A 72,089-nucleotide genomic window follows, 5' to 3' on the forward strand; every position below is an offset into this window, starting at 1 on the left:
CTCTCATCTTGGACTTCCTGATACTGTGCAGGTATTCGGAAAGAGATTTCAGGTAGAAATGTGAATATTTTCTGTTTCAAGGCTCAGCTCTTCAAATTTTATTTCACAACATAACAACACCTTTGAGTCTGCTTTGCAGGGCAGTGATCAACGCATCACACCTCTGGGAAACAAGAGGGTCGAGTTGTGGAGGTGCGAAAGTGTGCGCACACACTCAGCACAGTGCAAGGAAGGCCACCAACTCAGCTTCTGTGAGCAAGATGCAGTAAGCTTTCATGGAGCTGGCAACAGGGAGCCACTGGGATGTTTTGGTCAACAACGAGGGACACTAAATAAAAATCAGATATTGTGGACGGCAGTAACAAAAGAAGAGAGAAATCAAATTTTTAGAAAGTAACATTCTTTAGGGTTGTTTCTATCTAACTATCTATCTATTTATCATCTATGTATCTATCTATGTATCTATCTGCCTATCTGCCTATCTGCCATGCCTCGCGGCATGCAGGATCTTAGTTCCCCAACCAGGGATCAAACCGTGCCCCCTGCAGTGGAAGTGCAGAGTCTTAACCACTGGACCACCAGAGAAGTCCCCAGGGTTGCTTCTGTCTAAATAAAGTCCTGCAAAATATTCAACTTGCTTGCTCTTGAAATCAATAACAGGAAAATGCAGGGAAATAGAAAATGGAGAATTGGAAGAATAAAACGAAGAAACGGGGGAGTTTTGAAGACCTTCTCACTCCTGACAGGATCCTGGTAGGACTGAAACATGACACCAGCCAGAGGGAAGACCATTTCTGACTGGCAGTCATACTTTAGCTTAAGGAAAAAATGGAACAGATTTGGTCGTTTTTAAAGAGTTTGTCATTTTGGCAGAATATTTTTTCCTTTTTTTGCCTTTTTTTTGGGAGGGGGTGAGGGTGGGAATATTAAAATTAAAAAATATTCTTTGAGAAAGTATAAAAGAGCATTATTTCACATTTACAATAGCCTGAGAAATGCACTAATTTTTTATGTGTATTATGTTCCCTGGAGCAGAAATTCAGAAAGACCAGATTTAATTTTTAAAAATCCTAATCTGTCAAGAACCAATACATTTATAAAATACAAAATGTGCTCAAAGGTCACAGCAATGTTACATTTCTAGAAGAGTTTTAAATGTTTACTCATTTTCAGTACTCATCTCCCCAGAGACCAACAGCAAATATTTTGCAGTCCAGCTCCAGCCAACAGTCTCTTTATAGAAGTTGAGAAAGAGAATCAAGGGTCAAGGGTTTAGTCATCTACATATTAGAGGTCAAGTGGTCTGCCAGAGTGCAAAGGAGGCCACATATCCTGGGACACCATCTAGCCTCTCATCTATTTCTGCTTTTAGTATTCCTCAAATGGCACTCAGGCATCAGTGAACTATTTGAGGCCACTTGTCTTTGAGTGGCCCCTCCTCAGATAATCAGTCTGTCAACCCTGGTGCCTTTGGCAGGTTGGGGATGGAGCTGGCTTCTTCCAGGACCTTGCTCTTCTACTTGATTGCTGGTGTGTTTCAAACATTGCTGGAGACATGGTCTTAAAGAGTTTTCCATTGGCCGGTCCAGCTAGACATGTCTAGTAGGTATCCTCACCACGGAGGCAGTGGTTATTGACCATATTCTTTTCCTTTCTCTCCAGAAGGGGATCCATGACATAAGAAGATAATCAAGTGAGGGATGAGGCCACAAAAGGCATGGACAGATAAGAGGGCTATTCATTCGTGGAGAGTTCTAGATCCTTGTGTTTGAAAAGCACTGGCTTTGAGGAAATCCTGAAATGGGGATCGGGTAATAACTGGAGCGAAAGCTTTGTGATGAGAACTAAGTAGATGATGGAGTGGATGATTGTGAGATTTCATAAGTTAGTATACGTAATGGCACTGGGCAAAACTCCCACCTTCCACCTACTCTGTACCCACACTAGGCAGATGTATGAGTCTAGAGATGGACACACAGCCATGCTGCCCCATCTCTGAAGATGCTGAAGACCACTAAGCACAGTTGGTCCTTACTGCTGCCCAGTTATTCTGCTACATTTACCTGTTGTTCTCTCACCACCCCACATTCACCAGATCCCCAGATGACTAGAGCTTACGACAGTCAGGAAATGACCATTTGATTGGGTTCTGCACGACACCTTCCCCCGCTCTGCAAAATTCTGGAATAAAGAGTAATGGTTCCTACATCACTAACATGCAGATAAGCTGCTTGACTTCTCCTATAGAATGTGGTCCAATTCTTTTGAGAAGAGCCTAGGTGTTTTCTTCTGGGCAGTTTATTGTCTAGCACAGCTGCTCCAAGTGCCACGTTAACCATCCGTCTTATTTTCATCTCCCTTGTTTGTTGCCTCTTCCCTTCTTTGCTCCTAATACTTTTGCATATGTTGGCCCCCAGAGCTTCCTGGAATCCATTACATCTGCCAACATTACTTGGTTGAGATATCATTTGTATTGATGTCCCCAACAAGTACATTGAATACAAAGTCTCAAACTAGGTTATATCATCATAAAATCTTAAAACACTGTTGGTAAAAGAAGAAAGTATTCTCTGGAGAAAAAAAGAAACATGTCTTAGACTAAGAATGGCACTGTCCTTCTCAAATGGCAACCCTTGAAGAAGAGAGTAGAGAATTGACTCCCAAATGAGTCCTGTTAAAGGACTTAATGTAGATGTTCACAGGCAAAAAAAACAAACAAAAAACCAAACCCTCAAAAGTTTGTTATATGCTTCACACCACATGTAACAATGAACTCAAAATGAATCACAAAATTAACTATAAAACCTAAAACTATAAAAATTCTAGACAAAAACAGAGGAGAAAGTCTTTGGGACCTGGAGTTATGTGAAGAATTCTTAGTTATGACACCAAAAGCACAATCCATACACACACACACACACACACACTTTACTTCCTCAAAGTTTAAAACTTTTGCTCTGTAAACAACACTGTCATGTGAATGAAAACAAAAGACAGAGCCTAGAAAGATTTTTTGCACATCACATATCTGACCAAGGAACTGTATCTAAAATGCCTGCCGAACACTTAAAACTCAATAAGGAAAGAAACAACCCGATTACAAACTGTATAAAATATTTGAACAGACCCTTCACTAAAGAAGATATACAGATGGTAAATTCGGCCATAAATAAAATTTCAATATCATTATTCATAAGGGAAATGAAAATTAAAAACACAAGTGATACCACCAAAATGCCAAGGACCAAGAACAATGCACAATACCAAATGATAATGAGGATGTGGAACAAGTGGAATTTTCATGCGTGGCTGGTAGAAATGCAAAATGTTACAGCACTTCAGAAAAGTGTGTAGCGGTTACTTATATATTCAAGTATACACTTGCCATGTACGGAGCAACCCTCATCCTAAGTATTTATCCAAATAAAATGAAAACCTATGTTCACATAATAGCTAATATGTGAATGCTTATTGGCTATATTCATAATTGACCAAAATAAAAAAAAACCAATGTTCTTTAGCTGGTGAAAGGATAAGCAAACCGTGGTACATCCATACAGAGGAATAGTGCTCAGTAATAGAACGAACTCGTGATACACGCAACATAAATGAATCCCAATGATGTTAAACTAAGTGAGAGAAGCTAGATTCAAACTCTACATATTGTATGATTCTATTTACCTGACAAATCTATAGGAAATGTGAACATATCAGAAGTTGCCAGGAATTGAGGAGAGGGGGAGGAGTTGGCTGCAAAGAGGCAGCACAGGGAATATTTGGGGATAACGGAACCATTTAGTATCTTGTCTTGTTTACACTTTTGTCAAAACTCAAAGAATTTTACACCAAAGTCAATTATAGTGTATGAAAATGAAAATGGCAACACCAAAAACAGTGAAGAGAAAGATAAGAAATACCATAAACTATTTGGTTTGGTTAAAACATACAAATAAAAAGGATCTGTACAATTCATAGAAAGATGGGTGCTAAAAAAAATCCACACAGATATACATTCTTGTGAAATCTCGTAACACTAAGAATAAACAAATTTAAGTCTGAGAAAGACAGAGGCAAAGAAAGAGAGAGGATATCAAACTTACAAAACAAGCAAAATCCCACTGATGGTAGATTTATAAACAATTACCATATAGCCCTATACCTGATCAATCTGCTATTCAATTGTGGTATAAAATAAAGATAATATAAGCTACAATGACAGTTCACTTTTTTAAAGTTTTTTTTAATTTTTATTTTATATTGGCACTTAAATTTTTCTTGAAATATAGTTGATTTACAATATTGTGTTAGTTTCAGGTGTACAGCAAAGTGATTCAGTTCTACATATATATGTATATATCTTCTTTTTTAGATTCTTTTCCATTATAGGTTATTATAAGATATTGAGTATAGTTCCCTGTGCTATACAGTAGGTCCTCATTGTTTATCTAGTTTACATATAGTAGTATGTATCTGTTAATCCCAAGCTCCTAATTTATCCCTCCCCCGCTCCCCTTTGGTAACCATAAGTTTGTTTTCTATGTCTGTGAGTCTATTTCTGTTTTGTAAATGACTACATTTCTATCATTTTTAAAAAATTCCACATATAAGCAGTAACATATGATATTTGTCTTTGTCTGCCTTATTTCGCTTAGTTGGATAATCTCTAGGGTCATCCACGTTGCTGCAGGTGGCATTATTTCATTCTTTTTTATGGCTGAGTAATATTCCATTGTGTATATATACCATATCTTATTTATCCATTCATCTGTCTATGGACACTTAGGTTGTTTCCATGTCTTGGCTATTGTAAACAGTGCTGCTATGAACATTGGGGTGCATGTGCCCTTTCAAATTATAGTTTTCTCCAGATCTATGCCCAGAAGTGGGATCTCTGGATAATATGGTAACTCTTTTTCTAGTTTTTTAAGGGATCTCCCTACTGTTCACTTTTGATGTCCCCTTTCTGAGGAAATTTCTTGAGGTTGTCCTCCACAAAACAAGAGTAAAGATCAAGGAAGAGAAGCACTGCAATTGCGTTAGGAATGCAGTGAAACAACCATTGGAATGACTTGCTTGTAAAAAGCCTAGAAAGGAATTGGTTCAAATTAGATCCCTAAGACAATGAACTCCAAGAAGGATATCTTTTAAAAGAACGGGATACATTCCAATTAACAGATGAAATAATAGGTAACTGGATATCCTTAGTGTTATATTGAACAATGCATATATTTATTCTCTCAGCCACAAAAATGTAGGGAAAATGAAAACTTCTAAAAAAAAAAAAAAAAGAACTATACTAAAAGGCCATGGTGAATTTATGAAACAAAATAAAATAAGGCATGATTTCAGGCAACTTAAGAAGTATATAAAAAGTACATTTGTTTGGGATTTAAGCAGCATTCTTCTCAAGAGGTCCTGGGTATGTGACATTGGACATGAAGAGATTAAAATGGTATCCTAGACCAGAGTGTTCTTTCTTGGGCAGTAGTTACATAGCTGTCATTACATGCTATTTACTGAGTTTCAAGAATCAACTTACACAATATATAACTATATATATAACTATATATAACTATATATATGTATACCATTGGTATATCCTTTGTAAAGATAAAGCTATACCTGACAGAATTTAGAAGGTGGATGTAAGGAAGGTGAGGAGAGCTAGTACCTTCAACTGAAGGAGAGACTGTCTGAAATTAATGGATCACGATTACAAAATCAAGCAATGACTGAACTAAAATAGAGGCATACATTGGAAATAGTGCAGTTCGATCCCAAACCACCACAATAAAGCAAGTATCATAACAATGAAAATGTTTGAAATATTGTGAGAATTACTAAAACATGACATAGACCCACAGTGAGCAAATACGGTTGGAAAATGGAATAAATAGACTTGCTCGAAGCAGTACTGCCACAACCATCATTTTGTAAAAAACACAGTACATGTGAAGTGCAAGAAAGTGAAGCCCAATAAAACAAGGTATGCCTGTAATAATATAACTAATAAAATTGAGAATATTATGAGACAGCTAGGTGGGGGTATTTGAATTTTAACTAACTCTTACTCATTTGTAGGAGAATCAAAATTTTGTTTAATAAATCGAGAAATGTTTTTATATTATTAATAGTTACAGGTAGAACCACCAGAAGAGACACTAGAAGAAATTTACAGAATGCTTGCTTGTCAGTAAGTAGCAGGATTGGAAATGGTGGGGCATGAGATGAAATGTTATAAATTCTTTAATACTATTTAATTTTTACCATGTATATGGGTTAGTTTGGGAAAATCAAACAATAAGCAAAATTTGGAATGAACTGTAAGTAAAAATGACATAGGAAGTAATTATAAAGGTAGGAAAGATGACTGTAATCAAACATGACTCCCTCATTTCCAAAATACCTGGAGAAAAATAGATATGATCTAATAGTGAGAAACTCTTCAGTGAACTAATATTCAATGGGGATGAAACTTTCTAACATTAGTACACTCACAAATTATTCTGAATTGACAGAGCAAAGCTTCTAAAGAAACAAAATGAGTTTCAAAGCGGGCTTTCTGTTGAGCTCAGATTTTGAAAATCACAATTTTAAATGCTATGAAGTGAAGCACAGAACCAAGGATCTATGAAAGCATGGTGCAGACTCCATTTTTATGATTTTAGTATAAGGGAAACAGAAAAATTGGAATAAGACCAAAGATGGCCTAAGCACAATCATTTAGGTAGATGGCATAATGTTACCAAACTACTTGTCTTATTTTCAGTGTCCTTTCTGTCGTTACTAATATTTTTTAATCAAAGAGAAAGGTCTGCAACACAGAAAAGTTTTTAAAACTTTATTAAGTGAGAGCTGAAGTCTAGTGAAGATGAGATACAGTAAGTCATCCTTAGATACTTAAAATGTGTTAAAATAAAATACGCTGAGGGAACTTTCAGATACAATTGAAGAAATAGTGTCAGTAATCTTTGTTTTAAAAAAAATCCTGGACATAGAGAGAAGTGTTGGGTGACTTTAGATTTACTAATGTCACCATAGTGTTTTTTCAAAAGGGGATTAAAAAAAAGTTGTGATATTAAATATTGCCTAATTTCACATCGGTCCCCAGGAAAATTCTACAAAGGACTGTGAAAAAGATGATTTAATAAATCACTTAAGAAGTTGATCATCAATATAAACAAATATACAGGCATAAGGTGTAAATTCTCATGGACTAACATGTAATAAGATAGGATTATTGACTAGATCAAAAGAAACTTACAAATACTGGGAAAGTATCTTAATTTTCAGTAATTCATGTAAGTACTGTACGGGAGGAAAACTTTTCTTCCTTCCTTCTAGGTTCTTTGGCTGGTCTAATAACTAAGTTGATGTAAGACAGATTAGCAGGAGAAAAACAAATTTAATTTTGTATGTACAGAATCTATAAAATGAGACTAAAAAAAGTGACCCAAGCAGGCAGCTTTTATACCTTTTAGACAAGGAAAAAATAAATCTGTGAGGCATTGACAAGTAAAAGGGGTTTGAGCTTGGGGTACCAAGTTAGTGAAGAAGTAACAATGTGTTTTTATACAACTTTCTTGGCCCTAAATTCCCTATCTCTGGTGAGAAGGATGCCTTCTACCTCCTGGTATAGGGAGGATACCCTTCACGTGGGAGATTTATTTCATGCTTCCAGGGAGGGGCAAAGGAAGTCAGTGTGCCCATCTTGCACTGGTTGTTTCTTAAGTAACTTAAAAATAATCAATGGAATATTACTCAGCCATAAAAAAGAGCAAAGTAATGCCATTTGCAGCAACGTGGATGGACCTAGACATTTTCATACTTTCATCAGTAAGTCAGACAAAGACAAATATCATATAATATCACTCATATGTGGAATCTAATTTTTAAAAAGATGATATGAATGAACTTATTTACAAAAGAGAAACAGACTTACAGATATCAAAAAGAAGCTTATGGTTACCAAAGGGGAAATGTGGCAGGGAGGGATAAATCAGGAGCTTGGGATTAACATATACACGCAGGGAACTCTACTCAGTATTCTGTGATAACCTACATGAGGAAAGAATCTGAAAAAGAATGAATATATGTATATGCATAACCGAGTCACTTTACTGTACACCTGAAACTAACAAAACATTGTAAATCAACTATACTCCAATAAAATTTCAAAAATAAAGAATAAAAAATAATCAACATGCCAAAGTGGCTTATTTTGGGGTGGCATAGTCTGCCCCCTTTCAGTACATCACTCATAGCCTGTGGACAAGATTGAAAACTGTGGCCTATATAGTCCGATTAGTTGAAATCATATTTAACTGAACAATATTATCCGGAAAAGTGCTGATGAAAGCAATTTATCAGTCACTGAAGATGACAGGCAGAAAACTCTATAGTTACACAGAACAGGGTTCTCCCATGTCCTTTTTACAACTGGATTTTGTCACTGCACTGAGTAAAGAAGCCAAGCTGGTTAAGTCTCCAAAGCCACAATTCTGTTAGGATAGGCGCTGCATCAGAGGACCGATGAACTACTCCTAAGTCCTGGCATGCTCAGACAATGAGCTACAACAACATGAAACAATAGGAATAAATCTTAGGGCCTCTTGTTAGAAAGTTTTTTCTTAAAATTTTAAAAGATCACTTGAGTAAGCAGATGGGGAAATTTTACTGACAGTTTATTTTTTAAAAATGACAAGCTTAATATCAGCTCAATGTGGAGCCAAAGTAGGCATGCCAACCTTAAAATTTAATGTAAGATAAAATTTCATTAGCACACATAATAGCTCTCTGATCTGGGGAATTGAGCCTTTTAGTATTTATAGCTTATCTCAGTCAATGGCTGAAGGGTTATAAAATTCAATCTGCTAGTTATATTTCGAGTTGACTGATAAGAAAATGGAATATGTCCAGAGTAGGACAAGCAGAATGGTACAGAAACTAGAATCCATACTACATAAGAAAAAGTTGAAAACACAGCGACCAGTTAGCCAAGATGGTAGAGATTTGTTCATCTTGTATTTTCCATTGCTAATAAAGTTGTCAGTAAATGCTCATGGAAAGATTAAATTCGTTGTGTATAATATAAAGGTATATACAAGAGCGATTACATTCCTCTAAGACAAAGAGGTCTTTTTTACATATAAATATGTCACATACAAATGGGCTTTTGCTCCTTGCCTTGCATTGAGATCTACCCTTTTGTGATACCTCAAACATTATTTCCTTTGTCTTGGGCACTTAAAAGTGAGTCACACTTTACAAAGAAGCATGGTTTTTATAAACAATCTCACCAAGTAAACTTTCTGGAAAGTGATATCATGAACAAACAGTTGAAGCCTTGTCCACACAATATTATTCAGAATTAACTTATCAGATTGGCCTTTAACTAAAATAAAGGCACTTGTCTGGGACCTGAATGTTCATGATGTTGTTTGGTGTTTATATCCTTTAGTTAAGTATTTGGTAACAAGGAGTCTATTTGACGGGATTCCCGGATGTATTCACGAAAGCGTGTTCATTCCATTATTTCTCATATTAAGTTCAAGCCTTAGCCCAGATATAAAGTTCTTACTGTTTTTTTAGGCGTTCTGGAGGTGCACAAAGAGAGACATTTTTTCTGTTGTCAAAAACAAAATATATATTTTTTGTTTATTTTGACATTTTTCAAGAAGGCAGAGAAGGGTGATATTCGGGCAGAGGTGGCAATATGCTACCCCTCTTCGAAATTCCTCCTGGTATTCAGGGAATTTAATCTTGGTGCCATTCTAGACTGAAATTGTCTCAGGGACAGTAAGGTCCGAACATACTCAACCTTCATTTTTAGGCAGATAATAACCGTGCTCTATACTTCAAATATCTGAAATCCCCTATCTGGGGAAAAAAACAAGAATGTCTCCTAATTTTGGTCAGCCTTCTGTATTCTTTATCCCAAATAATGGTGTCACAACCTACCCAGTTTCTCAAGCTGAAACCACAGAGGGATCTCCCATTATTCACTCTCCTTCATGTCACACATCCAATATGGACACTATTCCCAGAAATGTCTAGGAAATTCCCTCCAATCTGCCACTGCTAAAATCAGGCTCTAGATTATTGCAAGATTATTCCAGATTATTTCTAGATTATTTCAAGAGCCGCCTACATTTCTCATATGAGATCTTTTATAATCTGTCCTCAACAAATACCACCACTTCCTATTACATACGACCATATGCTCCAGTTACACAAAACTAACCACCGTTCCCAGGATATACTGAACTCTTTTATAACTCCCTGCATTTCAGCTGTCAGTAATGACCCTTTTTTCTCTTGTGAGCTCTAAGACAAATCTCCAATTCCATAAGCAGATGCTGAGAACTTCATGCATATGAGTGTTTAAAATACTGCAAGTACTAAGATTAGGTATGTTTTCACACTACGGTAGAAGGAAGCAATCCAAAAAAAAAAAAAATCTAAAAATATGTGTCCTAACAAAGGTATATAAAAGGCAAGGAAGTGGACAAGGAAAAAAGTGAACATTCTTTTGTTTTGTTTTGTTTTGTTTTTTTGTTTTGTTTTGTTTTGTTTTGTTTTGAGGTAGGGAGGGGCTCAGAGAGGAAGACACATTTGGATAGGAAATTGAAGGATTGTAGAGGGTGAATAAGACTTTGCAAGGCCGATATGAAGAATAAGAGAAGTCCTGGCAGAGACAACTCCCCATAGTATAAAACCTAATACATACGTACAAGAAAACAGAAGTCATTTGCTATTTTCGGAGCATAAAGAACTTGGGGATACAACTGAAGAAATAAGAAGGAGCCTGATTAAGTTAGGCCTTAGATACTTGCTAAGGAGTTGAGACATTGAGACTCGACTCGTAGGCACCAAGGAACTACGTTGCATTTTAAGCAAGAGAAATCAGAAGAATATTTGTAGTTTTATAAGATTACTCTGGTAATCTTTAAAAAGCAGACACTTTGAAGGCAGTCAAGCCTGGAGGTTGAAAGAAGCCATGGTCTGGTCCAGATTGGGAAAATAAAGGTTGTCCTATGGCAGGGGGATCAAACAAAGGGGATGGATGATTAGAATATTAATTAGCTTGAGTCAACAGTATGTACAGGTTTATTACAATGCGATGTTAAAGCCTGAGGACAGTCTCTGCTAAGTTCTAAGTTTCTGGATTCTGTGAAAGGGTGGATGGTGCCACCATTACTGAAAAGACCAGAGAACCAGCACAGTAGGGGAAAATGAGCTGAGCCTTGACCATCCTGTGTCTTAATGTTGTTGCCTCCAAGAGGTGAAGCGGGGGGACCATTGGAAATTTGATTCCCCACCACTGCCACTGCCATGAGGGCAGCTGTACCCAGTGGAGCGACTCTGCAAAGGAACCAAGGAATCCGAACATGTTTGCCATTACTGGCTAAATGGCAATCGTTGGAAAATTCCTTTCTTTTTACACATTCCTCCATGGTAAATTGTCTCTGTGGTTCTGTACCTTTCAAAAACATTGATGTGGTCTGAGGTTTTGTAGCTAGGTTAGGTTCTCCGTACAAATTTTCCTCAAAATGCATGTGAATAAACACCTATGGGAACTTGAACTGTGGTCTGACAAGCTTTCATCTGGGTTCCCAGAGCATAAGACAGCACAGAGCATAAGATGATAGAATCATATGTGGCATATCGTTTGCACTCTATAAATGCTATCCAATAAATTTTTCACTTGAAAAAAAACTGTAATTCTTTACAATTGCATTAACGAAGCTTTGATGATACGACAGCTATTAAATTCTACTTCATTAACAGAAAAAAAAAGCAAACTGATAGAGTGATTCTCTCTGCCTTGTCCTTCCTCCTCTCTTAGTGACCACCAGCAACAGCACAGTTTTCTTTCTTTTTTTTTATAAAATTATTTATTTATTTTATTTATTTTTGGCTGTGTTGGGTCTTCGTTGCGGTACGCGGGCTTCTCATTGCGGTGGCTTCTATTGTTGTGGAGCATGGGTTCTAGGCACGCGGGCTTCAGTAGTTGCGGCACGCGGGCTCAGCACTTGTGGCACGCGGGCTCAGCACTAGTGGCTCGCGGGCCCTAGAGTGCAGGCTCAGTAGTTGTTGTGCGTGGGTTTAGTTGCTCCACGGCATGTGGAATCTTTCCGGACCAGGGCTCGAACCCGTGTCCCCTGCATTGGCTGGTGGATTCTCAGGAAAGTCCCAGCACAGGGTTTTTCTTAGCAACAGTTATTGCCAGGAAGTATACTGTTGTTAATCATTATCTTGAAAACTGCAATTATCCCCAAACCTTAAATTCCTTAATTTGGATATGCTATTTTCTCTTTGTTTTGTAACCCCTTGAGTCATATGCTGCCTACATGGGAGTATTTATCAAAGTTTATTTAAGCTTTGTTAAGGAGAAAACCACAGGCCTAAGATGGCGTCACTTGTGCTAAAACCTATGAAACTAAACTTAGATTTAATACCTGACCTCACTGTAGTTTCAACCTTCCCCAGGAATGTAATCTTAATGTAGTCAGTGTGGAATTTTCTGGTCAGCACCACATGGACCCTCTCCAAAGGAAGGAGAAGTAATCTGTGTGGTGAAAGACACTCACCCTTCTCCCCAAAGAAGGTGACTTCTGGCCTGAAAGATCCTTTATTTTGTTAATATCTTCCTTGCCCCACCCTCCTTCTGCCTACAAAAAACTTCCATTTTGTACAACCCCTTGGAGCACCCTTCTATTTACTGGATGGGATGCTGCCGGATTCATGAATTGCTCGATAAAGCCAGCTAGATCTTCAAATTTACTCAGTTGAATTTTCTTTTTTAACAGCTTGGCTAGCCAAATTGTGCATTAGGATCACCCCCATGAAATTGATGGAACCATTAAAGTAAGTGCTATTTCTTGCAATTCGTTCGCGATTTATTTTGCATGGCAATTTTATTAGCTGTTTTTGATTTCATAAAAGTGCCTTTACTGATTTAAAAGCAGATAGCTATATTTTCTATTTTTATCTATAAACAGCTTTATATGCCCCATCAGAGCAAGCACTCAAAACAAAAACCAAAAACTTTAAGTACAAATCAGATATGCTTCTCAATACATAATTGCAAAGTGCTGCATTTTTTACAAAGTTTATTTTATACTTTTCTGCTTGGATTCTCTCTCATACCTGCTCGGTCCCTGGCCCTTTTTACACCTGACTCTCCTATACCAACCTGTCATTGGAAGCACTGGTTGACTCCAAGCACTTACCTATCATTCCTTGTTCTGTCTAGAGGAGCTGATTTTCTCTTGCCTCTAGCCTAGGTTGTTACTTGGATCACTGCCAAGAGTCCTTCATTCTTGCTTTTTCCTGTTGTTTGTCTCCCGGCCAGTCTTCTCTCTCACACAAGGAAGGTCATGCGTGTCTCCATTATGGCTCCTAATCCATCCGGCCTCTATATGTTCCAGTAGCTCATCTTGTGTCTGCACTTTCCAACTGAGTTTCTGTCTGCTGAAAGAAGTGAATGACAGGTTAGTAGTTTATTTGGGTTTTCTTCTACCCAACGACTGAAATTAATGAGATCATGGGAATTTTTATGACGTAATTTAATTAACAGAAAACCACACCAAGAATGTGAAGCTAACATTTGGTAAATGCATCTGAAAGGGTTTCTTCTTTGGCATCAAACCCTCAGCACTATCAAAGCCTTCCTTCGGATTGCGTAGCTAAAGGTACAGGGAAGCTATTATACATCCTCCATCCTATGGCCTCAGCTCCTGATCCTAGTTTCCTGGCTTGTGTGGTTCCACCATCATAGAAGCTCAAGTGAATGGTCAGTTTCACACTCATCTGGGAGCAAGGCAACTTGGAAGTAGCTGGTATGTCCTTAGAAGTTTGCTGGTCTTTTTTAATCACTTGAACTGTGTAGGTTGGTAATAGAACACCTACACTGATATAAGAAAAAGAAATTATTAGAGTTTTGTTTGGGGTTTTCTCTGGGGATAAAGGAGAAATTTGAAAATAGGAAACAACTAAACAAACCAAACAGCTAAAAGTTTTACTTTTCATACCCTCAAAAATACTCTTTTAAATTTCTGTCTAAAATTCAAATTGTGGTTGTGATATTTCATAAAGTCATAATAATATATAAGAGAAATAGAAAACTTTGTGTATAAATAACCATGAAGAAAAACCCTCCTTCCGTGATTACTGCCGCTTGGAAAACTCTAGCTTTTTTATTAGTGTCCTTAGAACCCAGGAATAAACAAAAGAAGATTCTGATTTCATGGTGATATTGCTTCTGGACAAAATGAATCACTTACCATTTCTAGGACATTGTAGGACATGATTAGATTTGTAATTTAAAATATATTACACGGGCTTCCCTGGTGGCGCAGTGGTTGAGAGTCCGCCTGCCAATGCAGGGGACACGGGTTCGCGCCCCGGTCCAGGAAGATCCCACATGCCGTGGAGCGGCTAGACCCGTGAATCATGGCCACTGAGCCTGCGCGTCCGGAGCCTGTGCTCCGCAACGGGAGAGGCCACAACAGTGAGAGGCCCACGTACCGCAAAAAATAAATAAATAAAAATTTAAAAAAATAAAATAAAATATATTACACATCTGAACTATTGAAAGTTTAGTTGGAGGGGAAAAAAATCAGAGATAGTCAAACAAAAATAAAGTAAAAAATAATCCAAAAACTGAGCTGAGGACTTTCAAGGCTCCACTAGACTTTCCACAGAAATGAAATACTGTTCAACCAAGGCAATACCAAATGGAAACATTTCTAAATTAAAAGACACATATACACATAGAAAACAATGATCACCAACTGGTATCAAAACAGGAGTTCACTGGAAATTGTTTGATGGAGTAACGCATGCTTTGTTAGGATTTACATGAATTGTTATTTAAAAATCTTCCTGAACAAACTATGAGGTACATGAATACATGAAACTGAAAAACTATTTTTTAAAAAAAGATGCCAGTGTATCTTTTCAAATTAGAGTTTTCATTTTTTCTAGATATACGCCCAGGATTGGGATTGCTGAATCATATAGCAACTCTATTTTTAGTTTAAGGAACCTCCATACTGTTCTCCATAGTGGCTGTATCAATTTACATTGCCACCAACAGTGTAAGAGGGTTCCCTTTTCTCCACACCCTCTCCAGCATTTATAGTTTGTAGACTTTTTGATGATGGCCATTCTGACTGATGTGAGGTGATACCTCACTGTAGTTTTGATTTGCAGTTCTTTAATAATTAGTGTAGGTTCTGGATTTGGATCCTCAAGTATCCGCAAAGAGTTGGTGGCATATCATTAGCTACTGATTTTAGATTAACTGTTAGGGCCACAGCCCTGAATAAAGTCATGAAATTTTAAACCTTTTAATCTATGTTCCTCCTCATCCTCACATTCCTCACTTTTCTCTCAAATATTCAGTTGAAGTATCAGCCCTAACTCCTTCCTAATCAAAGTTTGTTTTCAGAGACTTGAAATCACAAACAATAACTAACAGCTGAGACTGTTATGTCCTTTTTAGGATTACTTAGGTTTTAATAAGAATTCACACCATAAACCAAAAAAAGTGAAGTTTTTGGTAGTTTCATGGCAATTAGATGGCTTTTCGACATCTGTAAAATTGCCTCACCCAAGCAGTTGCCTGTCCTATCTTAAGCCAGTTGCGGTTAAGAGTAAACTTCCACAGCAGTAAATTATTTGGTAAGAAATGTTTGCTATTCTTATATATACTCAAAAAGCCATTTAGAGTGGGGCGAAAACTGTCACAGTATAACTATCACTGTGGGTCTGAAAATGCTTTACTTATTTATATAATTGCAAATATTTTATACTAAAAAGGCAACAATATGTATATATTCAAATAACTTTATGTAAATTATTTTACACAATACATTTTTTTCAGATCTTTGAAAGTTTATTAATAAGTAGCCTTAGAAAAATCAGGTTTTTTAAATTGGAGGTAGTACTTTTAAATCTTCAGCACTTCCAAAATGTATTCATGATTAAAAGTCCCAAAGAAAGTAAGATAACTTTTAACTCAGAACAAACTTAAGCCAATTATTTTTCTATTTTCATTCAAACAATTATTTATAATCCATTTATTTTATTACTGCTTTCTAAACATCAGCATTTGCATAACTCTTCCACAGTTTTTGGCTGTATATATGTGTGTCCCACATATACTTTTGCTTACTCTATACTTTGTTACCCTGTATTAAAATACATGTATTTAAAATAATTTGGTATCACTGCCATGCATTTAAAATGATCTCACTTGCCCTAAGTAGAGGGATTATAAATGTAAATATGATTAAAACCAAGCTTTTATGTTAAAGACTATATAAGTAATGCTAAATCTAGTCAATTTGCAAAACTGCACATCAAAAATTACGTTACTCAGTGAGAAAAAATGATAATGTTTTTGATTAGTCAGTGACAAAGGCACATTTGGTTTAGCATAAGGTGAAGATGAGGTTCCTGAATAAAATACTTTTGCTTTTCAAAGTTTTTATGTTAAATAAAGAATCAAAACTTTGCATATGGGATCAGAAAGCAAAATAATTACTTTTTTCTCTAACATAGTTGGATACTGAGCATTAGCTCCTGAGAGATACGTGACCTTTGTTAGACTTTTATTTCAAATTGTCATCTGAAGTAATCTACAGAATGAATGAATGTAGTTATATCAGTACTTTGCCCACACATCGTAAGAAAAGGATTCATTCTCCACTCACCAGTGCCTTCTGACTGAGAAAAATGTTTATCAAGAACTTTTTCCAGATATTTCAAGTGTCTTTTTATAATAATTCCAATGGTTTTTAGCAAACTCTTCAAAAAATTTCATAAGCAGATTAGACAAGATATCAATTTGATCAGGGAGGTAGGTGTACTTCTACTTATGTAATGCTTACATGCTTTTTGACTTCATAGTTAAGCAAACTTAACTTGTAAAGAAGTTATGGTGTCGTTAGGAAGCTAACAATATTCTAGTTCTCATGATTCACGGTAAGCTTGCACTTCACTGCCTTCTTGAAATTCACCACGTGACTTGCTTTGGTGAATGGAATGATGTGGGTCACTTCCTAGTGGAAGCTTTAAGAGCCAGTGCCCAATTCCTTATATTTTCTTGCCCCTGCCATGGCAAATGGCAGTGCTTTGATAGTGGCAATCTGTCCCATCAGGTTCTAAAACAGCACTATTTACAATAGTCAAGACATGGAAGCAACCGAAATGTCCATCTACAGATGAATGGATAAAGAAGATGTGGTATATATATATGTATACATATATATATATATATATACACACATATACATATATATACACACACATATATATATATACACACACACACACAATGGAATACTACTCAGCCATAAAAAGAATGAAATAATGCCATTTGCAGTAACATAGATGGACCTAGAGATTATCATACTAAATGAAGTCAGACAGAGAAATATAAATACCATGTGCTATCGTTTATATGTGGAATCTAAAAAAATGATACAAATGAACTTATTTACAAAATAGAAACAGACTCCCGGACATAGAAAACAAACCTATGGTCACCAAAGGGGAAAGGTGGGGAGGAGGGATAAATTAGAAATTTGGGATTAACAGATACACATCACTATATATAAAATAGATAATCAACAAGTACCTGCTGTATAGTACAGGGAACTATACTCAATATCTTGTAATAACCTATATGGGAAAAGAATCTGAAAAACAATGTAACTGAATCACTGTGCTGTACACCTGAAACACAACACTGTAAATCAACTATACTTCAATTAAAAAAAAATCACACACACACACACACACACACACACACACAGACAGACACAGAGAGAGAGAGAGAAAGAAAGAAAGTCATTTTCACCAGCCTTGGAATGCCAGTGCTGAATACCCTCTGGCATTGTGGAAGGCACCGCATAGGTACTTTCCTCTCTAATGGCCCCTGCTCACCTACTAAAAGATATGTCTTCAAAGCAAAAAAATAAAAAATAAAATGAAGGTCACTGTTGTGGAGCTGGGTTCTAGCCAAACTGAGTAGGACACAGACTCATGTTTTGCAAGTCAAAGAATATGGGGGATTATTTATCACCACAGCTTCATCTAACCCATCCTGACTAATCCTCATCCATTCAGACTTTTCGAATAGCCATTATTTGTACAAAATTAATTTGCAAATTCCTGCATAAAAATCTTACTGATTAAATATTTCTTCCAGAGAAAGGTAAAGTTCTAATCACCAGATAAAACACTCTATATTTTCTGAGAGTCAACATAATTCAGTCTGAAAGAGCAGGTTTTTAAACATTTTTAAACATTAAAATGTTTTTTAAACATTCCCTATCTCTTCACAAACAGTCAAGAATTTGGAGGTCTACCCTTAATGTAGATGAAAATTTTAACTGATGAAAAAATACTTTTCCTAAAAAACTGTATATAACTAATGGGACCAAAAATTCCTTATGTGTTCAACACAGAATATAATTTGTTTCTGTGGTAACAACTTAAATGCCTGCAACAGGTTTTCTTAGCCTAAGACCAAATACATCTTTAGTGTCAGTGCTTAACTCAGTTTATCACGTTTAGTCTATGTTACTAGTTGGGATGGAGTTGTCAAATTATTTAGAAATCTCTAATCATAGCTATTTTCAATGGTTGAATGAAAAAAGTCTTCATGGAATTCTTTATTCACTCATATCTGCAAAACAGTTGTTAATGAACTGTACATGGCCACACTCAAGATAGTAATCATTTCTTTGGTTTCTGCCATATCTAGAATTTTAAAATAAACTTTATTTTTTGATGAAAGCACTTTGTCGATCACTGTATTTATTCCATTCACAAACGTGATTTTTATCATTTCTTAATGGCAAATTTACTAAAGAACCTGCCAAAAGTTCAGCATCTTTAACCTTGTGTTTAAATGTGACACTGAACGCAAGTATTCCAAAGCTTTTGCCTTTGTCCCCTGGCACAATAGACATTAATTTTTGAGACACATTTGAATATCTTTATACTTAATTTTGAATATTTTGATAGATTCTGCTTGGCATACTTCGGGTACTTCAAAATTATTCTTGAGCTTGATTCATTTAATGTGTGTCTCTATATCTATGATTCAGAATGGAATAGAACACATTTTATTGCCAGTTCATCAAAATAAGAAACATCAAACATTTCTATATATTTTATGTAAAAATTTGTATTGAGATAAAATTGACATATAACATTACATTAGTTTCAGGTGTACAACATAATGATTCAATATGTGTATATATTGTGAAATGATCACCACAATTAGTCTAGTTAACATCTGTCACCATACATAGTTAAAAAATAAATTTTTTTTCCTCGTGGTGAGGTCTTATAAGATCTACTCTCTTAGCAACTTTCAAATATGCAATACAGGATTATTAACTATGGTCACCATGCTGCATGCTGTATCCCTATGATTTACTTATTTTCTAACTGGGTTGGACATTTTGACCCCCTTCACCCATTTTGCCCACCTCCTATACCCTGCTTCTGGCAACCACCATTCTTTTATCAGTATCTATGGCTTGTTTTAGTTTGCTTTTTAAATTCTAAATATAAATCAGATCATATAGTATTTGTCTTTCTCTGTCTGATCTACTTCACTTAGCATAATACTCTCAAGTTCCATCCATGCTGTCACAAATGGCAATATTTCATTTTTTATGGCTGAATAGTATTCCCTTGTGTATGTATGCCACATCTTCTTATCCATTCACCTATTGATGCACACTGAGGTTGTTTCCATGTCTTTGATATTGTAAATAATAATACTGGAATGAACGTGTGGGTGCATATTTCTTTTCAAATTAGTATTTTTGTTTTCTTCACATAAATACCTTGAAGTGGAATTGCTGGCTCATATGGTAGTTCTATTCTTAATTTATTGAGGAAGCTCTGTACTGTTCTCCATAGTAGCTGCACAAATTTACATTCCCATCAACAGCCACAAGAGTTCCCTTTTCTCCACAACCTCATTAACACTTATTTCTTATCTTTGTGATAAGAGCCATTCTAACAGGTGTGACATAATACCCCTTTGTGGTTTTGATTTGCATTTCCCTGATGATTAGTGATGTTGAGTATTTTTTCATGTACCTATAAGCCATGTGTGTGTCTTCTTCAGATCCTCTGCCCATTTTTAATTGGAATTTTTTGGCTATTGAGTTATATAAGTTCTTTGTATATTTTGGACATTAACCACTCATCAGGTATACAATTTGCAAATATTTTCTCCCATTCAGTATGTTGTCATTTCATTTTGTTAACGATTTCCTTTGCTGTGCAGAAGATTTTTACTTTGATGTAGTCAACTATTTTATACATTTTAATGATACTTTGGGGTTCTTTTGTAGATAACATTTATGAAACACTAAGTAATTTATTTATTTAGTCTTCATTACTCTTTGAAGACATATGGCTGTATTGCTAACAGTACTATTACTCACATTTCTATCAGTCTCTTTGTCATTATGCTTTAAAAATTCTCTTTTAAATTATTCATCCATGATGGGATAACCAACAACAAAATAAAAAACGAAAACCAAAAAAAATACCAATGACAGGTCTTATTCCAATTCATGATTATGTATAATTATAGGAATTTTTTTTATAGTCAATATGTGCCAACCCCCAGAAGTGACAATTTAAAGTACTGCTGGGAAAAAATGTAATGATGTGCTTATAGACTCAATATTTAATAATCCACAGTAGGAATGCTACTCAGCCATAAAAAGAATGAAATAATGCCATTTGCAGCAACATGGATGGACCTAGAGATTACCATACTAAGTGAAGTAAGTCAGAAAGAGAAAGATAAATACCACATGATGTCACTTATATGTGGAATCTAAAATATGACACAAATGAACCTAATTATGAAACAGAATCAGGAACAGAGAATAGACTGGTAGTTGTCAAGGGGGAGGAGGGTGGGAGAGGGATGGACTGGGAGTTTTGGATTCACAGATGCAAACTGGTATAAATAGAATGGGTAAACAGCAAGGTCTTACTGCATAGCACAGGGAAGTATGTCAATATCCTGCAATAAACCATAATGGAAAAGAATATGAAAAAGAATATATATATGAGTATAACTTAGTCACTTTGTTGTACAGCACAAATTAATACAACATTATGAATCAACTATACTTAAATAAAAAATAAAATTTTTAAAAAACCACAGTAAAAACCCATATTTTTTATACTTTGCATCCTTCTAAAAAATTATGATTGACGTTTCAATTTCTGTAGGTTTGAGGCATTCAGGGGGTAGGCTTGAAATGTTATGGAGAATCCACTATCTGGGTGGATCCACTAAAGGCAGCAATCTGTTGGGGAATCACGGGTGTTATGTAATCACTACATTTGTTTCCAAAACACATCGTTTTATTGGTTCATAATAAGGCACTCCAATGCCTATTATCCTAAAATAACCGCCATTCTATTTTCTTCAAAATCCTCTGGTTTGGCTATGGTTCACCTGGATGGACATTTTGCTCTTCTTATTTGAGGACCCCCAGGTAGCAGCATTTACTGCTGGTTGGGCTGGAATGTCCAAGGTGGCTTCACTGATATGTCTGGTGGCCTGATGTGGTTGGTTCTAGAAGACAGGGCTCAGCTGTAGCAACGGGATGGCTGGGCCTCTCTCCCTCAGTGTAGCCTTGGGGTCTCTCCCCCTCCACTAGGCCTCTACATTGTTCTCTTCAGCGGGTAGCTGGCTGTCCCGTGCGGTCTTTCAGGACTTATAAAAGTGCAAAACCAGAAGATAACAAAGAGTCTTTACGGCTTAGGCCTGGAATCGGCAAAATATAACAAAGATGAGACAGAAACAGGAGTACTGAAAGAGACAATTCATTCCAAATGATTTGGGAAGGCATGTAACAGACACTAGACCATAGCGATTACGAAATCTAGACAGATACGTGTTTCCAATTGCCCTGGCTCTGGGCCAGGGAGTGAATATTGATTTAGACCAAATTTTACTTCCTGAGAGTGATTCCTCTAATCAGTCAGCTCCGTCCTCTGGACTCTTGGTTCTAATTTCTGAGCTTATGCTTCTTTTTCCATGAGAAATGGCCTGAGTGGGCAACTTAAGGAAATTTCTGTCTGCTTTCTATTCTTGTAGTTCAAGGGCTCAGAGGTCTCTTTTCGTATTCAACTGTCTCTTTACCCTTTAGTCTGAGCTAGTAGAGCCCCTAAATGAACTTTTAAGCCATCTAGGTATTATGGTATAACCCGCTCCACTAGACAGAATCCATAAGCACAAATCTCTTCAAGATAAGCCCCTCTCTACTTGGGCCATGGGTCAGCTTGCTATGGAACAACACCCTTAAGATTCTTAGATGTTCTCTTAGACACCCTATTATCTATCAGAGGTGGTCTATAAGGAATGCCCTCAGATTTTTAGAAACCTTTTGTCTAGATGATATGGCCTGCACACTTGCCCTACATTTTCCTGAGGTTTTCACGAATGGTCTTACAGGTGTAACCTGTACTTGATCTTTACCTGAGGTTACATTTTGCTATAGATGTGATCTTAGTACTGAGGTCTATTATTATTTTTGAGAGTCTTTTTACAGGAGATACTTGGGGTGAGAAACCATTGTATTTCAGACTTAGCAAGCCTTGATTTCATTACATTCCTCTACATTCTGTTTGCAAACTGAATTCTTTAGCTCATCTCAGGCCTCCCATACTTCATCAAAGGGGGCCAAAATAAGTCCATTGGCACTTTCAATTTTCTGTCTGGACATCTCCATAGCTAAAATGACAAGTTCCTTAGATGTCTCTTCTATCTTCCATATCATCTCAGGCCGCTGTTTTATGAATTTCCTATTGTTGTACAACTCGAGTTCCCTTTTCTTCAGCCTCTCATCCTGATGTCCATACTTTCCAGGTTCCATTAACAATACCTTCAGGCCCTTCCACTCTCTACCTGCTGCGTAATAACAAAACCAATACCACATTTTTTTTTTTGCTATGGCAGTACCCACTTCTGCTATCAGTTTCCATTTTGATTGTCTGCTGCAGTGTAATAAACCACCCCAAAACTTTGTAACCTTAAAAAAACACACACACACACAATTTTACTATCTCTCATGATTTAAGAATTGACTAGAACTCAGCTGGATGGTTCTTCTGCTGATCTGGGTCTGGTCTGGTCTGTTTTGTTGCTGCAGCTAGATGGTGCTGAGGCTGGAACCTCCAGGATATCTTTATTCATGTGACTGTGACTCTGTTCTTGGGACAGATGGAACTCTGGGCTCAGTTGGAACACTGAGGTGTCTGGACCTCCGTCTCTCTCTGCATGTGGTTCCAGATCTTCTCCCCTCCAAATGGCTTTTCTACATGGTCTTGTCCCATAGTCTAGCATGGAAACCAGATTTCTTAATTGGTGGCTCAGACCTTCCTAAATCACAAAAAGTCGAAGGGGTCAGGTCTCCTTAAAGATTAGGTCTGAAAATGGCACAACGTCACTTCTGCCACATCCTACTGGTTAAAGCAACTCACCTAGACTCAATGTGGCAGGTAACTAAAAATGGCTTGAAAACAGAAACGAATGGTTCATTGGGGATCAGTTTTGTAGACGAGCTACCATACATGTTAATATAAATGTGTTACTATTAGACAATGTTGGTCTCTGTATTACCTAAAATAATATTTTGCTTCACCAGTGGTATGCAATTTACTCTTTGGGGAACATTTGTTTACCGGTGTTACCATTGTGTCGTATATTTACCTAGAATCACCAAAACCAGTAATAAACATTTAGGGCAATTTAAATAGTACAATGCAGCATGAAATGATTTAACTATCTTTTCAAAGATTTTATAGTTATTGATGAATTGCCTTTTTTCTTAATGTGCTACAGACACTTCATATTCTAGTCAAAACAGAGTAGTCTCCCGCAAGCAATGTGATAAAAAATGGTTTAGACAGACTGTCAAAATCTTCTTTAAGAGAGTTCAGGGGCACTCAATAATCTTAAGACAGAAGTGGGTGATATCTATTGGTTAAGAATAGAGTGGAAAATACGTATGACAATTTATTTGTAAAAAAGTAATATGCTTCTTTACACAGCTTTACAAAATAGGTGTGAAATTGCCTAAAGCCCATTTATTTTGCTGTTTGAAGTAAAATACCATTTTAAAATAAGCTTTACGGAAGACAACAAATATGCCAGGCAGCTGAAAGAGAATATTTGTAATATGTCTTCAAAACACATAACTAAGTTTCACCAAAAGTGAATTTTTTGTAAACAGAGGTGCCAAGTAAGCTATTACTGTTGCAAAATGCAGCTCTTGTGTTGGTTTGCTATTGACAATAACGGCTACCACATTTCAAGCTACATGATACACATAATTACTAATTTTATCAAGGTTTTTTTTCTTAAAGTCAAGTTATTCAAATATGACTCCGTGTTTAAATATTTAAAATTTTGCATAATTTTGATGTTTAAATATTTTTAATTTAACTATTTTACATAATCCTTTTCTCTTAAACGGCCAAAATTCCTTCTGGGATGCTTTTCATGCACAAGGAAGTAAACTGTTTCAGAACCTAGTTTGTAGTTTGTAGCACTAACACCAACATTATTGCTGGTCGTAGTCCATAGTAACTGTACCTCTGTTAAACGTTTTCTTATTTCTTGTCAGAAATTTCTCTTAATGTATACTTAACTTGTTAAAACAAAACACTTGCTTGCCAAGCACCAGAAAAAAAAGACATACTCAACAGACAATTATGTTGTCAGTGATGTGATTTTTACCCCTGAGTATTCTACAGCACACAACCCTCATGTACATTCATACTTAACTAATGCAAATTCTATTTCGTTCATTCATTCATTCACAAGCAGTTACTTAACATATACTATAAGCCATGCACAATTCTAGGTACTAGAGTATTTGAATGCCCAGGACAGTTCATAAATGAAGGAGCCTAGTCTCTGCTGGAAGAGCTTAACTGGTAATAACTCATATCTGAGTATAAAACATGGGATTGTCCCCTCCTTACTGTCTTTCAGAAAAAGTGTAATAATTTTATATTTGAGTCCTGATATAGTCTTCCATATTAGAGAACACTCTCTCAATGACTTTATTTTGAAAGTCGACCCTTAAGGAAGGCACCACCCAAACTGTCAACAGTCTCTTTGGCTTCTTAGATAGGTCATCTCTCTAAAGTAAAAGTGGGCAAAGAAATTTAATGCAAAGTTGCTAACTATTCTTGGGGGTGTTATCATGGTTTTGAGTGTTGAATGTCATTATGAAAACAACAGAGTGAAAAATTATCTGTGGAGACCACAAATCTACATCCACAGGAAGAATTAAAGAAAGAACTGTTGAAGTGCTGTGCAAATGAGTCTTTGAGTCCTCAAATTTCCAGTTACAATACCATACCTGGGTCAAACACCTGCATCTCAAGGAATAATCATGTTAGATCATCCAAAACACATTTTTAGTGATGATGAAGATACATTTTAAAAAAATGTACAGAGTTGAATAAAATATTTTCAGGAAATGTTATACAGGAAAAATATCAGTATTTTTTAGTTTAAATTATTTTTAATACTAAGAATTTCAGACACCCAGAAAAGTACAATGAGAACATAACAAACCATGTACCCACCACCCAACTTTAGCAAACCCTAACATTTTTGTTCATGTTCCAGATGACTTCTTCATTTTAATGAAGTTAACTTATCGATCTATTTTTTCTTTCTTGGGTCATATTTCAGTGTCATATCTAAAAAGTTATCACCCAACCCAAGGTCATTACAGATTTTTCCCTATGTTATCTTCTAGAAGTTGTGTAGTTACTTTTAGGCTAATGATCTATTTTGAGCTAATTTTTGAGAAAGGAGAAAAGTCTGTGTCTAGATTCATTTTTCTGCCTGTTCATGTACATTTATTATAGCAAAACTTATTGAAAAAACTATCCTTTCTCCATTGAATTTCCTTTGCTTCTTTGTCAAAGATATGTTAACAATATCTGGGCTCTATTCTGTTCCATTGGACTATGTGTCTATTCTTTCACCAATACCACACTGTCCTGATTACTGTAGCATTATACTAAATCCAGGTAGTACTTTGTTATGGAAGCCCTAAGAAACTGATATAGATTTTGGTGCCAGGAGTGGGATGCTGCTCTAAAAAATACCTAAAAATGGTGAAGTGTTTTGGAATTGAATAATGGGTAGGGACTGGAAAAATTTTGTGGTGCATGATAGAAAAACTTAGATTGCCTTGAAGAGACTGTTGTTAGAAATACAGACATAAATGGTGATTTTGGTGAGGGCTCAGTAATAAGTGAGAACTACAGAAAAAGCTTTTATATTGGCAAATTCATATATCAACATGAACAGAATATGTACAGAAATATTCAAAATGCTTCTGATAAGGTCTCAGGTAGAGATGAGTAACATGTTATTGGAAACTGAATCAAAGATGATGCTATTTATAAAGTGGCAGAGAACTTGACTACATTGTCTTCTGCTGTTGGGTGAAAAGTAGAACTTGTAAGGGATGAACCTGGATATTTAGCTGAGATTTCCAAGAAAAATGTAGAAGGTGCAGTCTTCTTTCTCTTGCTGCTCATAGTAAAAAGTCAGGGGAAAGAGATAACTTGAGGAAGGAACTGCTAAGCAAAAAGGAACCAGAATTTGATGGCTGGGAAAGTTCTAAGCCTATTCAGAGAGCTGGAAATAGAGCCAAGGTTATATCTGGTTAATCTTTTGGTGAAGAGATTAGGCACGTGACTCATAGGTCCATCAACTATCTCAGCAGAAACACTGCCAGACTGGACTAACAGCAGAAGAGATGCAGTGAGGAGATGCAATGTGATCACACAGCCCTGTGATGCTATTCAAATACAAGCCCAGGGATACCAAGCACTGCCAGCAACCACCAGAAGTGAGAAGAGAGAACATGGGCATGCCAACACGTTGATTTTAAACCTGTAGCCTTCAAAACAGTGAAAAACATTTTTGTTGTTTTAAGTTCCCTAGTTTGTAGTAATTTGTTACGGCAGCCCTAGGAAATGATACAAGAAATTTTATGGTGATGAAGAAATTGGAATTCTTCAGAAAAATAGATTTGAATCTAGAAGCCATTAGACAACAGCCTACACATATAAATATCCAGTTGGTATGTGAACATTCAGTTGGTACCCAGACTATAATCTCAAGGAATAAAAGTTTTCCAAAGCTGAGCAGTTTAATTCTCTTTTTGGCTTCTCTTCTGTAAATCCATACAATCAAGGTTTCATCATCTAGCCCAAGCAGCTTATAAACGTGTTGTCATAAACAAAGACAATTTTGTCCATGAGAAGAATTTTGGTTAACTTTTAATTTTTTAATAAGTTCATAAATAAGTAGCATTCTTACGGTAGAAACTGTTTATATTTTTCAGACATGTCTTTATTCCCTTCCTATTCTTATGATAATTCCAGGAAATAAATGCCATATTTTTAAAATTAAAAAAAATTTAACTTAAAATCTCACAGAATCAAGAGAAAGTGTGATATTATACCTTCAGGGGACAACAACAGTGGTGAGGAATACATTTTACATTCAATTTCAAATTAAATTAAATTTCACAAAATATTAATTCCTACTGCACATGATACAATCTGACTTGTCTATCCTGTCCTATCCTATCCTATCCTTTTCTCTTTGATGTCATAAAAGAGGGATTACCATGACCAACCAAGCTGATTTCATGAATCAATTTCTGGAAAGTAGTGTGTATGGAAAACGCTACTCTAGCACTCCCTAACTTTCTTACACTGTTTATTTCTAGTGAAGTAGAGCTAAAAGGAATCTGTACTTCACTAAAAATAAACATGGCTTCAGTTTCTTAAATTATGTTTTATTCTTGTCTATTGCTCTTAATACTATAAAGAGTCTTTTAATAGAAAAATATTGAGGTATACTCATCAATATGGTACCTAAAGCACAGTGCCTTCCATGAATAATTCGACATATGATCATCTATTATTTTCAAGTTCATTATGTAAAGAGAACAGGGAGGTTTTCAATCTGTCCAAGTGTTTATGACTAAATGTTATTATCTTGATAAAACTCGCCAAGGTGGTAAAACAGATAAGGCAGAAAATAGCCATGTTTTGATGCCATGTGCTCCTGGTACAGATTCAGCTCTTGTTTATCACAGAAAGAGGGAATGAGAAAACCACTGAAATTAGAGAGAATTTGAATTGACTCTAATAAAACAGTGATTGGATGGGGTGCTTCAAGATGGCAGAGGAAGAAGACATGGAGATCACCTTCCTCCCCAGAAATATATCAAAACTACATCTACATGTGGAACAACTCCTACAGAACACCTACTAAACACTGGCAGAAGACCTCAGACTTCCCAAAAGGCAAGCAACTCCCCATGTACCTGGGTAGGGCAAAAGAAAAAAGAAAAAACAGAGACAGAAGAATAGGGTTGGGACCTGCCCCTCGGGGAGGGAGCTGTGAAGGAGGAAAAGTTTCCACACACTAGGAAGTCCTTCACTGGTGAAGATGGGGAGTGGGTAGGGGGGGAGCTTCGGAGCCACAGAGGAGAGCGCAGCAACAGGGGTGCAGAGAGCAAAGTGGACAGACTCCTGCACAGAAGATCGGTGCCGACCAACACTCACCAGCCTGAGAGACTTGTCTGCTCGCCTGCCGGGGTGGGTGGGGGCTGAGAGCTGAGGCTCCAGCTTTGGAGGTAAGATCCCAGGGAGAGGACTGGGGTTGGCTGCATGAACACAGCCTGAAGGGGGCTAGTGCTCCACAGCTAACTGGGAGGGAGTCCGGGAAAAAGTCCGGAACTGTCTAAGAGTCAAGAGACCATTGTTTCCGGGTGCACAAAGAGAGGGGATTCAGAGCCCCACCGAAACGAGCTTCAGAGACAGGCATGAGCCGTGGTTATCAGGGCGGACATCGAAGACAGGCATGAAATGCTAACGCTGCTACTGCAGCCACCAAAAATCCTGTGTGCAAGCACAGGTCACTATACACACCTCCCCTCCCAGGAGCCTATGCAGCCCGCCACTGCCAGGGTCCCGTGATCCAAGGTCAACTTCCCCGGAAGGACACACGGTGCACCCCAGGTGGTTCCAACATCATGCTGGCCTCTGCCGCCACAGGCTAGCCCCCCATTCCATACCCCTCCCACTCCTCAGCCTGAGTGAGCCAGAGCCCCCTAATCAGCGGCTCCTTTAATGCCCTCCTGTCTGGGCAGGAACAAATGCCCTCAGGTGACTTACATGTAGAGGCGGGGCCAAATCCAAAGCTGAACCCCAGGAGCTGTGCGAACAAGGAAGAGAAAGGGAAATTTCTCCGTGCAGCCTCAGGGGAAGCAGATTAAATCCCCACAGTCAACTTGATGTACCCTTCATATATGGAATACCCGAACAGACAACGGATCATCTGAAAATTGAGGCGGTGGACCTTGGGAGCAACTGTAGACTTAGGGTTTGCTGTCTGCAACTGACTTGTTTCTGATTTTTATCTTTATCGTAGTATAGTTTTTAGCACTTAATATCATTGGTGGGTTTACTTACTGGTTTGGTTGCTCTCCTTTTTTTAAATTACTTTTTAGAACCTTTTTTATTTTAATAATTTTTTCTTTTAATTATTTTATTTTATTTTTATTTTTTAAATTTATTTATTTATTTTCTTTCTTTTTTTCTCCCTCTTCTTCTGAGCCATGTGGGTGACAGGGTCTTCAGCTCTGCACTGGTATCAGGCCTGAGCCTCTGAGGTGGGAGAGCCAAGTTCAGGACACTGGACCACCAGAGACCACCCGGCACCACATAATATCAATCAGCAAGACCTCTCCCAGAGATCTCCATCTCAATGCTAAGACCCAGCTCCACTCAAAGACCAGTGCTGCACACGCCATGACAAACAACAAGCAAGACAGGAACACAACCCCACCCATTAGCAGAGAAGCTACCTAAAATCATACTAAGTTCACAGACACCCCAAAACACATCACCGGACACTGCTCTGCCCACCAGAAAGACAAGTTCCAGCTCCACCCACCAGAACACAGGCACCAGTCCCCTCCACCAGGAAGCCTACACAACCCACTGAACCAAGCTTACCCACTGGGGGGCAGATACAAAAAGAACAGGAACTACGAACCTGCAGCCTGTGAAAAGGAGACCCCAAACACAGTAAGTTAAGCAAAACGAGAAGACAGACAAATATGTAGCAGATGAACAAGCAAGGTAAACACCCACCAGACCAACCAAATGAAGAGGAAATAGGAAGTCTACCTGAAAAAGAATTCAGAGTGATGATACTAAACATGATCCTAAATCTTAGGAAACAGAATGGAGAAAATAAAAGAAACATTTAACAAGGACCTAGAAGAACTAAAGAGCCAACAAACAATGATGAACAACACAATAAATGTAATTAAAAATTCTCTAGGAGGAATGAATAGCAGAAGAACGGATAAGTGACCTGGAAGATAAAATAGTGGAAATAACTACCACAGATAAGAATAAAGAAAAAAGAATGTAAAGAGTTGAGGACAGTCTCAGAGACCTCTGGGACAACATTAATCATACCATCATTTGAATTACAGGGGTTCAGAAGAAGAAGAGAAAAAGAAACAGTCTGAGAAAATATTTCAAGAGATTATAGTCGAAAACTTCCCTAACATGGGAAAGGAAAGAGTTAAGTCCAGGAAGCACAGAGAGTACCATACAGGATAAATCCAAGGAGAAACACGTCAAGACACATATTAATCGAACTATCAAAAATTAATTAAAACGAAAAAATATTAAAAGCAGCAAGGGAAAAACAACAAATAACATACAAGGGAATCCCCATAAGGTTAACAGCTGATCTTTCAGCAGAAACTCTACAAAGCCAGAAGGGAGTGGCAGGAGATATTTAAAGTGATGAAAGGGGAAAATATACAACCAAGATTACTCTACCCAGCAAGGACCTCATTCAGATTCGACAGAGAAATTAAAAGCTTTACAGACAAGCAAAAGCTAAGAGAATTCAGCACCACCAAACCAGCTTTACAACAAATGCTAAAGGAACTTCTCTAGGCCGGAAACACAAGAAAAGGAAAAGACCTACAATAACAAACCCAAAACAATGAAGAAAATGGGAACAGGAACATACATATTGATAACTACCTTAAACGTAAATGGATTAAATGCTCCCATCAAAAGACACAGACTGGCTGAATGGATACAAAAACAAGACCTGTATACATGCTGTCTACAAGAGACCCACTTCAGACCTAGGGACACATACAGACTGAAAGTGAGGGGATGGAAAATGATATTCCATGCAAATGGAAAGCAAAAGAAAGCTGGAGTAGCAATTCTCATATCAGAAAAATTAGACTTGAAAATAAAGACTATTACAAGAGACAAAGAAGCACACTACATAATGATCAACGGATCAATACAAGAAGAAAATATAACAATTGTAAATATTTATGCACCCAACATAGGAGCACCTCAATACATAAGGCAAATGTTAACAGCCATGAAAGGGGAAATTGACAGTAACACAATCATACGAGGGGACTTTAACACCCCACTTTCACCCATGGACAGATCATCCAAAATGAAAATAAATAAGGAAACACAAGCTTTAAATGATATATTAAACAAGATGGAATTAATTGATATTTACAGGATATTTCTTCCTAAAAGAACATGATACACTTTCTTCTCAAGTGCTTACGTAACATTCCCCAAGATAGATCATATCCTGGGAAACAAATCAAGCCTTGGTAAACTGAGAAAATTGTAATCGTATCAAGTATCTTTTCCGACCACAACACTATGAGACTAGACATCAATTACAAGAAAAAAATTGTAAAAAATACAAACACATGGAGGCTAAATAGTATGCTACTAAATAACCAAGAGATCACTGAAGCTATCAAAGAGTTAATAAAAAAATACCTGAAACCAATGACAGTGAAAACATGACGAAAGAAAACCTATGGGATGCAGCAAAAGCAGTTCTAAGAGGGAAGTTTATAGCAAAACAATCCTACCTCAAGAAACAAGAAACATCTCAAATAAACAACCTAACCTTACACCTAAAGCAATGAGAGAAAGAAGAACAAAAAAACCCCCAAAGTTAGCAGAAGGAAAGAAATCATAAAAATCAGATCAGATATAAATGAAAAAGAAATGAAGAAATAATAGCAACGATCAATAAAACTAAAACCTGGTTCTCTGAGAGGATAAAACTGATAAATCATTAGCCAGACTCATCAAGAAAAAAGAGAGAAGACTCATATCAACAGAAGTAGAAATGAAAAAGAAGTAACAACTGACACTGCAGAAATACCAAGTATCATGAGAGATTACTACAAGCAACAATATGCCAATAAAATGGACAACCTGGAAGAAATGGACAAATTCTTAGAAATGCACAACCTTTGAGACTGAACCAGGAAGAAACAGAAAATATAAACAGACCAATCACAAGCACTGAAATTGAAAATGTGATTATAAATCTTCCAACAAACAAAAGCCCAGGACCAAATGGCCTCACAGGCGAATTCTATCAAAAATTTAGAAAAGAGCTAACACCTATCCTTCTTAAACTCTTCCAAAATACAGCAGAGGGAGGAACATTTTACGAGGCCACCATCACCTTGATACCAAAACCAAACAAGATGTCACAAAAAAAGAAAACTACAAGCCAATATCACTGATGAATATAGATGCAAAATTCCTCAACAAAATACTAGTAAACAGAATCAAACAGCACAATAAAAGGATCATACACCATGATCAAATGGGGTTTATCCCAGGCATGCAAGGATTCTTCAAAATACGCAAGTCAGTCAATGTGATATACCATATTAACAAATTGAAGAATAAAAACCATATGATAATCTCAATCGATGTGGAAAAACCTTTCGACAAAATTCAACACCAATTTATGATAAAAACCCTGCAGAAAGTAGGCATAGAGGGAACTCACCTCAACATAATAAATTCCATTTATGACAAATGCACAGCCAACATCGTTCTCAATGGTGAAAAACTGAAACCATTTCCACTAAGATCAGGAACAGGACAAGGTTGTCCACTCTCACCACTATTATTCAACATAGTTTTGGAAGTTTTAGCCACAGCAATAAGAGAAGAAAAATAAATAAAATGAATCTAAATCAGAAAGGAAGAAGTAAAACTGTCATTGTCTGTAGATGACAGGATACTATACATAGAGAATCCTAAAGATGCTACCAGAAAACTACTAGAGCTAATCAATGAATGTGGTTATGTAGCAGGATACAAAATTAATGCACAGAAATCTGTTGCATTAATCTAAAAGACAAATTAAGGAAACCCTCCCATTTACCACTGCAACCAAAAGAATAAAATACCTAGGAATAAACCTACCTAAGGAGACAAAAGACCTGTACTCAGAAAACTATAAGACACTGATGAAAGAAATTAAAGATGATACAAACAGACAGAGAGATATACCATGTTCTTGGATTGGAAGAATCAACATTGTGAAAATGAATATATTACCCAAAGCAATCTGCAGATTCAATGCAATCCCTATCAAACTACCACTGGCATTTTTCACAGAACTAGAAACAAAAAATTTCACAATTTGTATGGAAACACAAAAGACCCCAAATAGTCAAAGCAATCTTGAGAAAGAAAAATGGAGCTGGAGGGATCAGGCTTCCAGATTTCAGGCTATTCTACAAAGCTACAGTAATCAAGACAGTATGGTACTGGCACAAAAACAGAAACATAGATCAATGGAACAGAATAGAAAGCCCAGAGATAAACCCATGCACATATAGTCACCTTATCTTTGATAAAGGAGGGAAGAATATACAATGGAGAAAAGACAGCCTCTTCAGTAAGTGGTGCTGGGAAAGCTGGACAGCTACATGTAAAAGAATGAAATTAGAACACTCCCTAACACTATACACAAAAATAAACTCAAAATGGATTAAAGACCTAAATGTAAGGCCAGATGCTTTCAAACTCTTAGAGGAAAACATAGGCAGAACACTCTATGGCATAAATCACAGCAAGATCCTTTTTGACCCAGCTCCTAGAGAAGTGGAAAGAAAAACAAAAATATACAAATGGGACCTAATGAAACTTCAAAGCTTTTGCACAGCAAAGGAAACCATAAACAAGACCAAAAGACAACCCTCAGAATGGGAGAAAATATTTGCAAATGAAGCAACTGACAAAGGATTAATTTCCAAAATATACAACCAGCAAAGGCAGATCAATATCAAAAAAAACCAAAAACAAACATCCCAATTCAAAAATGGGTAGAAGATCTACAGAGATATTTCTCCAAAGAAGATATCATAAAAAAATCTACAGGGCTTCCCCGGTGGCGCAGTGGTTGAGAGTCCACCTTCCGATGCAGGGGACAGGGGGTTGTGCCCCAGTCCAGGAAGAACCCACATGCCGCAGAGCAGCTGGGCCCGTGAGCCATGGCCGCTGAGCCTGTGCATCCGGAGCCTGTGATCTGCAATGGGAGAGGCCACAACAGTGAAAGGTCCGTGTACTGCAAAAAAAAAAATCTACAAACAATAAATGCTGGAGAGGGTGTGGAGAAAAGGGAACCCTCCTGCACTGCTGGTGGGAATGTGAATTGATACAGTCACTATTGAGAACAGTATGGAGGTTCCTCAAAAAGCTTAAAATAGAACTACCATATGACCCAGCCATCCCACTACTGGGCATATACCTTGAGAAAACCATAATTCAAAAAGAGTCATGTACTACAACGTTTATTGCAGCTCTATTTACAATAGCCAGGACATGGAAGCAACTTAAGTGTCCATCAACAGATGCATGGATAAAGAAAATGTGGCACATATATGCAATGGAATATTACTCAGCAATAAAAAGAAACGAAATTGAGTTATGTGTAGCAAGGTGGATCGACCTGGAGAGTGTGATACAGAGTGAAGTTAGTCAGAAAGAGAAAAAACAAATACTGTATGCTAACACATATATATATGGAATTTTAAAAGAAAAAAATGATTCTGAAGAACCTAGGGGCAGAACAGGAATAAAGACACAGACATAGAGAATGGACTTGAGGACATGGGGAGGAGGAAGGGTAAGCTGGGATGAAGTGAGAGAGTAGCATTGACATGTATATACTACCAAATGTAAAATAGATGGCTAGTGGGAAGCAGCCGCATAGCACAGGGAGATCAGCTCGGTGCTTTGTGTCCACCTAGAGGGGTGGGTTAGGGAGGGTGGGAGGGAGATGCAACAGGGAGGGGATACGGGGATATATGTATACGTATAGGTGATTCAGTTTGTTACACAGCAGAAACTAATACAACACTGTAAAGCAATTATACTCCAATAAAGATGTAAAACTAAATAAATAAGTAAAGCTTAAAATATGATGATTTGAGAAAATACAATAAAATAGTGATTGGCAGTTGTAGGACATTAGTGGTAATCTACTCATTAACTATGGATGTTACCATGGACACCAGTGCAGTACAAAAAATCATGAGTGGGAGAAAAAAATTATGAGAACCAAGAATAGTATCTTTACATAAAGTATGTATTTCTGAAAGATAATTATTTACTTGCAATCTTCTGAGTTTTTCTTTTGTTTCAGTCTCTGATCTTTTTAAAGGTCAAAGTCCCTCCTAGCAGAAGCAGGAAAAGACCTTGATAGAAGCAATATTAACAGCTATTTGCATTCTACCCTATGATCCTTTCTTTTCATCAATTTGCAAAAACCTCTAATGTTTACAAAACTGATTAGAAGACACACGGGCTGTCCTTTAGAATAACCAGTCTTACAAATGGTATGCTCCCTCAATGTTATATATTGTTTGTTTTAGTGCAAACACAAATACTGTAATCTTGCTTTTGAAGAAATGATATCAACCAGTCATTCAGCTCTATTGTTAAATATTTCATTTATACATTTATATTTTCATTTATTTCATAGATGAATGTTATAAAATGATAATGAAATTCTGAAATAAATGTATGTAATATATGTCTAATGTCATGGTACAAGTTTGCTATTGTGTTCAGAGACACAAATGGGAAATTTGTCATGATTTTGTTCTGGGCATGATATTTACATGCAATGGAAGACAAGACCATAAAGCAGAGAAAGAAAAGCGGGAAGATTGGTAGAGCAGAACACATATCAGTCAGGGTACAATCAGGCAAGAAGAACCAGTAGGTGAGGGTGTGAGTGAGTGTGTGCCCGTATGGATTTGTTTTGGGGGATTGGCTTACACAATTGTGGGGGTTTATTAAGCATCTCTGTAAGACCAGTGTCTCCTCATATAACGCTAGATCTTGAAGTTAGCAAGGCAGGCAATCAAAAGGAGTATGGAGGCAAATGGGGAAGACCAAAAGCAGGATAGAATCCGTACGCCTGAGCTGGAAACACACATGGATGGGCTGAATCCATGTCCTGTTGGCTCTGCCCTTGGTGATGAACACAGAAGTCATTCCCTTTGTCATGAAGCTAAGACATGTAGCACAGGAGGCAGAGAGCTAAAGGAGGTTCCAAGAAAAGGTGAAGCAATGGTAGATTCAGCTACTTTTCACGCCAACAAGGTGCGTCAGCAGATCTGCAACAATGTGTATGAACTACGCAGTGTTGCTGCTTACTTTCTGCCTTCCAAGTAGCGCAAGGGTATCCCTTGTGGCTGAGTCTTTTCCTCAGTTGTCCCTTCCAGGTATGGTTAAAAGTTTCTCCTCTGTATCCTCTTTATAGCCCCTTTTTTGTCTTTAAAAAATTTTTTTATTGGTGTATAGTTGATTTACAGTGTTGTGCTAGTTTCAGGTATACAGCAAAGTGACTCAGTTATACATATACTACATATATCCACTCTTTTTTCAATTCCTTTCCCATAAAGGTCACAACAGAGTACTGAATAGAGTTCCCTGTGCTATACAGCAGGTCCTTATTAGTTATCTATTTTATATATGGTAGTGTGTACATGTCAATCCCAATCTCCCAATTTATCCCTCCCCCACCCTTACCCCCGGTAACCATAAGTTTGTTTTCTAATTCTGTAACTCTACTTTTATTTTGTAGATAAGTTCATTTGTACCCTTTTTTTTTAGTTTCCACATATTAGTGATATCACATTATATTTGTCTTTCTCTGTCTGACTTACTATGACAATCTCTAGGTCCATCCATGTTACTGCAAATGGCATTATTTTGTTCTTCTCTATGGCTGAGTAATATTCCATTGTGTATATGTACCACATCTTCTTTATCCATTCCTCTGTTTATAGCGCTTTGCAAATTAAAATAATAGTTATCATGAACTGAACATTTGCTATATGTTCAATATATCAGGCATATATGTTGTCTCATTTAATCCTCAAATACTTCTTGTGAGGTAAAGTACATTAATAACCCAATTTTTCAGAATGAAGAAACCAAGCCTTTAAAAGGGTAATAAATGTATATGAGGCTATAATGCTAAACTATTGACAGGATGGAAACACAGATCTTCGTGTCTAGGGTCATTCTCACACTCTGAAATTCCACACCATGCCTGGCTTTATTATGCCACACATGTGAGTAAACTCTGATTATTTCTATCTATATGTGTCTGTTTTTTCCAGCACACTGGAAACTCCTTAAAGGCAAGAGAATGTCTTACTTTTTTCTCTTCTCAGGTCAATTTGCATTTCCTCTTATAATTTTATCATTCTATAGCCAGATTATTATTTTTTCATTGTAAAAACAGAATAAAAGCTAATTTTAAGGTAACTTCCGTAAATTATGATAAAATGCTTTTTTATGGCAGTAACTTTTGGGCAGATAATTATGACTATAAAAGCTTCAAGAAGATTCCAGAAGCTTAACAGATTTTTAATTGCCTAAAAACATTCATCAGTTCTTTGGAGTGATAAACTACCATCGTGCTCTTGTGCATAAAATTTCAGCACCCTCATATTTGATAATGACTGGCCCATGGCTACCAGCATAATCACTGGGAGAAGTGACTGCCGTCAGGCACCAGAGAAGTGCTAACAAGAAGGCCATTTCCCTTCACCCTGAAAACAACAGCACAAAGAAAATGGATGCTTTGGTGATGACAAGATGATAAAGAAATATAATTAAAAGGAAATTAGGGGGCTTCTCTGGTGGCGCAGTGGTTGAGGGCCCGCCTGCCGATGCAGGGGACGCGGGTTCGCGCCCCAGTCCGGGAGGATCCCACATGCCGCGGAGCGGCTGCGCCCGTGGGCCATGGCCACTGAGCCTGCGCGTCCGGAGCCTGTTGCTCCGCGGCGGGAGGGGCCACAGCAGTGAGAGGCTCGCGTACGGCAAAAAAACAAAAAACAACAACAAAAAAAAAACACGGAAAAAAAAAGGAAATTAGGAAGAGAAAAATATTGAATGAGGAAAGCAACACCAAAATCAAAACAGGTCCCCATATGAGGAAAGGGATATTCATTATGAGAGAAGCATTTGCTGACAGCCTCCTGAGTGCACTAAGCCCATTAGTGAAAGAGGTGTCATTGGACTAGTCATAGGACTAATTTTCAAATAGAGCATTTATTAGCATTGGCTAGAGAAAATTACTGAAAATAGATAACATTAAAAAAATGGTTCTATAGGAAAGCAGAGGATTTTTAACAGATTCTTGACTTGCACCTTTTAAAAGTATTAAATGTGTGATTCCAAATGTATTTTGAGCTCTTCTTAAAAGGCAGGCAGAACTCTGCTAGCTTCTGGGCATACAGTGGTGAATAAGTCAAGGTCCCTCACCTTACAGAGATGACAGTATAACAAGGACACACACAAGAATGAGATGATCACACGTCACGGTGAGAAGCGCGACCACAGGACAAGACACAGAAAGGGAACCAGATCAAGTGTTAAGACTTCAGAGCAGCCTTTCCGGAGGTTATGCGACATGAAGATGGGTAGAATTTAAAGAAAAGAGCTTAAGAACAGGAAAGAATATTCAAAGCAAGAAAATAGTGTACAAAATGATAGGACGTGAGAAAACATGGCATATTCTGGTAACAGGAGTCCGTACCAACTGAAAGTTTACATTTTAGAAATGTACTGTGAATGGCAAATCATGGTTGGCATAGGCAAGGTCTCACTAAAAGGCCCAAATCAGGTACAATAGATGAGGGAGGAGGGGGTGTAGCTCAGTGGTAGAGCACACGCTCCGCATGCATGAGGCCCTGGGTTCAATTTCCAGCACCCCCATTTTTGGTTGATTAAAAAAACAAACAAACAAAAAAACCTTAAAGGCCTTGGCTGTACAGAAATTAACACATTGTTTCTCAGCTGTACTTCAATTAAAAAGATGAGGAAATCTATCTACGCTTTAGAAGATTTCTTCTAAAAGCAAGCATTGGACTGGAATTAAGCCTCTACTCCAGTATTGCTTGAATATCCAGTTTATCGGGACATATTTTCACATTGTTATGTTTCTCGTAAGCTATCGTCCCACCTACTTTATGTTTTGTACCTAATTGTGAAAGTCGTGAGCTAGTCCCATTGCCCTTAAATCTCCATTTCATTTTTGCAACTATTGGCAGCTCCTCCTTGGTATTTTTGTACGTTGCCACAGAATTTAACCGTCTGCCTTCCAAGTCTTGTCTTTAATCAGAAAATGAGACTATTTTCTGCACTCTTCCTTTGAATATTAAGTCCATATGGTCTTCAAAGTGGGAGATATAAAGTTTTTGTGTTATTTTTCTCTAAAAAGACTCAACATAACTTTGTAAATCATGAAATTAAATAATACATTAAAAATATTTGTTGTATGCTAATATACAGAATTATACCCAAATCAAGAGTGGACCACTGCACAGTGGGGTTGGAGTATGTAATAAGGTGAACGTCAAGAGGTGAAGATGAATGAGGTGGGGGAGAAAGCCAGAAAGCCTTTCCATGTTCATCCCGAAAGTGATGGTTAATCTCTAAAAGGATTCAATTAGGTGAACATCATGAAACATGATGTGGTGGCTTCGGGGTTTGGGGATTTGAAGTGACTGAGATTGAACACAGGGCAACCGGTGGGTTTTGATGATGACGACCAATCAGGAAAACAATCAGGAGACGTTGATGCCCTCAGCGGGGAAACGCCAGTGGATACCTAAAGAAGCGGGTGTACTGAGACATATGTAAATAGGACCGTCAACAAAACGAGGAGATTAAGTGTGGAGTGTGAGTTAGTAAGGGGAGTAAAAATTGAAGCTCAAGCTATTCACATGCACAGTTAGGTGTATTAACAGGTCAGAGACTGAGAACAGAACCACAGCGGTTGCAGAGAGCACAGCAATTGAATGCCTACTATGTGCCAGGAGCTCTGCTGTTTGTTTTTCGAACATTATCTTAGTCAATCTTCCCAAAAACTCAAATAAGGAAACTGAGCCTCAGAGAATTTATTTAAATAATACGTCCAGTGTGACACAGCTGGTAAATTGGGAAAGGGAGATTCAAACTCAAAAGCCCAGCCTCTTTTTTTTTTCACTAGCTTTCTACATTTTGAGTTTGAGGTCCCAGTACAATCTGAAAATGAAAATGTCAAAGTAGGAAAACGGGCGATTTCAGATTTTGAGCTTAGGAGGGAGGCTATATAATTTGTAAAGGTGACTCCATGGTCAGGAATGTCTGTCCATGGAGACTGATAAGATGCAGAGTCCAAGATAGAGTGCTGAGCCATAAACAGAGTAGGGGATAGAGAGTTCATAAAGAAGACAGAGAAAAGGCAACCATAAAAAGGAATTGAACAAGAAACAGCAGTGTGTCATAGAAGTCAGGAAAATAGAAAAGTTTTAAAGGAAGTCTTCAGTGTCAAATGCCTATAATTTACACTGCTGCATGATGTACAGGAAAGTTGTTTAGAGAGTAGATCCTAAGAGTTCTCATCACAAGGAGAATTTTTTTCTTTTGTTTTTATTGTATCTATATGAGATGATAGATGTTATCTAAGCCTACTGTGATAGTCATTTCAAAACATATGTAAATCTGCACCCCAATGTTCATAGCAACACTACAATAGCCAAGACATGCAAACTACCTAAATGTCCATCAACGGGTGAATGGATAGGGAGTTCCCTGGTGGCGCAGTAGTTAAGAATCCACTTGCCAATGTAGGGGACACGGGCTCGAGCCCTGGTCCTGGAAGATCTCACATGCCGTGGAGCAACTAAGCCTGTGTGCCACAATTACTGAAGCCCGTGCGCCCATAGCCTGTGCCCCGCGGCAACAGAAACCACCGCAATGAGAAGCCCGCACATCGTAACGGAGAGTAGCCCCTGCTTGCCACAACTACGTGCAGCGATGAAGACCCAACGCAGCCAAAATAAAAATAAATAAATTTATTTAAAAAACAGCTGCATGGATAAAGAAGATGTGGTACATATATACAATGGATTATTACTCAGCCATAAAAAAGAATGAAATAATGCCATTTGCAGCAACAAGGATGGACCTAGAGATTATCAGACTATGTGAAGCAAATCAGATAAAGAAAGACAAATATCGTATGATATCACTTATATATGGAATCTTAAAAAAAAGATACAAATGAGCTTATATACAAAACAGAAACAGGCTCACAGACACAGAAAACAAACTTATGGTTATAAAGGGGAAAGAGAGGGGAGGGATAAATTAGGAGCTTGGGATTAACAGATACACACTACTATATATAATACAGATAAACAAAAAGGGCCTACTGTATACCACAGGGAACTATAGTCAGTATCTTGTAATAACCTATAAGGGAAAAGAATGTGAAAAAGAATGTATATACTATTGCTGTACAGCAGAAACTAACACAACACTGTAAATCAACTATACTTCAAAAAAAACCCATAGGTAAATCAAATCATCATGCTGTATACCTTAACTTATACACTCATGTATGTCAATTACTTCTTAATAAAACTGGGGGAAAAGATCATGTTAAGTAATAACTTTAAGTCAGCCATGTGTTACAGCAGTGAGAAGATTATTGGTAACAGTGAAGATGTCTTTCACTAGAGTGTTAAGGATGGAAGCCAGTGTAAATTGTTTTTTTTTTTTTTTTGATGAAAGAAAGAAATGGGAAAGTGGAGAGTGCAATTTTTCAAGAAGTTTGACGGTAAGTGGGAGGAGAAATAAAGGGGGATGTTGGTTCTAGGAAGCCTATTTGTAACTATAAGAGATACTTAAATATGCTTAAATGCTGTCATAAAGGAGCCACACAGCCAGGGTTCCCATGGAGGGAATGCAAAAGGTCAGGCTTTGGTTCACAGTTTTCCTATTTCACAGTAACAAGGTGGTGTTTTCTGCTCATTTACTAAACCAAGTCATTAGGGAGATGCAATATGTACATGCTGATAACTGACATTTTGGTAAGACGTGAATATCTTGCATCTCCTTTTCTCCTGAGGAACATCGTTGCTAAATTTAAAAACTCAACTATGACATATGTTCAACACAGACAATGTAAGTAGGGCTCCCTGCTGATAGGACCTTATAGACTATGAGGCTCTTGCAGTAATTATAAAGGGACATGCTTGGCCATGGCTGATTGTTATCCATCACCACAAGAATATGGAAAGAAATGAGCAGGAGTGTGGGACATGGAGCTGGGCTGGGTGTTTCTCCTTCCTCTGGTAGTACTGCTGGTAATTCACAGAATCATGAAATGCGTGGAAATGCAATGAGATTCATTCCAAGTTATAAAACCTCTATTACCGAAATAGTCGTATTTGGGCAGCAAAAGCATAGCATTACTATATCAATTGGTAGCTTATCTAGAGCAAATACTTCTTTTGTGATCTTACCAATACTTAATATTTTGAACCTATTAAAAATCCTTTATTTTTATTTCTCCTATAACCCATAAACGAGAATCAGGCTTTTAGTTTGTTTTAAAAATCAAACTTATTGTTCTTTTCCTGGTTTTAAACATAACACACGCTCATTATAGAGGTGTGTATGGTAAATAACTGTTCAAATAGAAAATTAAAATGTCACTCATTTATTCTCATATATGAGAGCTATTTTCATTTATGATTTTATTTCCCTTTAGACTTCATTTTGTATATAAGATTTCTTTCACAGGCAATTCTTTTATAAAACGTATCAAAATAATTCTATTTTAAAATAGAATTTTATCTAGCTATATAATAGCATTATTTAAAAACATGCATATGATATTCAATTATAAATATATAGAAATAAAATATTCAATAATGTAAAAATATAATGTATTTAACCAATGTACTATTCTTCAACAGTCAAGGATATTATAAATAATTCAGTGATCAAGATCTTTGTACCTAATTATTTGTTTTGTTTTCCCCACTTAGGATAGATCCATAGAATGGGAATTATTAAATATATTATGAAATAGTAGAATAATAATAGATTATTAAGTAGTAATACTATAGAGTTAGTTTTTATTCTGAGTCTAACCATTAAATTCCTGCCACCAATAGATGAGACTGATCATTTCAGTGGTTTCATAGGGCCTTCCTTGGTGGTGCAGTGGTTAAGAATCAATCTGCCAATACAAGGGACACGGGTTCAAGCCCCAGTCTGGGAAGATCCCACATGCCGCAGAGCAACTAAGCCTGTGTGCCACCACTACAGAGCCTGTGCTCTAGAGCCTACAAGCCACAATTACTGAGCCCGTGTGCCACAACCACTGAAGCTCCGCAACAAGAGAAGCCACCGCATTGAGAAGCCCGCGCGCCACAACGAAGAGTAGCCCCTGCTCACCGCAGCTAGAGAAAGCCCACGTGCAGCAACAAAGACCTAATGCAGCCAAAGATAGATTAATTAATTAAAAAAATTATTACTGTGTTAAGATTGCAGGATTTGGAGTCAGACACATTGGGTTTAAACTCAGCAGCTCCACCTACTTGTAATGTTCCTTTGACTAGTAACGTTAACCTCTTTAAGCCTGTTTCTTCTATTACAATAATAGTAGCTAACATTCACAAAGTGTCAGGCACTATTCTAAGAGCACTTTATATATCAATTCAGGTAACCTCCACAACTCCATGAGAAAAGGGCATTCCTATTACACCACGATTTACCCTGTTAACCCCTATAACATGCTGCCCCACAGGACTGCTGGAAGGCTTAAATGAGACAGTATCCACATGTAAAACCTTTTAGCACTATACCAAGACAAAGAGAAAGCATTATTAGTAGCCCCAAATTTTTTTTCTGTTCATTCACTATGTAGTTTTTTCATCATTCATCAGTACTTTGGAAATTTTCTTATCAAAGTATGTACTTTTTTGTCAGAGTACTGCTATAAATCATTCGTTTCTCATTCGTTGCAACCTTCCCCCCCCCCGAAACCCTATTAAGCTAAAACAATCCTACTTTTGACGTCCCTCAAAAATATGAATGATTAAACATAGAAAGTTTAGACCAAAGTACATTAAGGACACAGAATCAGTTCGTTTTTAATTGGTGCCTGGTTTCATCGTAAGAGGCAGTTTCTATCTAGCATCCAGTGGAGAACAGGAAGCAGTTCTGAGCAGTGAGGCATGATAAGGAAGCCAGGCAACTGCCCTGTCTTCTGCAATCAAATGTACACTTAGTCTTTGTTACGAATTTTTAGATTGTTAAGCATATTCAAAGATAATCAGAGGTGGTACGATTGCAGTTGACTTTGAATAATGATTTCTATTTACACGAAGGGGAGGAAACAGAAAGGGCAGTCTAAGAAAGGGAATAATAATAAGAGTAAAGTCAGAGCAATAGTCATAGGCTTGAAAAGAGTGGAACAAGAAATGTTTGGGGGCCTACATAACAGGCACAGTGATAGATGCTGTGGTTACAAAGATGAATATGACACAGTCTCAGTCCTCAAGTTTAGTCTATGGAAAATATTCCCACCTAATATAGTGTGAAGTGTGCAAAATTAAAGTTGAAAATTAATTAGGTTAAGGAGCAAGATGAATGACGATTTGTGTTTCGCAAAAGGCAGCATTAGGCAAGAATTCACAAGCTTTGTCGAAGTGATGAATTGTCTCGTCAGTGACAAATAGTAGTGTGTTGCTTGAACAAAGGTGGGTAGGGTACAGCATCAAGGCCAAGCGAATGCAAAATATGAAGGTGAGAAACAGCATGACGGGAGCACTCGTTTTCTACCTCTGTATAACAGTATCATCACACAATTAGCAGCCTAAAACTCCACTCATTTATTAGCTCACAGCTTTGGTGGGACAGGAGTCTGGGGATGGTTTACCTGGGTTCTTAGCTTCAGAGTCTCAATCTTGTCAGCAAGCACCGCAGTTTCATCAGAAGCTCGACTAGGGAAAGATCCACTTCCAAACTCACTCCAGTTTTTGGCAGAATTCATTCATTTGTTGCTATAGAACTGAGGACACCAGGTCCTGGCTGGCTGTTTCCGGAGGTGGCCTTCCCTTTCTAGAGACCTACCCAGTTCTTAACCATATGGGATCCCCCGGGCTTCCCTGGTGGCGCAGTGGTTGAGAGTCCGCCTGCCGATGCAGGGGACACGGGTTCGTGCCCCGGTCCGGGAAGATCCCACATGTCGCGGAGCGGCTGGGCCCGTGACCCATGGCCACTGAGCCTGCGCGTCCGGAGCCTGTGCTCCGCAACGGGAGAGGCCACAACAGTGAGAGGCCCGTGTACCGCAGAAAGAAAACAAAAACAAAAACATATGGGATCCCCCAACAGGCTGCTTACTTATCACGCCAGCAAGAGAGAGTTTCTCCTCACAAGATGGGTGTTCAATTCCTATGTAATCACATGCATTTGAAGAATACCTGTAAATATGGCCAAAGTGCATTAATACATACGCAAGGTGGAAAAGTTTAGATTTAGATAGACGGGAGGTATAGGTATGAGACGAACCATGGAAAGCCCAAGGAACCTGAATTTTGTGTTTAAGTGATAGAGGCCCATTGAAAGGTTTGAAGAAGAATATTAATATACAGTAATTTAAAATACAATATGTATAATATAGTAATATATTAATATGCTCATATCTGTGTTTTAGATAGCTCACTCCAGCAGGTACCAGAAGGATGAATTTGAACATGATGAGATTAGTTGGAAAATGATTCAGGTATAGACTATAAGGAAATGAGTTTCCTCAATTATATTAAGCTCACTGAAAATAAATAGAAATTTCCTACATAGGGAACAGCAGGTAGAAATTGTATCTTTGGCCTCTGTAATCTGAGAGTCATTGTTTCCTTGGGATATTTCCTCAGGTCTTTTACCAACACTCTGGTCTTAGATGGGGTTAGTGGTACTCTTGATAATATCTATGAAGTAACAATTCTAATTTCCTTCATTACAGTAGAGGCAAAGCTAGAAAATTTAAACTACCTGCCTTAGAAATACAGGGTACAAAGTGTGTTTCATACCTGACATGATAAAGATGATGATAATGGAAATAAAGATAGTAGAGAGTAAACTTTAAAAACCCTGGAAAGAAGATATGATAGGATATAATGACAAAAATGGAAGTAGATGATTTAATAAGGGAAAATGTTAAGGATGAATGCTAACTTCAATTCAAATATTTCATGTTTCTATGACTCCATAAATCTAGACTGAAGTCTGAAACAATTCATGGAACATAAAAGCAAGACAAAGTTAAATCAGAACAAATATAAGATCAAGAGCCCTACCAACTGCTTTCTGCCCAAGTGCCTTCTTCAACAACTTGGACAAAAATGTACTGGTTTTGCAGTTAACAGAGTAAGAGGACCCTCTCCAAACTCCTAATTGCTGAAAAAATGTTTCCTCATATCTTCTTATATTAAAAAACATGGTCTTTAAAATAGAATTAGAAGTGTTAACATTTCCAATAAAGGCAGACTAGCTTCCTGCTGAACAATTCTCCCACTGAGATCAACTCTAATTGCTGGAAATGAAAAACATAAGTGTTTCCATCAAAAAGCTAACCAAAGGCAGCAAGTGCTTGAAGTGTAAAGGTCCCAGAGAGAAGGGATGAACCTACATTTGACGTACCTTTTAATCTGGCCATTTGCAAATTCCCAAGGAGAGGCCAAAAAGCTCAGCACTGATTCCAAAGTCGTAATAGCTTGACATTCAAAAGTTGAAGGGAAAGAAGTTTTTCATTACAATCACTGAAAAGCTGGCTACACTCCAGAAATAGGAGTGAATCACAGCTAAATCCAGCTTCCACAAAGCCTAAAGCATACCATAAAGTTAACTCAATCTCTGCCCCTGCATAACTGCTTGCCAAAAGTAAAGGCATACCTCCTTTAATTGTGCTTCCCTTTATTGGGCTTTGCAGATAATGCATGTTTTACAAATTGAAAGTTTGTTGCAACCCTGCATGGAGCAAGTCTATCGACACCATTTCCCCAACAGTATTTGCTCATTTTTGTGTCTCTGTGTCACACTTTAGTAATTCTCACAATATTTCAAACTTTTCCATTATTATTATATTTGTTATGGTGATGTGTGATCAGTGATCTTTGATGTTACTATTGCAAAAAGATTATGACTTGCTGAAGCCTCAGACTATGGTATTTTTAGCAAGAAAGTTTTTTTAAATTAAGGTATGTATGTCAGTTTTTTTTACACATAATGCTATTGCACACTTAATAGTCTACAGTATAGTGTAAACAACTTTTATATGCACTGAGAAACCAAAAAATTCGTGTGAGTCATTTTATTGTGATATTTGCTTCATTATGGTTGTCTGGAACTGAATCTACAAAATATTCCGGGTATGTCTGTAAAATCAAGTTCCTTCTGGAGGAAGACAATATCAGGCAGAGCCTAAATTTATCTTTACAATTGTTCATACACAATGAGTGGCATTCAGTTAGATATTGCCAGATATGTCAGGAAATAAGACCAAATGACCAAAAAAGAAGGAGAGAGAAAGAGAGAGAGATCCACAGGAGATCCAGACCTTGTAGTTATCAGAAATAGACTATAATATTAAGTATGTGTGATTAATATACTCAAATTTGAAGACAGGATGGAAATTTTAGAAGAGAAAAATAAACTATTAGAAAAGAACCAAATGGAAGTTTTAGAACTCAAAACAGAAAAACTGGACTTAAAAATTCAACTATTGTGTTCAGTAGCATATTAGATACAGCTGAAGAAAGAATTAGTAGAATGGAAAATAGGCCAGAAAAACATATCCAGACAGAATTTATAGAGACACACACAAAAAAGGAAAACATGAAAAAGTATTTGTGAGTCATATGTAACACAGTGAAGTGTCCTAATACACATGTAATTGGATTTCACAAAAGCATACAGAAAGAATGGAACAAAAACAGTTTTTGAACAAATAATTGGTGAATATTTTCCAAAACCTATAAAAGGCAACAAATTATATGTTAAAAAATTAAAATGTATTTCAAGTGATAAAAATCTGAGAAAATTACAACTAGGTACATAGTTACGTTATTGAAAATCTAAGACAAAGAAAAATCTTAAAAACAACAAGAGGTTCAAAATATCTTGCCTTCAAAGATGCAAAAATAAGACAAACAGCTAACTGAATTATCAACTAAAAGACAATGAGAGCAGAGAACGATTGCATTACATCGTCAAACGCTGAAAGAACAAAAAAACCCTACCAACCTAAAAGTTAACCCAGTAAAATCATTAAAAATGAAGGAAAAACAAAGAAATTTCAAACAAAGGAAAACTGAAGTAATGTGTCACCAGCAGACCCACTATAACGGAATAGTAGAGGAAAATTTTTTAAGGCAGAAGGAAAATTACCCCAGATTAAAGTATGGGGATGTTAGAAGGAAGAAAGAGCAATGGAAAGAGTGAATATGTGGATAAATAAAAAGAAGTGTTGGCAAGGATGTGGAGAAATTAGAACACTTGTACACTGTTGGTAGAAACGTAAAATGGTGGAGCCACTATGGAAAACATTATGGAAGTTCCTCAAAAAAGTAAAATAGAATTATCATATGATCTAACAATCCCACTTCTGGGTATATATCCAAAGAAATTAAAATCAGTATCTTGAAGAGATATCTGCACACCCATGTTCACTGCAGCATTACTCACAATAGCCAAGATATGAAAACAAGACAAATGTCCACTGACAGAAGAATGGATAAACAAAATGTGTCATATGCATATACATTACAGCCCTACAAGTGAACGTAATCCTACCATTTGCGACAACGTGGATGAACCTAGAAGACATTTTATGATAAGTAAAATAAGCCAGTCTTAAAAGGACAAATACAGTATGATTCCACTAACATAAGGTATCTAAAATAGTTGAATTCATAGAAGCAGAGAAAGGAATGGTGGTCTCCAGGGGATGGGGGTAGGAGGAAATGGGGAATTGTTCAATGGGTATAAAGTTTCAGTTCTGCAAGGTAAATAAATTCTAGAGATCCATTGTACACATAGCACCTATAGTTATCAACACAGTATAGTAAGCTTGTTAAGAGGGTAGGTCACACATTAAATTCTCTTACCACAATTAAAAAGGGACACAAGGAAAGTCTTAGAGGTGATGGATATATTTATTACCTTGATTGTGCTGATAGAATTATGAGTGTATTGATATGTTCAAATTCATTAAATTGTATACATTAAACATGTGCAGTTTTTTGGATATCAATTATATCTCAATAAAGCTGTTAAAAATATCAGCCCTTACACCTTCAAACTCCTATTTCTTTTTTTTTTTTTTTTTTTTTTTTTGCGGTACGCGGGCCTCTCACTGTTGTGGCCTCTCCCGTTGCGGAGCACAGGCTCCGGACGCGCAGGCTGAGCGGCCATGGCTCACGGGCCCAGCCGCTCTGCGGCATGTGGGATCTTCCCGGACCGGGGCACGAATCCGTGTCCCCTGCATCGGCAGGCGGACTCTCAACCACTGCGCCACCAGGGAAACCCCCCAAACTCCTATTTCAATACCTCCTTCACAAACCTCCATTCCAATTAGATGTTTGTACAGTATGTGAAAGGCAAAAGAATGAAGCTTGTTGAACATGGAATAGTCAAAGTTTTCTTCAAAAGGACACAAAAATCACTGTAAGAAAAGATGTTGATAAATACACGGATCCAAGATTAGGTGTAATCAAAAGAGAACACCATGAAGTGACAAGGCAAGACATCAAGTGGGAGAAGATATTTAATATACATAAAACCCACAGAAGGCTTGTATCTTGAAAATATAAAGAACTTCTTCAAACCAATATAACAAATAGATGATGAAAAAAAATGGGATAAGACATGAATAGTCATTCACAAAAGAACATATCCAAATAGCTGATAAACATAAAGAACTGAGAAACTTCATGAGTCATCAGGGAATTGCTAATTTGAGCCACAACAGGTAAAGTGGAAAAGACTGACAACACCAGCATATCCCTGGGCAAAAGAAGCAAGCCATAAAGCAGTTTCTTTTCCTTTACATAAATTTCCAAAACTTTGTGATGTTGGAAGTCAGCTTAGCTGCTACATTTGGGAAGGAAGTAGGGGGATGTGGTTGGAAAGGGACAAAAAGAGACTTCTAGGATTCTAGTATTGCTCTATTTCTTGACCTAGTTAGTGGTGGTCTCATTGATATTTTCACTTTGTATAATTCATCAACTTGTATATGTATGATTTGGGCTTTTCAGTAGGTTAGATATATTTCAATAAAAACGTTTGGAAAACAAATAATTAGTAGCTATGTAAATATAATTATTTAGGCTAAAAAGCAGAATACTTGACAGAAATAATTTTTATAAAGTATAGAATGTGTGACTAAACTCTTTCCCAACTGGTAAAATGTAACACTAGCCACCACTGGCTAAATTTAAATCATCTTTATTTCCCTGTTCTCATGGATATGAACATTATTCCATTAAGAAAGAAGATAACCTATTTCCCATTTCTCTATCCCCTGCAGATTCATAGTTAGTTATATTATCATCACTATTATAATATGCAGATTTATAACATTTATATTCCATTATTTAACCATAGTTTCACAGTTGTTAGCCTGTTTCATATGAAAATTATTAAATCCTAATAATCTCTTAATCATAGCTTTGCCAGTCAACTTTTGTGTTGATTGGCATTTATTCTCAACAAGAATTTTTCTAGAAGTGGATTAACAGATGCTACAAGTCCTTAATTATTTAATGTTTGAGAATTTGTGTCTCTTGGTTTGATTCTTAAATGGCAACTTTCTGGATAAAAGTGTCTTTCATTAGAATTTTAGGAATTTAATTATTATCTCATCATTCAATAGGGCAGTGAAGAAGTATGAGACGAACCTAATATTTTGTTCAGATGCCAATACAATTATTTCTTTAAAGTCCAGTAATTTTACTAATTTATCTACTGATGTTCATTGTTCTGTATCTTTGTATCTTTTATTCTCTCTTCCTCTATATCAGGAAAGTTTTCCTTTATGTGTTTAAAACATGTTTATTTTCCATTTGTTCTACTGCGTTTACAACAGTAGATGTTGATTATATTTTGGGCCATATCTCCATATTTTTCTCTTAACTGTTTAAACATTATGTTCTTCTCTATTCCATTTTGCTTGAATATCTAAAACCTATCCTTCAGATTTCTGTTTCCAATGATGTCAAACTCCTTTTTATTGCTTTTGATATATCATTTTTATAATGATTTAATTTTATGTTCATTTCTTTCATCAGCTCTTCCAGCTCATAAAAAATTAATGAGCAACGCATCATACATAAAATGACAATTTAACACACGAATGCACAAGTTAAATAATAATACTGATAGTAAAAACACCAAGTACCAGCCATTTTACTTAAGAAATAGAACCAAACCAATCTTTAAGGACTTGGTATACTTCTCTCTCATTCCCTGAAATTAAATAATTGTGATAATGAAATTACAGTCATGTTTGTCTTTTAATTTTAATGCTTTAAAATGCATCAATATATCATTTTGGGGGGATATATTTTAGGGTCTTATTTAAGGACACCTCTGTTACTCTGAGGTCAACTGATACAGTGAACACATGTTATGTTCTGCAGAATATCCAGAAAATTAGGTTCCTTTCAGTCTATATTAGGACAGAGAGCACAAGTCACAGAGGAAAGACATGGCCCTGGGGCAAGACAATAAATATATACTGTTGGGTATTTTAAGGGAATGCAAACTGCTTTGATCCTCTTTCTGGTTATGAGTTAAAAAGAATGCATGTGGCCACATATGAATTTCAGAGGCTATATTGATCTGCAAAGATATTGTGCCTATCACAACATCTGTGATTAGGGATCCAACTTTGTTACACTTCTTTTTTGCACCATTATCCACTATACAGTCTCTGCTTTTTCACGGGGCAGACTAATTAACTATACAGAAATACCATTTATTTAATACAATATAACATACAACAATATTAAAACAATATATGCTATGTTATTTACACATAAGTATTATATCACTATACATAATGCAATATGTTATGTAGATAGCATATAGCTATCTGCCTAAAATCTATAGAAATATTAATATATGCTAATATAATCTAAATATGTTTACTTTCTAAATATAATCTAAATATATTTACATTTCTAAATATGTTTTATTTCTTAATTAAAATGATTTCCAGCTTTATTGAGATGTAATTGATATATAACATTGTGTAAGTTTAAGATGTACTGTGTGCTGAATTGATATGCTTTTATTGCAAAATGATTACCACAATAGTGTTAGCTAATACCTTCATCATGTCACATAATTACCATTCCTTTTGTTGTGGTGAGAACATTTAAGATCTATTCCCTTAAAAACTTTCAGGTATATAATACATTATTATTAACTATAATCAAAATGTTGTGCCTAAAATTTCCAGAACTTAATCATCTTCTAATTGGAAATCTGTGCTCTTTGACCAACATCTCCCCAATTCCCCAAGCCCTGGTCACCACCATTCTACTTTATATTTCCATGAGTTTTGGTTTTTAGATCCCTCATTTCTGTAAGCTTACAGAATATCTGTCTTTCTCTATCTGACTTATTTCAATTAGCACATGCCCTCAGATCCATCCATGCTGTTGCATTTTTGTGTGTTTTGATCTTATATTCTGCAATCTTATTCAATTTTTTGTTAGTTCTGCAAGATGTTTTTTTTTTTCTTTGTAGGTTTCCCAGGATTTTTAATGTTAAAATCATCAAATAATCTGTAAATAGAGAAAAATGTTCTAATATATATGCCTTTTCTTTTTCTTGCCTTGTGTCAACTAGATCTTTCGGAACTGTGTTGAATAAGAGTAGTGAGAGCTTACCTTGTACACTATGTTATAGGGAAGCATCCAGTCTTGCACTTTAAGTGTGATATTCGCTCTTTTTTTTAACAGACTTTTTAAAAAAAAATCAAGTTTAGGAAGTTTCCTCTCTTTCTAGTTTGCTGAGAGCTTTCATTATAAATATGTTACATTTTGTGAAATGCTTTTTCTGTGTCAATTGATATGATTATATAACTTTTCTTCTTCAGACTGTTAATACAGTAGATGACATTAAATTTCAAATATTGAGTAGGCTTACACATTCCACTTGATTATAGTATTTAATTCTTTTTATCCATTGCTGAATCCAATGTCTAGTATCCTGTTGAGGATCTTGCATCTCCATTCATGGGAGTTATTAGTCAATGTTACCTTGCTTTATGCTGTCTTTGTCTGGGTTTACTGGTTAACACTGATCTCAGAGAATGAGCTGCTGGGAATTGTTACGTCCTCATACATTCTCTGTGATTCTGTGATTTTGTGAAATTGAGGTTATTTTTTGGGTGAAATTCTCCAGAATAACCATCTGGGCCTGGGCTTTTCTTTTATCCCAGCTTTTAAATTATAAATTTAATTCATTGTTATAGGACTATTTAGACTACCTATTTCATCTTTCAGTATAGGTAGTTCTTGGTTTCAAGGAAATGGTCCATTTCTTCCAAGTTGTCAAATTTATGAGAGCAAATATTTAAATATTTTTAACTTGTATCTTTCTGTTTGTATATGTTATTTTCTTTATGGAGACGTTTAATTTATATAAATTCTACTGTGCACACATATTTTTTTTCACTCTTCTCACTCCACTCTATACTTTGAATGTGCTCAATATACATCTAATCTGTGGCTTCACACAGCTGGATGGTACCGCATGGTATCCATCCACAATATTTGCTCAAAAACTCCATCAATACACCCTAAATTTCCTGTAACTCCAAATTATCAAGAATGTCTCAAAAAATATTTTGCATGTATCCAGAGGAATTTTTTTCAAATAGTGCTTTTTATATAAAATATGTTGTTGGGCTTCCCTGGTGGCGCAGTGGTTGAGCGTCCACCTGCCAATGCAGGGGACACAGGTTCGTTCCCTGGTCCGGGAAGATCCCACATGCCGCGGAGCAGCTGGGCCTGTGAGCCATGGCCTCTGAGCCTGCGCGTCCTTATATTTTGATTTGGAATATTTTTTAAATTCCAGATTAATATAAACCTAATTTTATAAAGCATAAAGTTTATTAATGATAGACATGAATTTAAGGATTATTAATATAATTACAAATAACTGACATAATTATACAGAAAATATAATAGAAGACAAATGTCCCAAATAAACATTTATTCTTTCAATATTCCAGGTATTTTAATAGTCCCCTTAGTGATTTTGTATTATTGAATTATAAGAAGGGTAAGAGTTCCTTTACTGGGAATAAGAGAAGGAGGAAAAATCGTGGTTCTTGTCACCCAGATCTTAGTTTAAATGTCACCTCCTCTGAGATGCTTTCCCATGACCATTACACCAACTGTCACTTTATGTCACATGACTGTATTTTAATTACTTCCAGAGCACTTATCAAAACTATTTAAATTTTTCCTGTTCACTAATTTTTTTGTGACCTGTCACCTAACACTAGAGTGAGAATATAATCTCTATGAAATCAGGAAGAGGACCCTAATTGGTTCTTGCTCAGTATATGTTGACTGAATTAATAGATTTATATTTTTAGCTTACTTTCAATACACTTGGGTTAAATGTATTGATGAAATGAAATGACGATATTGATATGAACATTTATTACGTGGCTATTATTTTCATGACAATTGTTTTTAAAGAGTTTTTTGGGGTGGACTTCCCTGGTGGCACAGTGGTTAAGAATCCGCCTGCCAATGCAGGGGACGTGGGTTTGAGCTCTGGCCCGGGAAGATCCCACATGCCACGCAGCAACTAAGCCTGTGTGTCACAACGACTGAGCCCCTGTGCCACAACTACTGAAGCCCGTGCGCCTAGAGCACGTGCGTCACAACAAGAGAAGCTACTGCAATGAGAAGCCCATGCGCCACAACGAAGAGTAGCTCCCACTCACCGAAACTAGAGAAAGTCCGCATGCAGCAACGAAGACCCAACACAGACAAAAATAAATAAATAAATTTTTTTAAGAGTCTTTTTTTTCTTTCTAATTGTTCTTTCTTCGTTCCAGGAACAGAGACAGATAAACCTCAGAATCTTTGGTCTGATTAACAGTGAGTAATCCTGAAATACGAAGTTATTCATATTGACCCAGCATAAGTTTTCAAGAATCAGTCCTTTAGGACCAGCTACATAGATGGTTCAAGAAGGCTGAAGGTGGGCACAGCGTGTGCCCGTCTTTGTGTGGAACTGTCCTTTCCCACCCGCCTGCCCTAAAATGCAGTTGTCTGAATACCGCTCTGTGCTTGGAAACAGAGCTTGCCCTTCTCTTATATTATGTCGTCACTACACATGGAGAGCAATTATGCCTACTCACCCTTGTCACTGGAAAAAAATTTAGTAAAGGAATGATTTACTCCACTCTCTTTATAACTAGACACCGCCTGTAACACTTAGAAAGTAGGTATCAGACGGCAAGAAGAGAACAGTGGTGATTTTGTACATTCTGAGAAACAGAGTATCTTTTACTTATGGGATTTTCTAAGGTTGAACTTAAGAAATGCAACCATAAAGAAAACTTGACAAAATTTGACTTTTCATCATAAACTATCTTAAACCAAATGAAAGGGTAGGTACGGCATTGGGAGTATAGTGGTGAGCATAGCTGCCTTCCAAATTAAAGGGTAAATAATGAATCAGGAATTATAATTTATCATGTAGGCAAATAAAGGAGCATAATGAATAAAAAGATTTAGGAATTAAAAAGAGATCAATAAATGAAAGAAAAATCAGAAATGCACCTGTGGGAGCATCGGTCAGACATGAAGACAAATCCAAAAGGAGAAATATAAACGGTGCAAGCACACGTCAAAAGTATTTCTCCCTATTTATAAAAATATGTAAATCCAAAGAAGAAGGCATTTCAATGTTTACTGAACAAACTGGCAAATATTTACAGGTAATAATAATCAGCCTTGGCAGGTTGGGAAAATGTGGTTTTTGGTTTCAGCCTTTCTGGGCGGGAATTTAGTCATATATACCAAGAAAACAGGCCATGCTGTGCTAGGGTGTCCCAGCTTCTTAGCATCATTCCAACAGTTTCATTCCTCAACAGTCCCTACACTGCCAACAAAACAAGCCATCCTGAGGATCCTCAAAATAACTCTAACACCAACAACATGCCCCCGAAATGCTGACAAAGCACATTCTTTCTAGGCATCCTTTGCTCATAACATTTTGAAGGGCCACAAGCTAAAAATATCAACGCTGGGCATCAGTAACACAGAAAACTTTGTTCATAATTTAGGTCCCTTCTACTCGTGAACCCTGCAGTTAATAGTCATTTCTTCAACAGCAGTTTCTGATGTTGTAATTATGATCCCTCCTTTTGGTCTTCAGAGCAACCAAGAAGTCTCTTGTTTTGAAATCAGACATCCTTTTCTCACCTCTGGAGTGTCCTCTTTCTTCTCTTACATAGAACCATCCATCAACCATCCATCACTACATAGGACCAAACATCAATAATGGGTAGAATTCGTTCAGTTTTCTCTGCATACTTATCATGGACCACATTGATTATTATTTTGTAATAGATCTTTATTGGAGTATAATTGCTTCACAATACCGTGTTTGTTTATGTTGCACACTGAAGTGAATCAGCCATAGACATTCTTTCTTTCATTCATTCTTTCATTTATTTCTTTGCACTCATTCTCTTATCCTAGGCAGTTGACATTTTGATAAAGGGATTATCAGGATTACAAAAATTCATGTATACAAGGAAGAACTATTTTGCCAGTAGGTTAATTTCTAGAGGATAAGAGGCCATGGTTATGAAATCCTGTATGTCATTCAAATAAGCATGGAGCAGTCCCTTCCATCTAGACTGCCAAACTGATGTCAATACCAGCAAAACTTGGAACGGCATGTTTTAGGGCACAGAATCCAGTCTTTAGCGGCCACTGTTGACAGTCAGACATGCCCAAACTGAGCAAGTACATTGGGATTTTGAGATGAACTTCCTTGAGGATGGGACCAGGAAGCATAACCCAAGAGCACTTACAGCAAGTGTAATATGAAAGTACGGAGGTAGCATTCACTGTGATACCAGGAGCAGGTCCTTAAGGAGGAGGATGCTAGGCTGACACTAGTGCTCGAGGCGATACCTTGCAGGGAAAGTGATTAATGATTTGTGCTGCACAGATATTGTAAGATGGCAGAAAAAATATTTACAGTCAATAATTTAGAGTCTTTCTAAACATAAGAGGAGTAGATACTGGCTCAGGTATGCATACCTATTAATAGAGTAGTTTTATGATAGGGCTTCCAACCTGAACAGTTCTGTCTTCCCATCCATTAAGGTCACAGTGGACAGAGGGGAGTCATTTGACTCAATGTTTACCACACTGTGTCATTTGAAATGAGGATTTCTGGCACACAGTGCAGACGTGTGCCAGAATAAAATTGGCATTGAGTAACAATTCTCACCTACCTAAATAGTTGGAAACAATAAATACTTTTTATTACTAGTTCCAAATGGTGTACAAGAATATGAAAACATGGACCTCCAGATAAACGAAATCCCTTTCTTAGAGTGGACTTGACCTCGGCACCAATCACCCTCCACTCTGTCTCGTCGAGACAGCTCTCAACAGCTGAGAACATGACTTATTCTTTCAGTTTTTCAGTTGAAGGTAAGTATGATCCCTCATCTGGCAAGTAGCCCACTTGCTTTCTGCTATACAGATGCAACTACCTCTGTAACTGTGTCAATGTGGCAATTGCAACAATGAAATATAGGAAGTTAGTTCAAAAATTAGAATAATAGCCAAGCATATTCAGGAAGGGTATTAATTGAAGTTCTCTGTAGTTTTCTAAATGGTTTTTAGCCAAAGCCAGGAGGCTATCAGCAAACTGGGTTGCTAAGATTCTGGGTTGAAGAGAACATGGGAGTCTCTAAAGGATTATCTCAAACTTTCCACATACCTTGTTGTATCTGCTGGTATGCATATGATAAATGAGTTAGTGGAAACTTACTAGCTACCTGATGGGAAAAAAACATGTTATGTGCTTTGTACTTGAAGGTAGAAAAGAATTAATTTAAAATGTATGTCAAGTTATGTCACTATAATAAATTAAGCCTCTTAGTTTCATCATGGTATTTTATGCTTAAGTAAGGTTTGTATGAGGAACATATTCAAATGTTGATTACATGTCCCTAGGTCCCTATTTATCATAAAATAAACTCCCATTTAAACAGATTGGGGTTATTTTTTTTTTTTCTAGGAGTACCATTGTTAGTTCAGATTCAACTACTTTTTTTTTTTTTTTTTTGCGGTACACGGGCCTCTCACTGCCGTGGCCTCTCCCATTGCGGAGCACAGGCTCCGGACGCGCAGGCTCAGCGGCCATGGCTCATGGGCCCAGCCACTCCGCGGCATGTGGGATCCTCCCGGACCGGGGCACGAACCTGTGTCCCCTGCATCAGCAGGCGGACTCTCAACCACTGTGCCACCAGGGAAGCCCCAACTACATTTTTTAAGTTACACTTTAAAAAGTATAGATGATCTTTACTTAAAATCTTGTTAAAGTGATAATAAGGCTATGACCTTTAAAAAAATGCTCTAATAAACAAGGGCACCCTTTTAATTCTCTGAAAGGAAGACAAATATCACTTTCTTGTGGCTGCTGCTGATCTTCAAATATTTACATTCTGTGCCACCCAGTAATCTTGACAGTCATTAAGTTTATTCCAGGCCCCAAATAATAATGTAACTCAGAAAAAAAAATGTTTTGCTTTCTACAGACAAGAAAATATTGATGGGGTTAAACATCATGAGGCTGAAAATGATGAGGTTAAAGAAGGTACTACTTCAAAATTCCAGGTCCCATTACCAGCTCCAAAGTCGGAGGAGTGAAATAAAACAAATTATTTGCCTTTTCTGTGCCACAACATCTCATTATATACAAATGGAAATTAAATAAATGCTACAAAGAAATGTTAAAAGCAGTTCTTTAAACTCAGAAGATGAAAATGTCTAAATTTGTCAGTTCTATTATACGTTAAACTGAAATTCCTAACACAATAAGAAAAATAAACTGAATGCATGCAGATTAAAGAAAATACCATTAATTGCTACTGTTTTCAAATGATGTGAATAACTATATAGAAACTTCTCTCTAGCTGTACAAATAATCAGAAATATTAGTATAACAAGTTGCTGAATATAAGAGAAATATAAAAAGTCAATTTTACTTCCATGCATCAGAAAAAAAATGAAATTTAAAAATAGATATTAATTTTAATAGCATCAAGAATGTAAATACCTGAGGAAAATCTAAAAAAGAATGAGCAAGGACAATATGTGGATAATTACAAAACTTTACTAAAAGATATTATGGACAATATCATATTTCATTGAAAGGAATACATAGTATTGTAAATATGTTACTTTTCTCCAGGCTTAGCTATAGATAAATTGCAATTTCAAACAATATTCCATAAGTATTTATTTTAACTTAAAAAATTGATTCTAAATTGTATGGGAAAGAGGAAATGCTCAAGCTCACATAGAAAGAATGACAATTAGACTGACAACAGAGGCAGCAAAGGAAGAAAAATATTATAAAATACTATCTTCAGTATGCTAAGAGAAAATGACTGTCAACTTAGAATTCAATAACAAGCAAAAATGCCCTTCAGTAATGACCAAAAATAAAGGTATTTTCAAACAAGCAAAAATTGAGAGTTTAACAGCAGATCCTCAGGAAAGAAAATTCTAAAGGATACTATTTAAAGAAAAGGAAAAAAATCCCAGATGGAAGAGCCATGATACAAGAAGAAATGAGGATACTGAAACTACAAAACATTGTTGAAAGAAATTTAAAAATTGAAAGCTATCCTGTGTTCATGGATTAGAAGACTTAAAATTACTAAAATGGCAATATCCTCAAGTTGATCTATAGATTAAATGCAATCCCTATCAAAATTTCAACTTCCTTATTTACAGAAATAAAAAGGTGATCCTAAAATTCATATGGAAATATAGGAAAAACTATCTTAAAAAAGAACGAGTGAAAAGGACTCACACTTCCTGATCCTGAAACCTACTACAAAGCAACAGTCACCAAAACCATGTGGTATTGGCCTCAAGGATAGACATAGATCAAGGAATAGAGCAGTCTAGAAACAAACCCAAAGACCCAGTCAAGTGATTTTGACAAGGGTGCCAAGATCATTCAATGAGGGAAGAATAATCTTTTCAACAAATGGTGCTGAGACACTGGTAGCTAGATATAAAAGAATGAATTTAGACCCCTACCTCACACCATAAACAAAAATTAATTCAAAAAAGATCAAAGATTTAAATGTAGGAGATAAAAATATAAAACCCTTAGAAGAAAACAAAGACCTAAATCTTCATACTTGGCATTAGGTAGCAGTTTCTTAAATATGACAACAATAAAACAAGCAATCAAAGAACAAATAAATAAATTAGACTCCATTAAAATTAACAACTTTTGGGGTTCAAAGAACACTATCAAGAAACTGAAAAGACAACCCACATAATGGGGGGAAATATTTGCATGCTGTATATCTGCTAAGGGTCTACTATTCAAAATACATGAAGAACTCTATATCCCAATAATAAAAAGACAAATAACCCAATTAAAAATGGGCAAAATATTTTCACAGGTATTTTTCCAAGATACATATATAAATGGCCAACAAGCACATGAAAAGGTGTTCAGCATCATTATTCATCATGCATATGCAAATAAAAAGGAGCCAAGCTCCTCTGTCTTCCTGCTTTACCATCTTTAGGAAACTGCCTTCATTGTCCTGACTCCAGCATAGCTACTCTACCTCCATGCGTTGTTTAAAGTTCCAAGCAGGAAGAAAGGGAACATTCATCTTTTTATCATCAGGAAAGTTAAGGAAGCTTCACCCAGAAGAATTCCATTCACATTCCTCAGCCCTGAACAAGGTTACATGGCATAATTATGCCACTACTTACTGTATATTTCAAGGGGAAGTAAAGATCAGTTATAAAGTATGAGATAAGAATTCCAGTGCAACAATATGTCTGACTTGATCATTTAAAAGCCCTTTGTCTAAAAACACCTGGAAATTCTGTAAAAAACAAATAACAAACATTGTTATATACAAAGCTGCACTCTTGAGAAAGAAAGAGATAACCTTCAGTGTTGGGCATGAGCTTGGACCCAGAAATGGGAACAGTAAGTGCATTGTTAATGCTCAGTGGGATGGGGGGGGAGGGTAGTTCAGCCTTCATAATCTTGGGACTTGTGCTGGAGTGCCCACCTGGGAAGGGGACATAGGCAGACCTTGGGCTGCCTAAGCCAAAGTATGAGGACTGAGAAACCCACATTAAGATAGGATCTTCAAATGGTGGTCCTCTTAATAAAAGGGTGGAAATATCTTTTACCTCTCAGAGGGAGATGGTAAGACAGATGTTGTTTCCTTCTGATCTTCCTATGAACAAAAGTTTCCCTGGAGAGTCTGATCTGGGCTTCACAGGAGTTTAAAGTACCACTTCTGGTTCAATAAAATCCAAGCAGGAAATTAACATAAAAGTTAGTTCCTGGATGGTGATACATTTGGGATAGTGGACAAAGCAAAAGCAAACTGCTCTGGAGGGATACTCCCCCAGAAAAACCACAAAGATAAAATGTTTAAGGAGATGATCCACTTTGATTAGAAAAAATATCTCAAGAATTTAAGGAAAGTATATAGTAATCTAAAGAAGAATAGAACAGAAATTACTTTAAAATAATTACAAACCTAAAAGAACTGAAATTCTCTGAAGAGAAAATAAAATACTAGGAAAACAAGTTACTAAGGAAAAGAAAGGCATTTGAAAAGATCTAAATTGAAACTAAGAAGAAGAAAACATAGTCATTGAGACAGAGATAAAGAGACATAATAAGTAGAGAGAGGGAAAAAATTTATAAGAATGTTGTACAGAGAGCAGCAAAGAGGGAGAAAATACAGGGAGATGAGTGACATGGAGGAAAAAATAAGATGACCCCATGTAAAGAGTTTCAGAAGAAAGACTAGATGAAGGAAAAGAAGCAATATTCAAGCACAAGGTCAAATAAAAATAATTTCATAACTGGACACATTGTAGTAAAATTTTAGAAAAGCAAAACAAAGAGAAAATCTTAAAAGTAATCAGATAGGAAAAACAGATTTCTTACAAAGAAAGAGTGATTTGTTACACAGCAGACTTAATAATGACCCTTCATTCTAAACTATGAGGCTGGGAAAACCTCATAGTAGAACTGGGAACTTTTCTAGGGCAGTAATTCAAAACATAAGAGCCCTGCAAAGAGAAACCCAATACATATCTTGACCCTTGGGTCAAAAACCTATTTTTTTTTCCTCACCAAAACAAATAACCATTCCAAGGAAGAATTCCAAAGCATATAATAACCTTCTATTTACTGTGCCATTTTTTATGTTTAGGATAAACAAATGAAGCCTCTGGGCTCTGGTACTAGTCCCTAACCTTTGTGTTTTAAATTGCCATAAATAAAGGAAATAGTTTTCTATCCTATACAGTATTATATTTGATGGAGATTTATATTTAAATGCTAATTAAGTTAGGCATCTACTGATATGAAGAATGGTAGCAGTGTAAATATCCCAACATGTTATTAACAACAAAGCATAAATTTTTCTTTAAAAATAACATCAAGTTTAAAAATCGTTACGAAGAATCTAATATACACCTGCACATTGCTACCACTGTAGCTTTGAATTGGGGATAGTCCACAGAAGGGACAACACACAGTTCTAATATTCTAGGCCTAAAAAAAAATTGGCACGCCTGTATTGTACATATTAAATATGCTCTAACACATTTAATCATAATTTTAAAAATCTGGGGGTCCGTAGTGATTCTAAAATGAGGGGTAGGACTCTTCTTTATGGAAGAATGCCAACTAATAAATGCAGAAGGAATGGTATAATTAGAAAAGTCAACACTTTGCAACCGTATATTAATAATTGATTCAGGCTAAGATCATAATTCGATAGTAAAACCACAAGGTGAAAAGTTGCTGGAGAACAGGACATATAAATTCACAGTGTCTCTTCACAGATTATTTATTAATTAGGAGGGGAACAGGGGAGCCTAAGTGATCATAAAGTCTGGTGGGCACTCCAAGATATCAAACTGAACCTCACAAGGAGTGAGACATTGAGTACCCTCTGCCTGAGGCACTGAGACGGAAACAGCACCAGCTATGTGGTACCCAGAGCATCTGGCCAAGAATCTGAACCTGAATCTGGGACCCAGGAAACAATCAGACAGTCAAACTGAGGGACAATCTGTGATACAACTGACCTACAGACCTCAAATCAACTGTCATGAAAGAAGAGAAAAACATGCTGAGAATTTTCTAGAATGAGAATGACAAAAAGATCTTTTTTGACTCACCTTCTAGAGTAACAGAAATAAAAACAAAAATAAACAAATGGGACTTAATTAAACTTAAAAGCTTTTGCACAGTAAAGGAAACCATAAACAAGACAAAAAGACAACCCTCAGAATGGGAGAAAATATTTGCAAATGAAACAACAAAGGATTAATCTCCACAATAAACAAACAGCTCATGGAGCTCAATATCAAAAAAACAAACAATCCAGTTAAAAAATGGGCAGAAGACCTAAATAGACATTTCACCAAGGAAGACATACAGATGGCCAAGAGGCACGTGAAAAGCTGCTCAACATCACTAATTATTAGAGAAATGCAAATAAAATGAGGTATCACCTCACACCAGTTAGAACGGGCATCATCAAAAAATCTACAAACAATAAATGCTAGAAAGGTTGTGGTGAAAAGGGAACACTCCTGCACTGTTGGTGGGAATGTAAATTGATACAACCACTATTGAAAACAGTATGGAGGTTCCTTAAAAAACGAAAAATAGAACTACCATATGACCCAGGGATCCCACTACTGCACATATACCCTGAGAAAACCATAATTCAAAAAGAGACATGTACCACAATGTTCATTGCAGCACTATTTACAATAGCCAGGAGGTGGAAGCAACCTAAGTGTCCATCGACAGATGAATGGATAAAGAAGATGTGGCACATATATACAATGGAATATTAGCCATAAAAAGAAATGAAACTGAGTTATTTGTAGTGAGGTAGATGGACCTAGAGTCTGTCATACAGAGTGAAGTAAGTCAGAAAGAGAAAAACAAATACCGTATGCTAACGCATATATATGAAATCTAAAAAAAGAAAAAAAGGTACTGACGAACCTAGTTGTAGGGCAGGAATAAAGAGGTAGACATAGAGAATGGACTTGTGGACATGGGGTGGGAGGGCGAAGCTGGGGTGAAGTGAGAGTAGCATGGACATATACACACTACTGAATGTAAAATAGTTGGCTGCTGGGAAGCAGCATCATAGCACAGGGAGATCAGCTCGGTGCTTTGCAATGACCTAGAGGGGTGGGGTAGGGAGGATGGGAGGGAGTTTCAAGAGGGAGGGGATATGGGGACATGTGTATGCATATGGCTGATTCGCTTTGCTGTGCAACAAAAACTAACAGTATTGTGAAGCAATTATACTCCAGTAAAGATCTATTTTAAAAAAATGACAAAAGAAACATGACAATTAAATGCAAATAATGATCCTTGATTAGTGTCAAATAACACAAATGAAAAAAAATAAGACAGTTACAAAGATCAAATGAAAATAAAATAAAAGTTATAAAGAACATTATTAAAATAAAAATAAAATGAAAGTGAAAATAAAAATGAAACAGCTGTAAAGAACATTACAGCAATTGGGAAAATTTGAATATGAATGATCTATTACATAATAGTAGCACATCCATGTTAGGCATCTTGAAAGTGATCTTTACACTGAGGGTATGTGGGAGAATGTCCCTGATTTTAGGAGATTCATGCAGATGCATTTAAACATGTAGAGGGAGAGATACAGCTAATGTGGCAAAAAATGAACAGTTGGTTAATTGTGGTGAATATATGGTGGTCATTGTAATACTCTGGAAAGTTTTCTGCATGTTTGAAATTTTTCAAAATAAAAAGCTGGGGAAAATGTGACTGCCTTACTAAGTCTTTTATTTTATTATACTTAGAAATTCATAATTTGAATTTTTTGTAAAAATTTTCAGAAAACAGACACCACTACTGCCTCACGGTCTATAAGACTTTATCTGTGTACTATGTTAATAATACGTATTATTCTTACAACTGATCAGATACTATGCCAGATAAGCACTTTAAATATACTCTCTCAAAGGGAACCCTCTTACATTATTGGTGGGAATGTAAATTGGTGCAGCCACTATGGAAAACGGTATGGAGGTTCCTCAAAAAACTAAAAATAGAGTCGCCATATGATCCAGAAATCCCACTCCTGGGCATATATCTGGACAAAACTATAATTCCAAAAGATATATGCACCCCAATGTTCACAGCAGCACTATTCACAATAGCCAAGACATGGAAACAACCTAAATGTCCATCGACAGATGAATGGATACAGAAGATGTGGTACATATATACAATGCAATACTACTCAGCCATAAAAAAGAATGAAATAATGCCATCTGCAGCAACATGGATGGACCTAGAGATTATCATACTAAGTGAAGTACATCAGAGAGAGAAAGACAAATATCATATGAGGTGATTTATATGCGGAATATAAAATAGACACAAATGAACTGATCTACAAAACAGAAACAGAGTCACAGACATAGAGAACAGACTTGTGGTTGCCAAGGGCAGAGGGCTGTTGGCGGAGGGATGGATTGGGAGTTTGGGGTCAGTAGATGCAAACTATTATATATAGAATGGATAAACAACAGGGTCCTACTGTATAGCACCAGGAACTATATTTAGTATCCTGTGATAAACCATACTGGAAAAGAATATTTCAAAAGAATGTATAGGGCTTCCCTGGGGGTGCAGTGGTTAAGAATCCACCTGCCAATGCAGGGAACACAGGTTCGAGCCCTGGTCCGGGAAGATCCCACATGCTGCGGAGCAACTAAACCTGTGTGCCACAGCTACTGAGCCTGCGCTCTAGAGCCCACAGGCCACAGCTACTGAAGCCCGTGCGCCTAGAGCCCATGCTCTGCAACAAGAGAAGCCACCGCAATGAGAAGCCCATGCACCACAACAAAGAGTAGCCCCCGCTCTCCAAAACTAGAGAAAGCCTGCGCACAGCAACGAAGACCCAACGCAGCCAAAAATAAATACAATAAATAAATTTTAAAAAGAGAATGTATATATATGTACAACTGAATCACTTTGCTACATGGCAGAAACTAACACAACATTGTAAATCAACTATATGTCAATAAAAAAACAAAAATAAGAAATATATAAATGAACTAACTTACAAAACAGAAACAGACTCACAGACTTAGAGAATGAACTTATGGACCAGGGGGGAAGGGTTGGGGGAAGGGATTGACATGTACACACTGCTATGGACCAGGGGGGAAGGGTTGGAGTTTGGGATTGACATGTACACACTGCTATATTTAAAATGGATAACCAATGAGGACCTAGTGTATAGCACAAGGAACTCTGCTCAATATTATGTAACAACCTAAATGGGAAAAGAATTTGAAAAAGAATAGATACATGTATATGTATAACTGAATCACTTTGCTGTGCACCTGAAACTAACACAACATTGTTAACTGTACTCCAATATAAAATAGAAAGTTAAATATATATATATATTTTTTTCCCCTCATTTACCTCTCAAGGCAACAATCTATCAACATTTCTATATTTCACACAAGAAAATTGAAGTTTAGCAATGTTCCATTACATTAACCTGCCCAGGAGGCCAAATTAAGATTTAAATACATCACTCTCTTCCCAGATTCCAAGTTCTTATTTGTATAGCCTCCCTCGGAAATGTATGCAGCTCAACATTTGTACCTACGGATGTGATGTGGACCTGCATGAGGAAACATACATGGTGATTATTAAAATGAGCAGCTCTTTATTCAGCTGTAAGTTTCCTGATACAGTGGCAGTTTCATTGTGAAGAAATGAAAATGAACAAAAAAGCAGGTTTAAGTACAATAATATAAATACAATCACTTTCCAAAATGATTAATATTATTTTGAGTGAACCAATGAGATTTTTAAAAATAAATTTATTTTATTTATTGTTTATTTTTGGCTGCGTTGGGTCTTTGTTGCTGAACGCGGGCTTTCTCTAGTTGCCGTGAGCAGGGGCTACTCTTCGTTGCGGTGCGTGTGCTTCTCACTGCGGTGGCTTCTCTTGTTGTGAAGCATGGGCTCTAGGCACATAGGCTTCAGTAGTTGTGGCACATGGGCTTCAGTAGTTGTGGCTAGCGGGCTCTAGAGCGCAGGCTCAGTAGTTGTGGCGCATGGGCTTGGTTGCTCCCCGGCATGTGGGATCTTCCCGGACCAGGGCTTGAACCTGTGTCCCCTTCATTGGCAGGCGGATTCTTAACCACTGTGCCACCAGGGAAGCCCCAATGAGTTTTTTCTAAGTATATAAATATACATTTTTTTTTCTCACATGTGCAAGAATCTTTTCTTGGCCCACCACTTAGTAGGTCCTATTATGACTTAGCTCTCATTCTTAATGTAGATTAAAAAATGAGATGAGAATGATTCTCACCATCTTAATAACATGTAAGAAGATAAATTCTCTGAAGATCATTTATGAGTTGATTTATGCTTTTTTCTTTCTTTGACTGTCTTTATTTTTCTGTTCTCTGAGCTAGCAAGGCATCTTCACATAATGCCTTATAGTTATCTTTAATAATTAAATGGATAACCTTTAACTTTTTTCCTGTTAGGATTGTAGGAAACTATTTGTCAATAATATTTCAGCTACTCTATGTGGAATCAAGAGAAACACAGCAAAATGGTATTATAGCAATAAGGCATTTTTAATATAAAGTGTTGAAGAAAAAGCTTTGAAAACATCTGTTGTAAAGGAGAAACATACCCAAAAGGGAAAAGTTCTATTGGTTGTAGAAATACTTGTTCTTCATTCTGATTCACCTAAAAGAACACCCAACATAAACAATTTCTTTAAGCCTGAGAGGACATTGCAAGTTTAGAGAAAATTATTCAGTATACTCTTTTTCAAATGTGTATTTGTCCATTCATTTATTTATTCATGTATAAACTTTTATTTATAGACTTTTATTTGGCTCTTGTTAGGTGCCAGAAACTGTGCTGATTACTTGAGAGATAAAATATGACTAAGATATAGTAATGACCCCATTGCGTTTCACAAATTGTGGACAGCAAATTAAACTATTATCTTCTAATAGATAAATTCATCAATGCCATTACCTCAGGAGCTGGTCTTTTAGTGCAACTTCTACTGAATGTTAGAAGATTTTAGCCATTGGCAAGAACTGTAGGTCAGAGCACAGGGTGTTAAATTCTGCGTATGTAATTCAGCTAAGTTGAGTAAAACACAGAAACCTTTGTTTTCTAAAGCAAAAGAGTAATCAGGCTGATGACTCAGAATGAAACACTGCCATTTTCTAAAGGTCAGAAATGTATGACTTTGAGCCAATTAACCAATGGATTGATGCTATCAAGATGTTTTCCAAACCAAGTAGCTATTTTCTAATCATTATGTCAAAGGTTAAATTCTACCCATCTTGTTCCTCTTGAGCATACCAAGGTGAACTAACCAGCCAGTGGCATCTACAAATCCAATGCCAATGGAAGAGAAAAAACTATCTGAAAGGGGATTCAAGTGAAGGTCAAAAAAATATATTGTCAGCTTATGAAATGCCCGTAAACTTGTAGGTTAACCTTGACGACAAGATACTGCATAAAAGTCAACATAAAAACTCTACCTAAAAGAATAGTCTACATTTTTAAAATTCTAGAAAAAAAATAAAAAGAAGAGAAATAAATTTGTCAGTGACCTTAGAATACTGCCAAGAGGGGGATTGAAGCTGATTTGGATTCGGGCACTGATCAAGGATCTGACACAAAAACAGGTATCAAGCCAAAGGCACTGAGTGGGAGGGAAGTGGTGATGGGGGGATAGAAGGCATGGGGTGGGTTTTGTGGGGTTTTAGGCATTTATTCATTTTTTCCTTGATATTCCTCCTATACTTTGAACAAACTGTTATTAACCTCACCCATTATGCCATGCATGATTAATTCCTCCCTATAAAACAGGGAATGGAAGAGCCCCTGGCAAAGCCTCTTTGTGTTTCCTGTATATATTTTTGAAGATAAAAGAGAAAAATAAATCACGAATACGCCTAAAAGTCAGACTAATGATAGAATAATTTTAGTGTCCTTTCAGTGTCCTTTCTGTTGCGAGTGACAGAAGTGGAACATGAACTAGGTTAAACAAAACTGGAATTTATAAAACAGAGAAGCCTAAAGCTGGCCTGGGCTTTATATACAGCAGGATCCAGGAGCTCGGAGGATGCCATCAAGGCTCTCTGTTACCGGGAACTCTCAGCTCTGCCTGTCATGGGGCAGCTTCATTCTGCATCCAGCTCTAAGCATATAGCAGGCTGTTCACATATTAATTCCAGAAAATGATTCTGACTGTCTCATCCTGGGTCTCATTCACACCTCTGCCTCTGGATTAGGGGAAGGTATAGTGACTGAAATCTTTACCCCATGGAGTAGGAGGGGCTGGTTTCCCAAAGGAAATGATACTCTCCATAGTACCCAATCAATATTTCTTGAATGAATGAATGAATGAGTGAATATGAATCAATCAGTAAGATCATTTCTAGAACAGTGGACGTTTTTTGAAGTGGTAAAATTTCTGTACTCTTCCCAATACTTGTTTATTCTAACCACATTTTGTTTTCTAGTTGTTAAGAGTATTTTGAAGAATGCCAGAGAACGGTAAGGGGGAAGAGTACCTATCGCAGGTATGATGCAGGTGAGTAGGAAGACATTAGCAGTGAGGCAGTAAAACTGGCAAAGGTGACCTGATATTTCGTGACACTCTTAAGGATAGGGTGGAGAGGGGATGGGAAGAGAGATGAATTCACGGAAGCCTGAATATCTATACAAAAAAGTAGTGATTCTTTGTTTTAAATTTTTAATAAACTTTGATTTTGGAATAATTTGAGATTTACAGAAAAGTTACAAAAATAGTACAAAGAGTTCTTGTGTACCCTTCACCCAGCTTCTCTTAATATCTTTTTTTTTCAGCTTGATTGAGGGATAATTGATAAAATTAAAATATATTTAAAGTATTTGAAGTAGTGCTTCATAGAGAACATATCAGAGCTTCCTTGGTAACATTTTCAAGCCATCATCACCACCCAAGAGATATTCTGCTATGCCCCATGGACTTAAAGAGGACCTGTATTCAAGGTATTAATAAGCAAAACTGGCTCAGCGGGTTCTCATGATGAGTGATAAAACTAGTTTTGACATGATCCAAAGACACTGAAGCAATGAGCCCAAACTAGTAAATTTCAGATAAACAGATATAGATGTAAAGTTCCATGTGCAGGTTAAAAAAGGTATAGAAACAGGAGAGAAAATCTTGGAAGATTATTTGGGAGGGGAACTCAGGATCAGGAAATGAATTTAGGACGTCATAGTGGGCATCTGTCATTTCTGACAGCTCAAAATAATTGAATTGCATTTTGCTCTTTACATTTTGCTATTTCTTACATTGTGTGTCTTGCCTTCTCCATGTAAAATTCAGCAAGAGCCCTATTTCCTAGCTTCCCTTATCACTAAAGTGCAGACGTGTGACATATTCCACCCAAGGGATGCACCCACGAAAGTCAGATCGGAATGGAGCTGCCTGAAGAGAAGGCATTGATTTTGGAATGCAGGTAGGGAGGCCAAGCTGGGCTCAGACAGCTCTGAGCTGTGGTTCTGGGGGTTGTTTAATGTGAACTCTGTCCTTACAGAGTCGCCAAAGATTCTGAGAGCTATCTAACATTTTGTAAAACAAACAGACACGTAAACAAAGACAATTTCTCCACTTAAATGGGATTCACTGTTTCCCTTTATATAGCCTGGTAACAGGGGCCTCTGCTGTTTATTCATAAAATTGAGAAAACTATACTTCTGCAAACCTTACAGGAGCTGTAAGAATGAGATAAGCTAATAAAGGTGCAACAGCTTGAAAGGTATTAAAGAATGATACATATGTAAGATTTTAACATGGAATGGGCCTATTTTCTCCTGCTCCAAAAGGCAAACCTATGTTACCCTGGAGCTATTGCAAAGAGAGAAATTCTGAATAAATTTTCCAAGAGATTAGAGCTAGCCAGTGTTGTCACAGGCAGCCTGATAAAGGAGTGAGCTTCTCATATTGAAGATATCCAAGCATAACTGGGTCATCAACTAATAGACATACAGTAAATGGGATTTCTACTTCTGAAACAGACTTGAACTAGAGGCTACTAAGGTCTCCTTAAAATTCTAATATTACCTGATTCTGCTTTGGCAATTTTATATCAAGAGATTTTCTGGTCCGTTTTCTATGGTTTTTTCCTTGTGTATATTGTATCACATTTATTTAATTTTGTGCTCTGATAAAATTACTTTGTATCCCTATAAATGATATAAATATGCATAGTCACTAAATTTATAGGGATATGGACTATACATAGCAAAATATCAAATATATTAATATATGCCAATATATCAAAATATATGTG

General features: G+C 36.8%; 1 non-coding gene across 1 annotated transcript; it reads left to right on the forward strand.

Annotated features, from left to right (window-relative positions):
- Positions 1-39,180: 39,180 nt before the first annotated feature.
- On the forward strand, positions 39,181-39,252 carry TRNAA-CGC. Its single transcript has one exon. It is a non-coding gene; the product is annotated as a tRNA-Ala (tRNA).
- The last annotated feature ends 32,837 nt before the right edge of the window (positions 39,253-72,089 follow it).

Source organism: Monodon monoceros, unplaced genomic scaffold, assembly GCF_005190385.1.
Source record: "Monodon monoceros isolate NGI ecotype Baffin Bay Population unplaced genomic scaffold, NGI_Narwhal_1 Super_Scaffold_1, whole genome shotgun sequence".
Lineage (NCBI taxonomy): Eukaryota > Metazoa > Chordata > Mammalia > Artiodactyla > Monodontidae > Monodon > Monodon monoceros.